The 61,781-nt window shown below is 43.4% G+C and overlaps 1 protein-coding gene across 1 annotated transcript; it reads right to left on the bottom strand.

Moving 5' to 3' along the window:
* Positions 1–30,169: 30,169 nt before the first annotated feature.
* ZBTB44 (zinc finger and BTB domain containing 44) lies at positions 30,170–44,311 on the bottom strand. The gene is made up of 5 exons (XM_010084170.1): positions 43,294–44,311; positions 39,998–40,082; positions 35,528–35,691; positions 33,005–33,305; positions 30,170–30,928 (listed from the first exon to the last, which is right to left on the bottom strand). Exons 1-5 carry the CDS (start codon positions 44,309–44,311, stop codon positions 30,646–30,648), a joined length of 1,851 nt encoding a protein of 616 aa, XP_010082472.1. The 3' UTR covers positions 30,170–30,645.
* Positions 44,312–61,781: the final 17,470 nt, after the last annotated feature.

The raw sequence follows: 61,781 nt of genomic DNA, 5'->3' as shown, positions 1-61,781 counted from the left end.
GCACTACACCCCGACAGCGCTGCTCCTTAGAGCACCAGCATCCCGGTCCCGAGTTCATTGGCACAGGTAAAATCTTTCACATCTGCTGCACTTACAGTAAGGAGGATGACAGCTTCTTGACGAACACGCAGAGCTTCCAGAGAAGAACAGCAGCATGGAGGGTTGTCCTGGAGACCGCAGTAAGCAACGTGCTGCCAGATGACTGGGTCTCGTACCACGGCGGGCGCTTGCCAGAAGGGTGATCTCAACGCTGCGTTACCAAACATTCCTGGAGGAAAGACTGAATCTGCGCGAGGACCGGGTGAATCAGGCTGCGCGGAAGGTGGCTCTTGGTCACCATTAGTCATGTTCCCCCCAGCACGGCCGGAGGAACCTCTCTTCCCCACGAAAGCAGCTGTTCCTCCCTTTGCACCCACTCACCACTCTATGTCCCTGGCAGAGGTGTGAATACAGCATCCCTTCCTACTCCTGCTCAAACCACGGTCGAAAATGAGGCTTGACGACCCCACTGCTCATTTCAGATAAACCATTGAAGAGCTTCCCAACTAACCAGGAATTCTTACAGTACCACTGGCCTCTCAACCACTACTAACTTTCCACCCTGCCCTAAGTATTTCTGGAATTATCCTACTGGTGGACCATAGGACTGGCTTTAGTTCTGTCCCTTGCACAGCCCCGTTTTACACGTTTATTTCCCCCTTCTTGTGCGGGCTCCCATTTGACAGTGTATCCAGGGTCTGATCCCACTCATCTTTCATGGAAAAATGGCTTTATCCCATCACGGCCGATCCATTTAGCAGACAATATTTTAAGAATTATTCAGCATTACAGTCAAGCTACTGGTTACACGGCATTGGCAGCACAGACAGGAGAGGCAAAGAAAGCCACCCATGGGAAAATCCTCAGCTTGTTAAGAAAAAAAAAAAAACCAAAACAGACTTCTTGACTAAATGCTAGGCACAAGCAGAGCCTAAAATAAAAACCAGAAGTTGCCATTACAGAATAAAACCTTCCACAAACCTGTAACTCCTACACAGGAACACAGCTCTTGGTACTCATGCTACCTACACGTCAGTATTCAAGATAAGCAGTTCCACAACATCCTCCTTTCAAAAACCTTTTTTATTCAGGACATGCATCAAAGTGTTAAGAGTTAACCAGTACCCAAGTAATTTGACGAGCACTAACCCACTGTAGCTTTGTGCTGTCCACTCTTGCAGTTGGAGGCTGGAATCAAGGAGGGGAACAGATCAGGTGGAGGATTAGGAAAACATCTCTCATGGTGAGAAATCTGCCAGGCTCCCCAGGGAAATGATGAAAACCCTGCTGCTTGAGTCACTTAACACTGGACCCGGTACAGGAAAATCTAGTGGAGGGAACAAGCCTTCCCCCATAGGGGGAAAAATGGAGAAGTTGGCTGACCTCAGATCTTTCCCATCTCCAGTTTTTGTGGTTCCAGAGGCTTGCAGAGGTGATGGCTTACCCAGCACAGAACAGGTAAGCCAGATGATTAACCCTTGCTACCAAACCTGCCAGAGTGAGTCAACCTGATCAACACAGCTCGTACCAGAGCATTTCGACTGCTAAGACCACACTCAGCTTGAGGCAAGGAGCTGCTGGTAACAAGAGAAGAGACATCAGCATCCACAGGAAAACCTACAAATCTATCCACCAGCCAGGACAACACGGGACCACGAGTCTACAACAGCCACCTCGGTCAAAGCTCCAAGCTCAAACATTCGAAATGGAAGTTATCTGGCAAAGAATTTACACGCTGCATAGTGGAGGCGTGATGTTTGCGTTTTCAGACAAATTCCTACACAATTCAAGGCCTCAGAAAAATTAACGGTCAAGGAAACAACCCCAGCAACACTCAGCAGGACACTGCTGGCCTTGGTGTTGTTGAAGAGCCAGAGACTTACCTACTATGAGCCAGGGTAAAGGAAGAGAGGCTTGGAAAAGCTCATTCCTTGATGAATATCAGCCTCTCATGCTTTCTTTTGGAGAAAACTGCTGCTAACGCCTGGAGGATACTGGACTAGACAGATCATTAGTTTCATAGCAAATCCCAGCCAGCAGAAGATAACTCGCACACACGGATCATCCATCAGAGACCTGCACTGGCTGCTGCGTTCCCCAGCACACCAGCAGATAAACCCCCAAAGAGAAACCAACCCTCTGAGCCTGCCTGGGTCTCAGGAAGGCAGCAGTTGCCCACGCAAGGACACTTGCCCTTGACAGAGACTTGGCAGAGCAGCTAGGAGGTCTGTCACCGCTGTCATGCCAGCAGAGAGCCAGCTGCCTGTAAAAACAAGGTATTTGCAGGGTGATGAATTCTGATTTCAAGATAATTTATAGTCTTGATAAATAAACAGGCTTACGGCTGTTTAAACACTGTGTAAACAGTCATATACAAAGCCCTGGGCAAGCACACAGGAGAACAGAGGAGTTGTCTGGGGTGGGAACAGGCAGCAGAGGAAAGCAAGTGAAACGCCAAACACTTCATAGGGCTGGAAAGCCTGCAGACGGGTTTAGACGCCAACACCAAATGAAGATACCTCTGAAATCAGGGTCACGAGGATCCACTGCATTTTTGTTCTGTTACCACAGGTGTTTCAGAGGGGCTGCATGCTCCACACCGTAACTACAGCTGTGGTCACTGGGGCTGAGGGATGTCCTGGGCTCCACTTCAGATGTATTCCTGCAGACAAGCTGCAATAACCTGCTATTCAAAGAACCAGATAAATTATTAAAAGCCAGAGGCACCACCTTAGGAGAAAGCAGCTAAAGAGTGCAAGAAAGGAAAGAGCCAGCCTACAGATGCTGAAACACACTCATCCTCTGGCCAGTGGAATTATTCTGGACAATACAAGGGACTGGATATTCCCAAGCAGTCATGGGATGAGAGGAAAAGGAAAACTCCAGCTGCCTACCAAGGGCTGCTCCCAGGAGAGGGTTCAGATGAGTCCCTTCTTCCAGGGAAGGGACAGAGCGTTCTCCTCACACCCAGCTTATCACCCCACCGTGGCACGCAGGGGAATATAGGAACAGCCCTGCCGCGGCCAAGAGCGCGGAGCAGATGAACTCATTCCCTCCTCCATGCACTTGTTCCTATAGATCAAGCCTCTCGGAATATTTATCCCACGTTTTGATCGTGCCTATGGGCCTGCTTGGCTTGTCACCCTGAAGAGATGACAGGCAGGGAAAGGTAAATCCCTAGCCAAGAGCGGCAAGGCCCCTGGCCCCACAGAGTGGCTAGGATGTGGTCAACAAAATCCCCACCCCGATTACAGCTGCTGGAGCTCAGCAGGCTGGAAAGCTGTTTCGATCATAGCTTACACCAGGATGGAAGCAGAACATGAGTTAGAGACAACAGGAGCCACCAGAGCCAGAGGGGAGGGAGAAGTCGTGTCCATACAGGATCTGAAAAGCCTCTTGGACAACAGACAGCTTCTACACCAGCCTGCTGCTGCCTTGTGGAGTAGCTGCCGGCAAGCCTTCAGCCCCTCTGTTTCCTTCTCCAAAACAGGACAATGCTTCAGCAGCACCTTTATAATGAGGAAAGACACAAGACGTTACTATTAGAGCAGCTGACCTCATACAGACACGCAGAAGGCTTCACCTCAGCAGGCGTGTTTCTGAGATGATGTTTCCTCACCTGAGGAAGTGGCACAGAGCTGGGAATGGCTCCCAGGAGCCTCCAGCGTTGGTGCCTCTCTAATTACTGCATTTTACCCAAAATGAACACAGCTCCCGCTGTGGAGGCTGCCAGGGCTCCCCAGCCCTCCCTCACCCAGCAGGAAGGGTTCACGGATAGGCAGAAGGAAAGCTGAGCCCACGTCCTGGCCCAAAAGGTTGACATCAGAGTTTGGATTTGGAGCCAAACTGACACAAGACTCAGGGAAGCTCAGGATACAGCCCGTGTCACGTCTATACGTGTGCTATGCCTGTGTCTGTGCCAACTGGAAGTCCTCTGGCTGCGTTAACTCAGCGTGAAGTTAGTACTAAAGAATCCCACCTCTTGCCTGAGTTCACCACTGCTACACCGTACCAGTTCAGAGCTGGTTCACGTCCAAGTGTCTCTGAACACAGGCAAAACGAACACGCATCTTACCTGCAGTATACCAGAGAGAGGCACCCCGAAAGAGACGTGAAGCCAGGCTCTCCAGGGGCACCATCGCAGTCTCCTGAAGGTTAGTTCCCCAATATCCTCGGGTGTCCTCTCCAGAGCACAACCAACCACAGCAGCCAGTGACCTGAAGACATGGGACACACAAGAAAGATCAGCCTGGGTTTAGGATATTTCCCAAACTTTTCCACCAGATCTCAGTTCTGCTCACAGGCGTAGGTGTGACTGAAAATCGCTGCTGCTGGGGAGAATTGTTCAGCAAACACACTTTGAACAGGATCCATAGAGAAGAGGTTTGTATTTCCTGAATGGAAATGAAACCCCTTTATATAGGCTGGATCGGAGATTCAATGGCCAAACTGTTCCCTTCAGACCTTATTTTCTTTGGACCTCCAGTATACCCCACATGAGACATCTGGCACAGAGCTTACAGGATACAGTTTGCTTTGGCACTGGCTGGGGTTTGGAACTCAGTGTTTAAATAGGATTTTATGAATTGAACAGTCTCTCTCTCTCTTCTGTAATGCTTCAAATTAAGGTTTCCGCGTATGCTTTTAACAGAGATTCACTAAGACACTTATTGCATGTTAAATAAACATCACTCAGTGAAACAGAACACCCTCGCTGAGGATTAACAAACACACAATTCACTCAGGCTGCCGCAGCTGTTAAACCTCAAATACAACTTCAGTGTCATAATCAGTCATTTTATTAAGATAATAATTGCCCTATTAATGCTGATTAAATGACTGATGCCTTTACACTCCCGCGACACCACTCACCAGTAACTCCAAGGCAGAGGCAGCAGTCCGTCCCACCTCGAGGGGCCCAGGTTAGTTAGAGGAGAACCAGGAGTTGCTCACTGTCCACTACTCCAAATGAGCTTCCAGACAGAAGTTAGAGAAGCGAGATCTGTTTTTTTGGAGAATAAAGGGTGTGCAAAAAACCAACCATCTTCCTGAAAAATTATGGGCAGGTTAGTTAATCCCAAGGGCGAGAGACCCAAGCTTGTTTTTAACCAGCTAAGCAGGGCAGAGCAGCAGCTACTAGCCAACATCATCAGCTATAGAGCCACCGAAGCAGACAGGGATTGCTGCCCTAACCACGAGGCCTCCTTACGCAAGCAGATCATGCCAACAAACACCCTCACCAGACCCTGTTCGAGGGCTGGGGAAGCCCAGACAACCTCCAAGTCCAGCACTCAGCTCCCAGCAGCTCCAGCCATGCAGGAGGTAGAAGGGGAATGCAGGATTTGCAGCCTGTACCTCCCAGCGCGACCTCGCCAGCCAAGCCCTTTCCCCAGGAGCATCCTGAGCCGTGCTGACTCCCAGCTCTGTGCTGGGAACACCAGACACAGCTGTTCAGCCCCCACAGTCTAGGCAGCGTGCAGGAGCTGAGACCAGAGCCCGCTGCCCGGCTGTTCGGGCTGACCTGCCACCAGGAGATGCACCAGATGCTCCGGTTTGGGCAGCAGCCTCGGCACCCAAAGCCAAAGCGATGTTGTAACACTTGGCTGCCTACGCAGAGAGATTCCCTGCCCCACATTCCCAGGTTTTTGGTAATGATTATTACTTTAAAAGGTTAAAATAAAGAAAGCAAAAGTAGATTAGTTACCGCCTTGTCATTTTAATTGGAAGAATAACTTCTATAAGTGGTAAATGTAATTGACCTCTTCTCAGAGGAGGCAGGAAGGAACAAGTTATCACTCGCCACGTGATAGCGACCTTTACTGTAGCTCAGGGATTCAACCTATTAGCACGAGCACGCTCCCATTTGTTAGCCTATAAAATAACACATTGCCAAGCCCCATAATGGACCGCAGATTTAGATATTGATTAATTGTTAAAGTATCTCTGAAATGTACTATGTTAAAAGGGAAATGACCTCATGTCTCCTTTGAGACTCTTCATCTTCCTCTTGCTCCAAGAATTCCTACAGCATGGCTTGCTGTTATCCCCGCCATCCCCGGGCTGCAGGGGACTCCAGCACAATTGCATGAGCCCTTTCTCAGAGCTCGGTTCACCCTCTAAAGCAACGCCAACCCAACTCATCTGAAAAACAAAAAAAAACCCCAACCCAAACAGACTCCTTGTTTACCTGTTCACCTCTCAGGCTTCTTCTACAGGCACTGAAAGAAAAAAAGGAAAAAAAAAAAAGTTCAAATTCAAGCCAAAAGGTTTGCTAAGGCTGACCTCTGTGGTTCACACACGGCTGCATCCATGAGTATACCTACCCATAGGTCATCTTTATTTCATTTGCTTCTTTCATGGTCTTAAGAAAAAGTATCAGTAAGAAAACAGAAGCACCAAAGGCTCCGGAGCTACACCAGCACGAATAAATGTCACACCAGCATGCCAAAGCAGGCACGTTTGCAATTTAATGTGCTTGGATCAGAGCATTAGCTCAACAAGAGAGAAACACCTAATCCTGCTCCAAGCCCGAGGCTCCAGAGAAGACATTTGGCAAGACCAGGACAGGGAGGCCAGTAACCATGACAACCGCTCATTTCTCAGTATCAGAGAACAAAAATGACTCCTGAAGACACAAGCCCCATAACCTCTGCCCCCATCTCCCCTGTCCCAGGAGGGCTCTCACCTACTCATGCCATGCACAGAACTACACCCAGGAAGGTAACACAGGCTCCCCCTCAATTCAGAGACCCCCCCAATAACCATACCTCCTCTCAGCACACTCCTAAGGAAGCTGCTGAATTTCATACCTCTGGGTCAGTCTTCCCAGTCTCACAATTAATGTGGACAGATGCTGGGCAGTCACCTCTGAGCATCTGGCTTCCAAAAGCTGAAAAAAACAAATAGGAAAGTCTTAGGAAAACCTAACAACATGGGTGCTAAGAAACAGACACAGCTTAAGGACACCCACCATTTCGTGGCAGAGCTCCATCCATCCAGAAGAGCAGAAACCATTCCAAAAGGTGCAGCGTGGTTCTCGTTGTTATTCACCGTACACATCAGGTAAGCAGCTTTCATCTCCACTGGGCAATCCCATCACTGATTTTTATGATCTGTGCACAGCGCGTCAAATTGGGAATAAAATTAAAACTATTCAGATCTCAGCACTAACATGAATAAAGCAACAGCAGCCTCACCCACCCCAGCCCACCTCCCAGGCACCTTAAACAGCTCCGACAAGTAAATTTTCCTCCTTACCTTTCACTGCCTTCACCTTTTAATCATGCTGTCCTCTCAGCATGTTCATCCAGATACAGAACAGAGAGCTGCTCCAGTAAATCCTTAAATTCTTCAAGACATCCATTCATTGGTGTTATCTGTCCCCTGTTTCAGAGAGAGGAAAGAGCTTCTGCATCCCTGGCCACCTGAGGAAGGGCTCTTAGAGCTGGTCAAGCTGGAAATGGAAACCAAGGAGCAGGGGGAAACCCTGCATTACTTCTGCGAGTTTTTAAAATCCTGACCTCAATACAGGCTTTTTCTAGACAACCTTTGCTTTCCCAAAGTGAGGGTTTTTCTCAAAAGCTAAAACACATCCACCCTTGTCTCCTCTCCCAGCACCATTCTCTAGCTCTCCACTCCCCAGAATGTGATTAAAGAGAAATACAGTCATTACGTGGCTTTACATAAAAACACAGTCATTACACAGCTTTATCCCCCCCACCCCAATCCAAACAGCATTTGTACTCCAGCATTATGCTGTACTACTTACCTTTCACCTTGGTTTTCCTGCATGTTGCCAACCACAGGATCCTGAAAGCAGCACAGCTTGGTCTGCTGGATCTGACAGAGAAAAATTCCAGCCTGGGGCTCCAGCATTCCTCTCCTGCAAAACAATATTCCCAGTTAGAGCTCCTCTCCTTTTTCTTCAAACTCCCAGTTCTCCAGGAAGGGCTGCAGAACGTCAGCAAGCCAAAGCCAAGGCCAGCTAGCCGCCCTCCTCCTCCGAGCAGCATTTAAGCCCAGCCAGCTGCTCATATTTAGCCTAACTGCAGATTTGGGACAAGCTACACCTGGCCCCAAACCAATCCTGGCCTAAAAGGAACCCACCTTGTCCCCACCGCAGACACACACAGACCAGTGTCCACTCCATTTAACGACCTTCCTCCCTGCCCAATAAAACTGCCCCTTGGGGTCACTCCCAGGGGACCAGTTTGCCAGCCAAACTGGGAGTCACGCTTCTCATGTTTGGCTCCTGGCTCTGTGCAAGTCACACCATTTTTTTGTGCTAAACCTTCAATGGCAGGGTTAGATGTCTGCTCCGTGGGGACCTTTGGGTGGCCCTGGACCAGGACACGCTCCCAGGATGATGCAGGGCAGCTCCTTGGCTGCTGGCGAGCTCCTGCTTTCCCACGCAGCTCTGTCTCAGAGGACAGCGGTCATCTAATTCAGATGGGAAGGCTGGCCAACAAGAAAACAGCCCGAGAGCCTATATTTTACTAGCTTCATCATCTCTGAGCACCTGCTTTTCTGGCGTGTGTTCCTTGCACAGCACTGCGTGCAATCCCCATAGCCCCGAGAGAAACTCCGTGCCATAAAGAGCGCCAGGACTGTTTCAGATGTCAGCGTCTGCAGCTGCTGTGTTGATTTTGAGGGAACAAATGTGCCTAGTGAAGCAGAGAGGTTAACATAACCCTGTCACTGCTCAGCGCTACAAAAAGCATTAAGGTTCAAGGAGTGAGTACAGGGATCTGCTGTGAGCACACAAAAACCTTATTTGGCAATGTGCTGATTTAAACGCACAAAAGAATACGAATGGAAACAAAATGCACAGAATTTCAAAACTGACATCAAATGAGCTCTGCAGAATGAGCTTTTAATTAAACCATCTTAAAGGCCCTCTTTCTCAGAAAAAAAAAGGATATGGGCTCAAAGCTGTCCTCTTCTTCCACTCCAACAACAGCCATCAGGGCAGCATTTTGGAAAAAAAGAGGCAAAAGCAGTCAGCTTGGTCTGCTTTAACCCTGGCACGGGGGTCCTGTAGGGACTTTCTATCTGGACAGCAGATGTGCACGTGGAGGTTGCGAAATGAGGAGGGAGAGGGAGAAGATATGGCTGGGACAGGAAAGGGGTCCCAGGCAATTAGGCAATTATGGTCTGCCACTCAGTGTTGTATTTTGAGATCATGGCTGCAAATTTCTCTTTCTTTACTTCTGACCCAGCTTTGCCAGGTGATTTGCAACAGGGAAGAAGGTGTTATGTGAACACAGGGTCTTAATATTGCCCTAGAGCCCTTTAGTTGTTGGGGGGGAAAAAAATGCAGAAAATAAATTTTTAAAGGATCCCCCAAACAAACAAACAAAAGAAACGATCAGGAAAAGACTCAGCTGGACTAAATAAGGAAATGAATTCCCCTAATTACCACAAGATGCTCCCCAAGTCTGACAGTATCTCTCGGAGCAGATGTGTTCAAATAATATTTCCTCAGCCTCCAGCCTGCGTGGGCAGATTCCAGCACCAGCCACTAATGTTAAAAAGTACCTAATGAGCATCAACATTGAGAAATTGGCTTTTGGTGTCGGCATTTTCCCCATCCTCCAGGCCAAGCTGCAAACACTTTGTTGGTATTATTCACATCAGAAAGTGCTTCATTTTAAAAAAAACAAACCACTACAATCTGGATCCATGAAAGCAATTGCTAGAAAGGAAGGACTGGAGTCCTTTAAGTTCTTCTTTAGACTGAGTTAAGTGCAAAGGGGCAGGTCTGAGGTTTTTCTATCAGTGACAGCAAACCCTGCCTGCCTCGCTCAGAAGCCCCTGCAGATGTTATGTAGGGATGAAGAATTACACACACTCACACAGACATCCCAAGCAGGTTTCCGTCGCTAATTTCCCATGTGATTAGCTGTACTGGAAATGCTGCACAGCCATGGAGGTTCTTGGAGTGATGTCTTTGCCGATCATCAGGCCAGTTTGCAGCTGCAGAAATGCAGCAGATAAAATGACGCCAAGTTTTTTCTCCGCGGTGCTTCCCTTGCTGCCTGCGAAGGGACTGTCCAAAGGTCTCAGAGATTTTGCAGCAGACCCAGGAAGAAATGATCTGAATTCAGCCGTCCGTTGCCTCCCCTCTGCCACTGGTGTTCTGTAGCTGCTCTACAAGTGTTTAAGTGGAGATCATTAGAACAACTTGCAAAGAACAGCTTCCCAAGAGTCTTTTTTACAGTCCCCCTTCCCCTCTCCCCGTTCCCGTGTTCAGAGCAAGTAATCCACATGTACGCTCAGAAAGCAACTGCTTTAATTAGACAATGGTTGCTTTAAACTGAAAAAAATGCACTGAAACGAGGGGAAAATTCTGCTTTCGCCTGCGGTAGCCACCTGACCTCTTATCAGAGCAATGCTGCGCGTGGCCCTCCGTGATGGGATAGCTTCTTGGAAGAGCTGGAAATGAAGAAATGCTCCTTGAAACCTTGCCAGTTAACCCTTCAAAGGGTGAAGGACGGGTCCCTACAGCACCACACTGACGGCAGGTATCTTCCCTGCTTGTTTTGAGCTCAGTTTCAGAACCCGAGATCTTGTCCTCCTCAGGGCCCCCCTCTCTCCCCCCACTCTCCATCCTCGTTTCTGAACGAGCTCCAAGGTTGATTTCCTGCGTGTTTGAATAGGACCAGCTTGACACAGCCTGCCTTGGGATGAAATCACCAACTTGGCTTGCCTTCTGTCTGAAAAACAAATCCTTCTGCAGGGCTTTCATCTAGAAAAAGGACAAGGATTCTGAAACACAGGCAGCCCTCTGCCAAGTTCCTGTGAACTGCTGCCTGAGTAAAGCTTGTGTTTGCTGTGTATTTAGCTCAGCTTTAATAAAGGTTACCTAGCTGAGATTTTACGCTAAAAATAATCAATGAACCTCCTCCTGATTGCTCCCCTAGTAGCTCAAGATAAGGACAGTGAGATATCCAGTGCCTACAGGGACGAGCTGTTTTCAAGGAGGAGCAGGAAACCGTGCACGGGGAAATCTCGCACACCGTGTGAGCAAAGGCCAGCGAAAGCTTGCAGAAACGAAAACTAAGGCACCAGCCTTCTTCCAGGACCCAATTTTCCAAGGTATTTAGGTCACGATGCGAGTAACATCTTCTGGGGTATCTGGGCTTCGGTTTTCCTATTACTCTGCAGAAAATGGTGATGATGATGCTAACTTAGGGGGGGCTGAGAGCTCTGCACGCAGGGTAAGCAGGGCTTAGTGGTATGACACGCTCTGGGGGCGTGCTGCGTGCGGTGGCTCCTGCACGGGTTTTGGGACAGGGTTGCTTCTATGACAGTCCTCAAATTTGCCAAGCAATTGATGAGCTGTTCCAGCGAGGGAAGTGCAATCGGAGCTGTGGGTTCAGGGATGAGAGTTTGTTACACGAGGGTTCCTGTACTCCAGGAGTTTTGCAGTGAAGCTCATTAGCCCAACCGCCCTCAGCTTCAGCTGAATCACAAAACAAGGCGCTACAACCGTACTGTGAAGGGGTTTGCTGGGCACGTGCAAGCAGCTACAGGCAAGGCTAGGTTATGTATCTACTTTGCAGGAGCTTGCACTGATTCTTGCTAACACTCCTCCTTGTTGGAGAGCTGGGGTCTGAAAGCCACCATATGGTTATCATTGGTACCGGAGAAGCGTGTGGCCAGGACATGTGTAACTCACATTTTCCTCTGGACCACACTCAGACTGCACTTGTTTATTGTGGGGGAGGGACTGGAAAAATCATTGACTCACCGTCAGGAACAAAACATTTAAAATCTTGAATTGAAAACTACTCTTTTTTTTTTTTTTTTTTTTTTAACAAAGCTTTTCTGCTGGTGCAGAGGAAAAGGAACAAGTATTGAGCGGGAAAGTCTGGGGGCTGCACAGTGGTTTCCCTCCGTGGATAGAAGTGGGAGGGATAAAGTGAAGGGGCAGCTCTGTCTGGCACTGCTGTAGCTGATGTCAGGTTTCTACTCCAGCCTTGCTCTAGTCTGTACCTGGTTGAAGCCATACAGAAAAATAAAGAGCAACACTACATCTGTTCACCCAGTCATGTCAGTTTCAGGTATTATTGCACTTGGAAATGTCTCCATCAGAAATTAAATTTAGATGGGAACGTATCTCAAACTACTCACTCGTCAGCTAGGATATAACGGTGCGGACAGACCAAACCGGCACTCTGCAAATGGCCCGTACTACGTTAAAATGCCATGTGCTGGGAGAGGACGGCATTAATGTGGAACTCAGTGCATTTCAGGTACATTACACAGACCTGCCAAACATTTACTGGCAGCTTTGTGCATGTCCTTTTGCAGCACATTGCTGCGAATGCAGTGATATGCATTTTGCATATTAACAGATCAAAGTTTGCAATGCATGTGTAGTTCTAACAGTGCTGTATTATAAGTAAGTTTGTAGAAAAATCAAAGACATAAATCGGATGTGGACAAAAAGGCCTCAAATTTGGGCAACGCTACCCTCTGCCCTGTTCCACCGCTGAACTCAACAGCTGCACTTGTGTCTGGCTCAGCGAGGCTGGCTGAAATGCATCCATCTACTCACAAAGCTCCTGCGCATCGAAGGAGGCTCTGCTGGGTCTCAGATCTGAGCCAAGCTTAAGCCTGGATTCTGTTGCATCCAGCTCCATTTGCCACGACGGATTCTGCCAAGCTCGCCTGAGCACGGGAAAGGCTTCCAGTTCGAATTCTCAGCTCTCCTCTCTTGCCTCTTTCCATTCTTCTTCTCTCGTTCTGCTGCCGGAAAGCACACGAACAATGGAGATCAGCCAGAGCTCAAAGGCCTTTCAAGTGTTTTCTAAAAAAGCACGAAACCTCTGCCTCTATTCCTTGCTGGCATCACACGAAGCCAATTCTCCCCCCCAGCCCCACACACTCTCCCGGACATCTAAGAACAGTGAGTGCCTCACATAACTGACGGGGGTTCCTGTCCTCAAATCTAACAAACAATAAGATGACTGAACATCTGGAAGGAACAGATGCTTCTCATATCCCCAAATGGCGCGTCTCAGTGTGTACTTTATGCCACCCAGGGCTGTCTACCCACGAAGAAAGGGAAGATGGGCTCCTGGGCAGAGCGGTGCCCATCAGCCCGGTTTTGGTTCACCGATATGTTGATGTGCAAAGAACAGATTGAACAGCACCGTTCACCTGATGAGCCCAAAAAACACCGCCAGGATACGGAGGCATTCGCAGCACATGTGGGTGGGATAGATCCAGGAATAACCGGGTGTAAGCTGTTGGCTGAAGATTGTGCAGAGAGGCATGTGCCAAACCAGCCAGCCTAGGACCTGCTCTTCAGAAAAATCTCATTTCTCAGCTCACAGAAGGGTGCACAGAAGTGACTTGCTGGTTCTGCCTGTGGAGTCTCCAAGCAGAAAGACACATTTGTAGGTAAATAACAGGGACTAAACCCACCACCAGCAACAACAGAGATGGCAACAAAAGTTGCAGCTGAAACCACTACCGGAGCAGGAACGTCTCATCTCCTGCTGCAGACCAAGAGCAGACAAGACCAAAATACACTTGTCCTTTATTCACAACATCTGAGCACCTTGTCAGGTATCACATTTTCTCTGCCTCGCACCCAAGGAAGCAAGAGCCACACGCTCCATTTTCCAGAGAGTGAGGGGCAGCACAGACCTGCTGAGGCTGCCAAGCCAAGGTTTCATTCAAAGGACACTTTGAAGATTGATCCTGTGCTATTTTCACAGCCCAGCCCTTTGTGGTCTCACCTTTGGAGATGGATCTACCTGCCAGGTAAGAAAGGGGAAAACTGCGTTGAGAAATCCCACCTCCCGGCAACAGGAAAGGGAGATGAGAACATTGCAAGTGCTGCAGCTCTAGTCTGTGCTCAGCTAAGCCCAGCCCCAGAACTCCAAACCCGTGCAAGTTTATAGTTTGAATCCACAAGGTATTAATCTAGTTCAATTGCTTCCAACACAGCCACTAAGCTGGCAAGCAGCAGTGCTGGGAGTTACAGAGGAATAATCCCAGCCTGAGCTTCTTGTGGCATCTTAAATTGCCTGTGTCGTCAGTCACCAGAAACCTGAGATGAAATTCTTTCCTTTGCAGTTAATTATTTCCAAGCCTTTGCAGCCTGAGCGCTACCGGTGAAAGGTGCTGAACCGACAGCCCCAGAGAAATAGGCTTTGCATTTGTCCAGAGGCGGGCAGAAGTGAGCCAGGAGCGAGGACTTCAACCTGCTCCGCCAACAAAGCTTGTGCTTGAGCTGGACTACGCATCTTTCCTACCAGTCCAGGCTAAGCAGCTCTGCTTGCGTGCCCGTGGAAAGCCACAGCCTCAGACTTACGTGGACTATTTGCATGGCCAAACCCACCGGGAATTTTCGCCTGTACATCTGCAAGCCCTCTAAGGGTGAAGCAGCCTCCTCCAGACCCACTGCTGACGTTTATCGTGGCCAGGTGCAAATCTTTTTGCACTGGCCTAGCGCCACGAGACCAGCATGTTTTTAAGAATTTCACCCTCCTACCAGACAGTGTTTTTCAATATTTTGCATTAAATCTTCTGCTGTATTTGATTAGCCCGCAGCAGCTGTTTTCCACTCTCACAACAAATCATAAATCTATAAGCTTATGTGTGAGAGACTGTCTGTGCCTAAGAATGCGTGTGTCTGAGAAATCGCGTGGCTGCGCAGCCACGTATGAGCCGATACCTCAGTACAGGCTGGAGTGAGACAGAGCAAACCAATAAACCTTCCTCTATAATAAAGCTTGAATCTATGTTGGAGGCCATACGCTTACCCAGGGTGGTTTATATACATTTGTGTATGCGTGCGTGTAAGGATTCCCACTTGGATATGCACCCAAATTTGTGTAATTCCCTAAATGAGTGTTTTACACTGAGAACATGAGAATCATCGTTAATAAACGCTTGATCGCACCAGCGTGAACTCATGTGGCTGCACCTGCTTCTGCGAAGGAAGGAAAGTTTTAGCACAAGCATGTCCGACACACAAGCATGGGAATATCAGAGCACAGGTAAGGAAGCGTTACGAAGCCCTGATGCGCCCACCCCCGTGCACTAAAGCCCGAGTCCGTGTGCAGTCAGGTTTGTGATTGTGTGTACTCACTCAAGAACTGCTTGTTGTGAAGCCAAGATCTCCTGTCCCACGGCCAATTCAGATAAGGAGAGCAAACGGCTGAAAGAGAAGGGAGGGGAAACTGCTACATACATTAAAAAAAAAAAAAAAAAAAAAGAAAAAGGCGTTATTCAAAGACTATAAAAGGCAAAAGTTTGGATGAAGGAGAAAAGAGAGGGTTGCCAAGTCGTTACAACAAAAAAAAAGTGGGAGCAAGCTGCTGCCAGGTCTTGGCACGTGTGGTTTTACTTGTATAAATCAGTCACTCTAGACCTATGGTAGTTCTTGCTGACAAGCTGTCAAGCTCCTTGGCTGGGGGAATAGGGCATGTGCTTTACATGCACTTACAGAATAGTAAACTGTTATTAAAAGTGGGAAAAATCCCCAGTCTGATTTACTTGCGGTTTTGCCTTCTCGGCTGTATTATCACAGAACAAATTCACTCGTGTGCAGAGCAGTCTGGATGCACGGAAAACTACCGGCTAACCTCCCTGTGGGAGCTCTTGACCTCTTAAGGGGGATAGGCAGAAAGAAAACATCTCCAAGAAAAGAGAACATTAAATGAAGAGAGGCTAAAGCCACAGAAACACTGTGCAGATTTCCAACGGCCCTAAGCACCGAGGGATGTCGTTCATCTGTGCAACAGACACCTGCAAATGTCTCAGCCTGGCTCAGGAGATGAGGAAAGTACCTGGAGGCAGGCTTAGATCAGCTCAGTCCTGAGCTGCCCGGGGGTGCGGCGGAGGGAGGAGGAAGGCTGCTGTTTTCGATGACGAGGGGAGCGGGGAGATGTGCGCTGTGTCTGATGGCTGCTGGGACCACTGGCAAGAAGGGGCCTTAGACGGCAAAAGATAGGAAGGATGGATGTGCAGCTTAGGAGAGGAAAGAAAAATTAAAGCAGAAAAGCCAAAAAAGGATTTAGAGATGTTATATGAAGAGAATAAATAGATAATTGTCTGAGGAAAACCTGGCCAGACTAGTTTTCTCTGCATTGACTTTGCAGTTAAGCACAGCCTGATCGCTGCCTTCCCACGTTACAGGGCATTCATCCTGGTTTATCACTCGGCGAGCTGCACAAGTGCACGCACGGATATCCATACCGGCACGCAGCAGTCTGGATGATCTGCCCGTGCTGCCCCACCAGTGCATCCCATCCGCACTCATCCCAACTCCCAGCCTATTCAAACTCACAGGAATAAAAAGTGAAACCCTACCAAGATACCAAATTTTACAGTGCCGTTTGTAGCAACACTTCCAAAACCAGGCTTGGCCAGAACACAGAGTTGGATCATGCCGATCCAAGACCCACAAAATGCATGGAGCATCCTAACTGGAAGATACTGAGTTTTTCTGGATGTTTTCTGCTGTATTCCTCAGTTTATGGGGTGTAACGCCATGCCTCTGCTGTAACCTGTTCTGATCAGTCCCCAGGGCTCGCTTGTCCTCAACAGCACACTTACGCCACTCTCTCGATGAGTTTAACTGTTTATTTCTTGTAGTCACGTTCAGAGGAAAATGCTTGTAGAACAAAAACAGAACTATTTTAAAAAAATAACTGTCTGCTAACAACACAAAAACTAACAACTGCTGTAGCCTAAATCTCAGCCCAGATTGAGAGCTTATTTAGGCACACAAGCAGACAAAATTCCAATAATAATCCTACCCCTAACTCACAGGGCGTGCAAGATCTTCAAGACACGGACTGTGGATACAATGGAAAAAAAAAAAAAAAAAGAAAGAAAATGAGATGTTTGTGTGGATTTGCAAAGCAAGGCTGTAGCCAAATCAAGCCCTCGGGGTTTCCAAATGACAGCTCCTGGCCCCAGCTGATGGACTCGCTGCCTTGCTAGGAAGACTTCAACACATGACAGCGCAGAGGATGCTTGGACACGGCCTGTGCTGCCGAGATCTCAGGGTGGATCGTGTGGAGAAGGTCAGACTTGTGCAAGACTTGCATGTTAAAGTAGGTCGCTGATCCAACCCATCCATTTAGGGTTATATGCCTTCCTGATGACTTCAGCATCTAACTGTCTTGACAACACCAGCAAGGAAGCGCTGCTGCCAAAACATTAATGGATCTAGGGCAAAACTCAGCCCCGAGCAGGAAGCCGGTGTAACACCTTAACTACCTTCAAAACAACGCTTAACCAGGATCTGAAGTTCATATAAGCAAACCGAATCGTCAGCAAGCATGTTCGCAACAACAGTTACGTCCCTGGGTGGTCCCTGCAGTTACACAGAGGTCCGCATCCAATGCTTTCAACATTTCTACACGTTACTGAGGGTGATCACGCCCGTCTTTCACAGATGGAGACAGTGAGGCACGGAAAGTGCCCATATGGCAAACGCTGGGACAGACCCTTGCCCAAACAGAAGACTCTCACTGGACACCAGCTCTTATTTTTTGCACAATAATAGCATACACCCAAGCCCAACAGAATCAAAAAATCAAGTACAAACACCTCTAGTTGTTAAGTACGTGGTTATCTCAGGTAGTTTACTTTGGTCTTCTTTAAAAGGTGTGGCTGTGAACAAGCCATGGGGCATGGGGGATTAAAGGAAGGGGGAGTAAGAGGTTAATTGGATTCCAGTTGGAGAGGGATTTAGGTTGGCTGAGTTTGTTCAGTCAGCAGCGCATAGTGGAACATGTCACTTGTAATTGAGCTAATGAAACACCTCTGGAGATAAAAAAACACCAGCTAAATTCAGACCTGGCTTAGAGACTTGACGTTCATCCACTACAAGGTTATGCAGAGATGTCACGGCTTTGTTTAAGGACAATGTGCAGGAAAGGCAACAGCAGAACTGGTTTTACTTTGCAAAATCTGTTTTTTCTCATTCAAGGCTGCTGGACCTAGGAGTAATTAAGCAGATTGTTTTGTTACGGACAATCTTCCAGGAGAGGAACCTAAACTCTACCAATATGCTAACGCAATTGACTAAGTCCAGCCTCTCTGCTGCTCTAATGATATTATCTTTGTTTTCTATAAATAGAATAGGGGGGGCAAGCATTTTGCTCCATGCTTACGGCAATGGAACTACACACAGTTGAAAGCGGGCTGCAAATACCTGCCCTTCTCAATGCACTTTTACAGTGGGCTGCCATCTTCTAGCACAGTTCCTTCAGGTTTTCACACGGGGAATTAAGGGTTTGTTTTCTAGCCTTCAAAGCCATGACAAAACCCCCTCTGCCCCAAAGCCAAACTACCAAACATGACGTGAATAAGGGAGTGCTGGCTTCCCGAGCCTGCCAAAAGGCTAAGCCAGAGTCCTGCAGGGAACTGCATCCTCTTTGTGAAAAATGTTAATGATCTGAAATTACCTCATCTTCCAAGTCAGGAAGAAAACCTTAAATAGCAAGGTATGTCATGGAAAAAAAAATCGGAGACATTTTCAGGAGGAAACTTAAAAATCACAGAGGCATTTTGTGGAAAAAAAAAAAAAAAAGAAGTCTGTCTTTTCAAAATGAACCACCAACTCAGAACGAAAGTTACTTTCTAAATTAAACAGTTGCAGTGAAAATTAGTTTCCAGTTTTGCGGGTTTTATATTCCTGCTTTGGGAATAATTACAATACTCCAGTAATTTTCTTTCCAAGGCACTTTTAGAAAAGCAAAACTACATTTCTTCATCCCCCCTGTCTCTCTTCAGGAGTTTAAGAATAAAGTTAGCTTTAATGAGAAAAGAGGATGTACTTGATCGCCCTGATAAAAAAACACAGTAATGAATTTTATGCACTTATATGAGGAGATGGAGTGTAGACTTACGCCTATAGCCCCCGCGTACATTGAGGTGGCAAGGAGATCCAGGAGGCTGGTTTTTATCTCTGGGTAAGAGTGACGTTCAGCAGCAATTACCTCTTTCTCTTTCATTCCTCGTGCTGTGGTTTGATTCCTGCTTTTCTGGTTTTAGGAAAGAAGACACATAAGTAGCTGCCTGGTCTACTAGCAGATACCTAGAAAATGGAATGTCTCAGGTTAATTAAGGGATCAAAATAGACAAGGTGCTGAAGGAGAGGAAAATGTGCCTTGGTATGTCAAGCAAGATGCATTCTGTGCTGTTAGGTTCTTTGTCTCTCCCGACACCCAGCTCAGAGCCTCTGTGTTGGACAGCAAACAAAAGAAAGGCTTTTTCAGAGCACAGGTCCTGCAAACCCACTCTGGGCTGGGAATTCAAGCTGCAGGCTTTCTGGCATCATCACTAGCAATAAAGAGAAAAACAGATCGTGCCCAGTTACAGCTCTGCAGCTGATTCAGTGAATTTGCACAAATGGCAACTGCTGGGGAAAAGGCACCGTTGCCACCAGAGTTCAGCGAACAGTCCAGCTGCCAGTTCTGGAAAGAAAGGAAGCCAGTTCCCTCCCCCAAAGCTGCACTGCTCCCACAGCACTGAGACAAAGAGGGGCAAAACCAGTAGCAAAAAAACTACTTAGGGCATCACAGACAGCGAAAAGGATCATCTCCATGGAACAGCTTTATTCTACCGAGGGCTCTGCAGCCACTCTTTTGATGAGAGCCATACTTCCAAGGCAATCTGTCCTGGATTATAAACCATATAATCCTGGAGGAGCCAAGAGCTTGCTATTTCACATCAAGTGCTATTAATTGTTCTGGTTATCACGTTGTGCAGTTTGACCTAACCTACTGATTTCTCCCCACTCCTGCTGCAAAACATCCATCACTTTTTAAAGGGTGACATAAAGCTCCAGGGAAAGGTTCTGGTTTGTGTTAGCTTGATTGCTATGGACTTTAATAAAGCACCCATCACAGCTGCCTAGCCACGCTATAGATCAAGCTCCTGTAATTCTTTTCATGTCTCCAGAGGTGAAGGCTAAGCAAAACATAAAATTTAACCTCGCAGTGCTTTATTTCTAGCTTGGAGAGATGTCAGAGGCCATGCGAGCTTTCACTTTTCCCTTGCTCCCTTAGAATCCACAGCAACAGACGGAAGGAAGGAAGGAAGCAGGAAAGGCAAGCAAGGACAACGAGATGATTGCACAGACCAACGTCTAGTTGTGGCAGACCTGGCAGGGAATCCAGCAAAAGGCTCATCACAGCTGAGCAGGCGTGTACGGATGTGCTGTATTCTGCAGGTTTGCTTGACTCCTCTCTCACTGAACCTGTTGCAGTAGGACTCAACAGGAGAAATCGTGGAGAAACAGAAAAGGAACAGGATTTCTTTGATAAGAGATCCACCCTAGCATTGTTTTATACACCTACCTCACAACGGCAAATTAATTCCAGGAGGTTGGCTCATGTCTGCCCAAAACCATTAAGGGTACTGAACAGTAATTGCATCCTGCCTCGATCAGACAGATCACAGAAAATGAGCTCTGCACCGCTCCTGTGCAACACAGGCAGGACTCAGGCTTTGCCAGTACAGCCAGCTAGACCAAGAATTGCCCAGAGTTTTCTTTACATGAATTCAAACAGTATTCACTGTAAGGAAGCATTGCTCTCTGAGACACCAGACGCTGCCCGCGCAATGCGCAGCAGCCAGGTTGCCTCCAGTTCCGCTCAAAAACATCTGAACGCCTGCCAGATGGCGAGCGGAGGAAATAATGTGTAGGCACACGTGTTTGTGGGCCTTCTCCTCGGATGGCGTGAATCAGTGACTCTGGAAGCACAACACCCAATGACACAACGTGTTAAAAAGTTGTTTTTTTTAAAAAGAGTTTTAAAGTAGAAGGAACTCGAGCAAAATTAAAATATTGAATTACCTCACTGACAGATTAAAAAAACCCAAGGAGCTGTAAGCCTTAGAAGATAAACAAAATTCTGCCTCTAACACAAATAGAACCTGAAAGAGCAATTCACTTTGTCTGTTCATCAAGATTTTTCACCCTGGGCTTGCACTCACTTCTGAAAAAGAGGATGACCGGAGCACTTTTTTATTTATTTAAAACATAACCAGTCAACCCAAAGCCATTTCTTTTTGTTTGGCTCTTTCTTCCTCTGTATTAATTTCAATTCAATCAACGAGGCAGTTGCATAACTGTTGTTTATAATTGCTGTCACGTCAACCCTGAAACCGATCACTGCAACACTGAAGTTATATAAAAGGTTTTGTTAGGATTTTTGTTATTTTTCTTGTTTAAATTGTGGGAAGATGAAGTCCTGCCCTGGAGAGATGTTTTGGTTTTCTGAGCTCTGTTGCCTATTAGTCCTGGGCTTTGGTGTCTTTTCTCTCCAGTTTTGTTTTACACAGTGCGAGGGTCTGTTTATGCACATAAACTCCAAAACCAGCCCTGTGCACCCCATTAATACACAGGCTATAAAATACACTCTGCTGAGTCAGGGAAGCAATTGGCAAAAAAAAAGAGTAAGCTCTTAAGGAGCGATTTAAACACATTTTTGGAAAGGCAGACTATGTAAATGCTTAAGTGGACTGAGATTGTCATTTACCTCGCTCTTCTGAAGCCAGTGGACTGTTACCCTCCAGTGATGAAGCATCAAACCCTGAGGGAACGTTTCTTCTTGTGTGTGTGTCAAAACATCTTCTTCACTTACAGACACAAAAATGATCCTGGAATCGAGAGTCACCTCCTCCGCCGGCCCCCAAACACCTCGTGGTTTCCCTGCTCCTCTCCCAACACTTCTGGCCATTCCCCTTTGACTCAGAGCTGTACTCACCCGGGAGACTTCTCCCCTGCCTCCAGAGAATTCAGATGATCCATTTTACCATTAGTTTTCTGTCCTTCTAGAGGCACGAATGCCAGGGGCGTTCTCACAGCTATATTGGGCCCAAGGTAGCTTGAAAGCTATACTGCACTGCAGACGTAAATGCTTTAAGCCAACAAATAATTACAGACTGTGCTTTGTTTTGGTGTAAATAAATACTGCCCATACTTATTCAATGTCCCTTCATACCTAAACAAGGAGAAAAAACTAGAGGGAAAAATATACTGAAGTACCATCAACACTCCTCCTGTCTAAAAAAACCCCTCTCAAGACCACAAAATATCTGGTTCCTTACAATTAATATCTTAAGTCCTGCCTCACCGTGGAGAAGTTTTTTTTAGAGATGAGCACAGATTGCAGGAAACCGTGCCTCTCCTTTTCCCTCCGAACTCACGGTAAGTTTGTAAGGGCTAACAGAAGAGCAAAGCAAGGTTCCTGCTGGAGGCTTAAGCGAGTAACCTGTTTCATCCGATGAGAATTAACAGAGAAAAAGACAGCGATACCAGCTGTTTCTGTAGGGAAGCAGCAAGGAAAGAGTTGGTCAATCGATGTTTTTGTACGGTCGTTGTTCAAAATTCCTTCTGAATGAGCACATACAGATTCTGAGTGTGCGCGCGCCTGTGTGCGCAGGGGACAAGCAGTACTTTGCGAAAAAAAAAAATTGTTATCTTCTAAATTATGAGAGTGTTACAAAACAGGGCCTGAGCATCTATGGAAGACCGGGAATGCAGCTTAGCCAGATGCAGCGGATGTATTCTCCAGGACACTCCCACTTCCAATCAGCTGTATTTGAAATGGGGGGTGCCTAAGAGTCACCGATGGTGGCACAGCCAAGCAAAAAATTAACAAACAGTTGAGCAAAGCACTGCTCTTATGTTGAGGTCATTAACTTCAAAATTTAGATAGAAGAGTTCAAATCTCAACAATCAAAGGTTCAAGTGAGATACACAAATAGATGCCCCATGAGTTGCTCTCTAATCTTCACCAGGAGACCTTGTGACTGAGACAAAGGCAACTCATGATCAAGGGCAATTAACTCGAGCCTTCAAGGCTGCTTGCAAAGACAGTTTTAGTTTTCACTCCGGGTGTCTGTGCCCTATTTCTAAAAGGATTCGTGAAAGCTGACTAAGAAAATCCGGGCTACTATCAGTAAGTGCCAATCTGCTATTCCAGAGTGTATGTCTGAAAAAAGTGTTAGGAGTTCCCAAAAAATCAGAATGACTGAAAACCACTGTCTCTGAGCTGTAACTGAGGCTCTAACACGTACACACTTACCCTCACTGCTTGCTCACGGTCTCACCGCAATCTCTGCTCTAAGAACGGTGATGACAGTTACGCTCAGGACTCTGGAGATGCAGCATGCACAAGCAGCTTGTGAAAAGCACTTCAGACATAATCCAAGCCAGGTTTCTCTTAGCAGCTTCATTTTCACCAGGATATCACATACGGAGGAATGGTGCAGTAAGCCCTGGGAGAACTCAGTTCCCTGCTCTACTACATTCTCGGTAGCTATGAGTGCAATCCCATCTCAGCCGCTCTCCTCTGGGCAAAAGAAACAGTACTTCATTACCGTCAGAAATAAAATGCTTAAACACTATAAGGAAGCCACAAAATAACTTAAACAGTGTACATTTGCCTTGTTAAGGACGTCTAAAAAATTCTTGTTTCAAACTGAACTTAAACATATGGTTGTGCTTTGGAAAAATCCGCTCGAGTCCCAAGTCTGAACCTCGATATCCATCAAAGGTACGCATTTTAGCAGTCTTGCCTTAGCTTTAGGATACTGTATGTTCATACACAGTCATACAGGCTGTAGATCTGCAATGGTCTGCTAAGCATCACTGCATACTTCTAACTGGGTCTGTCTGTCTTCAAAGAAGAAAAATTCTTGCTTTTACAGGAGACCGACAGAGTCAAAGCCTTTACATCTCAAACTTTCATTCTCTCCAAAGCCTTCACCAGATACGTTCCCTCTTCCAATTACGCTTTTGATAAAATACTTCTCTCCCTACGCAAGGTCCTCTGGAAAATGAGAACTCGGAATTTAAAACCTCTCAAACCCCTCCATCCAGGGTTCATTGTGGCTGCTTACTCTGCACCATGGAATGCTTTTCCATTTTCATTTTCACTCCCGTGTCAGCTGCTGAACACAATTTGACCGCTAGTGTATTAATCACAGCAGCCTGCTTGTTACTCACATAGGCTACCGGGCAGAGTCATAATCATTTCAGCCAAGCAGTTACAAAACTTCCATTTTCCTACCTGTGCCCTAGCTACGTGTTGATCCAGCCAGCACTCCAGCTCGGTCAGACAGGTGGGTCTGTAGGAGGCAAATTAATTTAATTGCAAGGGTTGCCAGAAACGGCAGAGCTGTATTTTAAGTCCCATAACTCTAGGCTGTTTCATGACTATTCTGATGCTCACAGCTGCGATCGCAATGACTCTGTCTACTGTCCTTTTTAAACATCTTCTCCTTTGACTAATTTGATTAGGCTCATTTCTTGGCTGGCTTTCCATCAATAAAACCCTGTTCAAAAGATGGCCCCACCGCTTCTGCAGAATACAGCCTAAAAGAGAACATTAACAAAAGGCATTGTAATATACAATGGAAAATTAAACAGAAATGTGTACTTTATTCTTAATACTCTTTACTCATGTAACGTCTCCAATCATTTATTAAACTTATTTTGTTTTAAACTACCTTCCTCCCAATGACAGCTTCAGCAACAGTGAGGACTCCTCATACTCAACTACTTTGAGAGTAATTATAAGCAAAAGTTGTAAGAGAATGTAGCACTAGCAACAGAGTTGCACCTTCTTACACAAGGTCAAAGCCAGTCTTTTGTACTGTAAGACAAACTCTGGTATAGTTAAATAACGACACAAAGCAAAGATATACTCCATAAAACATTAATATTTTAATGAAAAATCTTAGCTTCATGTTTCTATCCAAAGACACTCAAAACTAGTTTTTCTCCCCCCCTTAATTTTGACCTATAATGGGACCAGTTTGGAGATTTTTTTTTGTATTTTAGAACATTTTTTTTTAAAGATTAAACAACCAGGCTAGCAAAAAGGTACCCAATACATACTTCTCTTATATCAAACAAGCTAGTATTTCAATACAATGTAACTATACAGAATATATACATTACACATATGATCACAAAGCAAACACTACAGGCTCAGAACAGATTTGAAAAAACATGATATTCACATTGATTACAATAACTCTAAAAATGATTGTAACGTTGAAACGGCACTTAGTTTACAAAAAAAGTCACAAAAATATATATAGCCACCAAGAACTATGGTTCCTGAAAAATACTAATAGCCAGATAGTATTATATAAAATGTGAAGTGTATTTAAACATCGTATACATTAAAAAACAAAACCAAAAACCAAAAAACAATTCTGTTAAGTCAATAAACATGCCAAGTAATCTAGCTGTGGCCAGCATCAACAAGAGAAGCTGTACTGTGGATGAGATGACGACTGGATATACGGCTGGTGACCGGAGACTGGCACAGTTAAGGGGGTTTCACTGTTACTAAAATGTACAAAGAAGCCCAACAATAATTTAATTCACATTTTTTTTTTTTCCTCCAGCTTACTCTTTTCCCTCTTCGGGGTTTCACCATAGGGCAGCACCTAGAGTGAAGGCACTGCAGGAGTAGGGCAAAGAAGCTGTCCAAGAACTTTGTGTAGCCAGGGCTATAAGTCAGAATATCAAAAGCATGCATCAGCTAAACGAATGGTTAAACAAAATCACTCCTCTGGGGACTTCAGCAACCCTCAGGAAGACTGTAGGTACAGTTGCCACACAGGCTGGCAGCACCAGAAACTCATTCAGCTTTTTGTTTTAGTGCAACCAGATTTCTAGGTGAGACCTGTGGGACACTGAATTACTGTGATAGCACACATCGAGTTAACAAAAACCCAGAGCAGTTAAGTACTGTTGCATTAAAAGAATTCACATTTGGTTTTTTATGGTACATTTCCTCAAAACACTTTGAACCGACTCTGTTTAGTAGGGACCTCTGACGTGGCCGAGGCACCGTCTGGCCTTGAACCCTCTTATCTGTCATCGAGATGCTATGGAATTTATTATGTCCATAACTGGAGATGAGAACCCTCCAAAACCGGGTTTCACCTTGTAAGCAAAACTCAAACATAATCGATCTGAATGAAAATTAGCTTTTTTCCATATTCTGATGGTGTGGAAGTTGCAATGGATGTAGGAGCAACGGGGGCTCCTACATCTGTGTTTTCTCCATCCCTGCAGGGTGCACAAAGCTCCCGTTCTATTTGCATACAAAATGCTTCATGGTTTGTCTCAGAGAGAGACCGGCAATAGTCTCAAGTGCTCCTACATCCTGGGGCTGGAGGGGAAAGCCAGCAACCAAGAAGCGACTGAAGCCCTCATATAAAAACTTTAAACCATAGCTTAAAAACAATAAAATTCCATCCCGTAAGGGACATATAGGGATCATAGTCTTATAAAATATATTTTACTGCATTGGCAGCTATTACTTTTTAAAAAAAGCTTAAATTCACACCTTTTAGACTCAAGATACATGTGAACCCAGAACCATTTTCAATAACCTACTCATCTCTCAGTATGAGAGACTTGACCATAGTATCTGCGAGCCTGACAACTGATCTCAAACTGTAGTAAGACAGACAAATCATCAGGAACACACATCTTTTCTAATGTGGTGTAAGAACAGTGACAAGCAGTTCTGACGGGGAGCTTAATTTGCCGAATGTGTAGGCATCCCCATGGATTTCCAGGGCAGTTGTGCTACGTGTCTGCGTCGAAAAACAAAACAAACCCTTAACAACTTGTCCAAATCTCCCGCACAGCTAAAACATCCCTTCTTTTTATCTTCCATTTGTGGGGAAACAGAAAACTTCTGAATTTTTTCCCCTCTCCCAAAACACCACATTAAATCGGGAGCAAAGCTATCCTTTCCTTTCCCATTGCTCCCATCAGACGTACTGCTCTACACAATATGCAAGGAGTAAAGACCCTGCACAGACTCCGAGAATCCGGGTCCCTGGCATACGGCAGAACCTTGCTGGTTCTGCAGTAGTGAAGGCACTCTGCTTGCAAAATAAATGGGTGAGGAAAGGATTTTCCACTCAGTGCAAAGATCGGTGCCACACAGGAAAAGGATATGCAAAAGCGAGACATAAATCAGTTTGTGAATGAATCTGGAGATGACTCGTTGACAAAGAAACTGCTGCAACGGGTCATACCTCTAGCTATTTGGAAGAAATTCTGAACAACTTGTAAGAGCCACGAAGATGACGAAAGGACCAGAGCATCTGCCATACAGGCTGAGAGCTCGGACTGTTTTGCCTGGAGAAAAGAATGCTATGGGGGGATCTTATCAATGTGTGAAACTACCAGATAGAAGGGGCTAAAGAAGATGGAGACAGACTTTTGTCAGGGGCACGAACTGAAATACAAGAAATTCCATCTAAACATACCAATCTTTGTCTCCATCTTTGCAGATATTCAAAACCTGCCTGGACTGAGCAACCTGTTCTCGCTGACTCCACTTGGAGCATGGGAGTTGGACTAGATCATCTCTGGAGGTCCTTTCCAATCTCAACTATTCTGTGATCCTTGCCAAGCAGAAATAAAAATGCATACCAAATAATGAGGGGGGTTTTGGAGGAAAAAAATATTTTAAAGGAAAAAAAAATTACAGAAAAAAGAAAATGCAGGCCAGAGCTCAAAACCCTCGGATAATATATTGAAATAAATCTATGCTTTAGGTTTAATCCCAGGTGTAGTCTAAGGTGAGTTTCTTCTAGCTTAGTTACATATCTATCTCGCTCAATTTGGAATTTAAGTATACTAGCAACAGAGACAGTTTTAAAATGTCCTATGTTTTTACATCTCTCCTGTGAAGAACACCAGTATGTCAAAGAACTGAACACTTCCAACAAGTTAGGGAGAAGAAATAAAATGATATTGGTACATAATCTGTGCTCACTTCTATGGAGAAAAGAGATATTAACAAGAAACAATTACAAACAGGAAAATGTTAACAAGTAAACCCAACCCTAAACCAACCAAACAAATAAAAATCCTCTAGGAACTCTATTGTTCCTGCAGTCGAATCAGATTGAAAAGTGAGAACTAAATTAAGATGTTACAGAGAGATTACAGGGTTGGAAAGATAATGTGTAACACAGTGCAATAAGCAATGAAACCCGTGACTTGCCTTGTACCAAGGTGTTAACAGTTAATGATACTCATTTCTTTTCAAGGAAGAACAGATTCGTGCTACAAAGTATTTTTAACTTTTTTTCCCTGTTTCTCTTTGGTTTGCCTTCTGACATAAAATTTTAAGTATTAAAAATCCAATATCCAGATAAATCTATTCTGTATTTGCATATCTCCTCACCAATAAACTGTTTGGCAAAGTATCTAATGGGTGAAAATTATCAGATTCTAACATAAGATTATGTTCATCTGTATCTGACCACCTTTAATTGTTACATCTGTACCGTCTGGGAAAGTGTTTCTGTGTAAGTACTTTATACTACATGAATCACAAAGGATTCTCATATACCTGGAAAGACTTATTACAAAAAAAGAAAATAATGTATTTGAGTTCAGCGTCACAGCCCTATAATTCAGGATAAAACTCAGCAAAAGGCATTTTCTTGTCTCACTGGCTTCTCAGTTATAGAAATCAGCAGTGGAAGAGAACTGGTCTTTAAATTCAGCCCATCAACAGACACTGGACTAATTCACAGTACAGCAAGCCAAAAAAAGAATTTCTCCTTCAAGCCCTTTTAAGAAGACTTACAAAGGTAGACACACAAGACTGAATTGTAGCAGAGAACTTCTTTGCAGCATGTTTCTCAAACACCCTTTGGATCTGGTAGAGAAACTTCATTCCAGTAACTTGGAAAGGACTTAAATTCCAACTGTTTTCACCCTATTTAACTAAAATGTGTGTTTTTTACCTAAACACAGTGGAGAAAAATGGTTAAAGTCACTGAAACCCTTTAAGCTCTTTCCAAAGGGCAATAATCTTTTTTCCTTACAAAAGCTGGCTATTAGTAGAAACAACTCAGACCTGCAGAGTATCAGAGCTGCCTAAATTAACTGAATACAAATTGATCTTGCAGTATAATTTGACTTTTGTGTCTTCTGTTTCTTCAGGAGCAACCTTTCCTATTGGTTTCATTTGCTCCTCATGTTTGCATAAACCAAATCCGGACAGAAAACAACAAATTAAAAACACAAGATTCAAAACTAAGGGAGTATATCATGCCTTTGGAATACTAAGATCAAGTAATACCTACTCGCTCAGCATGTCATCTGTAGGCGATAGGCATTTGGCATTAAACACTGAGTTAACTTCAGAAGAAGAAAAATCACAAACCTCCTAACGTATTTCCTAATTTAGGTTTCAAAGCAGTACTATAGCCCAAACAGCCTCGACAAAACACTGCTCTGAAAATCCCACACCCTAAATTTGCAGCTTTGTCTAAATATGGAAAAATGAAATTGCAGATCTTTCAATTTATTGCTTACTTGAGCCGTGTATGTAGCTGGAGTAATGGCCTTTAATAAACCGAGCTGGCAAGGATTTAAAATGTTTTGAAACAGGAACAATTCATCATTGCTATATAGGCTTTTTGTAAACAACCCCCTGTTGGGTTAGAAAGTTGGCCTCTAAAGAGAATAAATTGCTTGTTTTGTCCAAAACAGACTAATAAAAATCTCAGAAACTATACATGCATATGTCTAAACAAAAAAAGAAGGTGCAATAACACACAAAAGAGCTCATTTTTTCCCATCTGTAAACTCCTTCTAGCTAGCTGTTGGAGATTAGTAAAAATACTGTATATATAACAGGGGGAAGTGACGAGAACTGCCAACAATCTGGCCACGATTTTAAGAATTCCAGCTTGGGAAAACCTTCATTTTCAGACGTGGTTCCCCTTCTACAGAAAGATTCAGTCATGAGATATTTGTCAGGCTTGCACGGATATATACTTTTCTATCATCCTCAATTCATCATGCATTGTTAGACTTTTCCTGACCGCGGTATTTCCACGCCAAACCTTGGAGATGGGCAAATCTGGACAGGCTATTTGACCAAGCAGTTTCTAAAAGGAGTGGAATATAAGAAGTAGGAATACCTGGCATGACATCACTTGGTTTGTCAAAACTGATTCATCTGAGATGAAAAAGGGACGAAGTGTTTTTAAAAAGTGTACGACTGCTCATTTCAAAAATGCTTACCATTTCCAAGAAAAGGGTTACAGTAAGCGCTTTGAAAACAGCAGGCACAGAGATAGGAAGTGTCATTTTTTTATGCAGAAGATTAAAGCATCCACTCATAACTAGACAAAACTGTTCAATAATGATTCCCAATGCATCCTTTTGTTTGTCATTTTAAAAAGGTTTCCTCTGATTTCCTTCCCTTAACCAGAGGGTCTGCAGAAGCAAGAGAAACTTAATGAGCTGCTCTAACTGTGGAAGAAGAAATAGTTAAAGTGATCTGAATCAGTTGTTCTTCTTTAGAAGTGTATCACAGCTTCCATGATGTTCTGACAAGATCTTTTTGTGCATTCAGTCTTAAATATTTTCACAGAAGTGATCATTCAGTCATGAAAAATAATGTAACATCTGTCGCAGTTTTCTGTTTAAAGCGTAGCTTACAAAGTAAAAAGGGAAAATCTCCCCACTTTTGTTTAAAAAAAATTAAATTAAAATGTACAGGACCAAACACAGGCACTTTCCAAAGAACAAAAATGAAACCAAACCATGAATTATTCAATAGTAATAGATGACAGCTCCGGTTTCGGAGGGTCACCTGTGGCTGCCTCAGCAGTGGCATTAGTCTTTGGCTGCTCTGGCACATCTTCTTCCTTCTCTGCCAACCCACCCAGAGACCCCAAAGGGAAAGTGCTTTCACAATTCTGAGTTGACGAGACCTGTGAAATGACAGGCATTTGGACAGAAGAGTTGCTCTCAAAGCCATGCTCCCCTAGCTCATACTGCCCGAGGGTCTCTTCTTGTTCCTGGTTTAAGTAGTCCGGTACTAGGAAGTCACTAAAAGAGGGGCAAAGGACAGAAGAGAAATGTCATTTCGCAGACAAACATCAGCGATATCACTCTATCAGTTACATCACACAGGCTACACACTGCATTGCACAGAGAACAAAGATATGCATTTCACATTGCTCTAAGATCATCACAGAGACATACTTCACTAAGCACTAGAACCTGGTTCTCATTCAAACACACTAAGAACGTATTCAAAGGCATCTCTTTGGCATTCTTGTGCATCCATATTGCCTACACAGCAACCTTTTATTGTTTAGATTGTATCACCTTGATGAGAAGGAAAGTTAATGCCTGGAACATCTTAGGGCACTGAAAACCTCATTGAAAAAAGGGAGCACTCAGCCTTTAAAAACAGAAACAAGAAGGAGTTCAGCACCAGCAAAGATGCGGGACTTTTCCTCCACTGAGATAAGATCCACCCACGAACCAGCAGCAGCACTCCTCTCAGAGTGGACAGGCTGTAAACAGAAGCATGAGGAGGGGAAGCAAGGGTTCTGCTGAAAGCACAGGGAGGCTGCCAGCTGCAGCGGTGTTTCGTGATGTTGACACGTATCACTGTGGAAAGAAGAGAATTGCACTTCCTTCCCATTTCAGTCCTTTCTGGACAACCGTTCCGTTGCTCTTACCAACTGACGGCTGAGTGTATCCACAGAAAATCTACCAAACTCTCCAGTAGTATTTTCAGAGCATGAGCACATAACAAAGATAAAATGTCTTTGCAAATTTTCAGCACCAGACGTGTAGGTTTGTACTTGAGGCAAGTCATTATCTATTACATATATGCAAGTTTATATGCTTTGGTTCCAAAGCAGTCCTTTTCAACAACAGCAGCATTCACTGCTTCAAATCCAAATCCACAATCAACGATGCTAAACCTAGTGTTTGTAAATTCAGACTAAAGGAAGGCTTATAGATAATTAAAATCATATACTTTAATTTGATGACAACAATGAAGTGCTTACGACAATCATGGCATCACCCCTTAGAACTTTCACTCTAGTGTTGGCACAAGTGCTAAGAACAAGAACTGTGTAAACCCAGAGACACGAAACTTCTGTACTTTTAAACAATATTCTGTTGGAAATACAGTGACTGGCTTTCCTGGTCTGCTTTGCAATTTTTTTATCCTACATCACTTCTGAGATAACGAAATAGAACAAAATGCTGAAATGATTCGTAGGGGAAAAAGCGTAATGTCTAGAAATCAAAGGGATGGTACTGTAGCTGCTGTAACATTTACAAAACATTTCTTTTGTGCTTCTGAAGACAGATGACTTACACACACCAAGCTGCGTCCTCTGTATAGATTTAAGAGCTGTGAGATCTATCTTCCTCCAGCTTCCCTCATCTACTTTCATGTTTTTCTATCTCAAATTGCAACGGTTACAAACATTTATTCCAAAATGAGACTACAGGGCTAGTCTCATGCCTCAGAACACTTTAAATAGTCTTTAGCAAAGTGCATTTGTGTGATATGCCAAGTCATTTGTGCCCTGATAAACAAGGAATGTCCAACTAGCCCCTACTATTTCAAACCCTATTAGTCTGATCATTTAGTAATATGTAACCTAGAAAATTAAAAAAAAAAAAAGAAGGTATGGAGTCGTGCAATCTTTCCACAACACCCACCATCAAGCAAATACTTAAAATGAAGCCACATGTCTATTCCCTATGTAAGTGAACTGGATATGTAGGAGATTTTGAATAGCAAATCATTTCTAGAATTCCACAGATACTACAGCATAGAATGCTATGGCTTAACACCATTAGGCTGCCCACGGATACTACTGAAAAGAGAAATGAGGTAGCCCAAAAGCAGCTTCTGCACATCGCTCGGTTCGTCAGTGCCCTCCTATATACCTTAGACACCGTAAGACAGACCAGATATAACAGATAATGGCGCAAGAATGAATTTGACTGAAATTAGCTGGCAACCTGTTGAGAAGCACAGCAGGCTGCCCTGAAAGCAGGAAGATGATTTAAGAGGAAAAAAAAGACAAAAAAAAAAGGCAAAAAAAAAAAAAGCAAGTTTCCCTGTTAGGTTTTTGCTGTGCACCTCACCTGCTCTGGAAGTAGTTTGCTAGCTCTGACGCTTCATGGTTCAAGCTCCTCAGGTGAACGATTAAATTTCCAGAGTTGGTGAACATGGCGCCACATGTTTTGCACTCGTAAATCCGAGGCTTGCGGATAATATGCCGGGAAACCCGCATGTGGTGTTTATATTCCCCGAAGGAAGTGAAAGTGGCACTACATATCTGGCACCGGAAACAGCGTTTACCTTCGTGCTTCAGGCGATGCATCTTTAGCGAGTAAGCTCGGGTGAACTTTTTCCCACAGCGGTCACACTGAAATGGTTTAATGCCTGCAGAAGAGAGAGTAAAAAAAAAACATTCACCTTTTGTAATGAGAGGTCACTGGCAAAATCCTTCCAGATTTCTAGCAGCAAAAAGAGAGCAGCTGTGGCCAGTCACAGCAAGGTGCTGCTTTAGGAAAAAATTCTCTGGTTAACTTTAGAATGGCAGAAACAATTAGAACAGAGCTACACTCCCTCAGAACTAGCTGCCAATAAATTTCATAACAATGTGACCTGTCCATAATTCTTACATGTCTTCTTCCCCTCTGTTTAAAATGAACATAAACCTCCACGGATTATACTCCAGTTAAGATGCTGAGCCACAGCCAAAAAGTATCCGATGCAGCAGTCATTTCAAACCATCTTTGAATCCCTTTGATCTTGGGAGATTCTTGTGCCAGACTGGTTCCCAACAATTCAATTATCAGACTACCCTTAATTGCAACGCCTTTTCCTGGCTGCCTTTGGCCTCAGAGAAGTGTTCTGGCAGGGGGACCGTGCGCACAAGGATGCCCCTGTAATGCAGCAGGAACGGTGATAAAAGGGTGAAGTAGCAGCCTTTATACTGCGTGGGAACCTTTCTATACAAGAACTTTCAGCAATTTTGCATGACAGGCAGCTCTCTAAGACAGTTTAGGTTCATGCCTCTCGGTTTTTTCTTGTATTAATTTAGAAATTCTCTTACTAGTTCATTTTTCATTTGATATACTAATAAAACCCTAAAACATACAAGCTCTGCAACATGTTGCCACGGCGGAGAGTAGGTAATCACATCCAAACAGAACTACTACAATACAAAAGACTGAATCACCAAAAAGTTAAGATTTAGTAAAAAGTCTGAACTCCAGAAAGTCTGGAAATCCAAACACGAGGCCAACAATCTGGAATATGGAGCTTTATTCATAATAGGGCTGTCAAGGAATTAAAAAGGGTTTTTCAAAAGGCTGAATGTGCATCAGTCCAGGCTGTTAATTCCACCAGCCTTTCACTCTACTCTCCTTACGTTCAAAAGCGGGAGCTGAACTTTTAATTGGGGCTTTTATATAGAGAAAGCTGTAGTTAAGGTTACACTGAAACTCCTTGTTAAGCATGTGAAAACAAGTTAATATACTAGAATATTGTCCTGTGGAGCTAAAACTTTTCAGGCTTTCCTACTGTCCAAGGGCATCTATTTCCTCTGAGAGTTTGAGGAAAATCTCTTCAGCCATTTTGCTTATGTGAAAACACTTTCAACATTTACAAGTTTGGAGAGTTTCTTTTGCATGCTAATTACTCTAAACCAGCTATTCAATTCTCTCCCAACTTTGCCCAGGGGTTGCCAGTCGACAGATCAGTCAGAGATGCTTTGCTGAAGCCTGTCTGCTGTCAGTTAAGACTTTAGCAACCGGCTTGGGATAATCTCACACCCAACGTGCCCACAATGCTTGCTTTTTTAAGTATTAAACACACATTATTATATCATGTGGTCATCTGTCCACAGGTAAAAGTCAAGCTCAAACCAGAAGATGCTAAACCATGAGGCTTAGGGCTCAACTGCAAGAGCCCCTCAATATTCCCTTCATGTCCCAGATAATGCCGACAAGTCTTGGAAAACACTGACAGCAAAGACATTAGGAGTTTGTACTTAAGTTAGAAATCAAAATTAATGCAACAGTTTGGGGATCAGGACTCAGAGAAAGCATTCAAGAAACCTTTTGCTACCTGTACCATCTGTAGTAGCTAAATTGATTATCAAACCAATTCAGTTGTCCTGCAATCCATCCCCAAATTCTGAGATCCAAAGGCATACAACATTCTTCAATGCAAGGACATAAGAGATAATATTTTCTTATGGCTGCAAGTCTCCTCTAAAACAACAGCAGACAATTATAACATGTAAGAGGAAAAATTTCCATCTAAATCGCTTCTTTTTTATAATAAAATAAGGCAAGTATACTTTATTTCATCTCAAATCTTTACCGTGAAAATGACTTATTCAGATGAGTTTCAGGCAATCAGCTTTTTTTCAGTCCACATAAACGCTAATCATCCATGAGCAGAGCTATCAGTCAGGTTTGATGTATCAAAACAAGCATTCAATGAGACATATCTCTACCCAATCTTTCCGAAATCAATTCTCAAGCACTTGGCAGGTGATTAAAAAAGAATTGCATTATTATATTTGCCGCACAGTGAGCAAACCTCTGCCAGTCTATAAATTGGTAATTTTTGGAAACGGTTCAGTTTCTTACCTGAGTGGATAAGCATGTGTTGTTTTAAGTTCTGAATGCGAGTGAACCGGACCCCGCAGGTTGGACACTGAAAAGGTCTGTCTGGACCGTTTGGGCTGGGTCTCTCTGTGCTGCTGGTAGAAGGAGCAATGTAGAGTTGGTAGGGATACTGAACGTTCTCCAAACTACAAAGAAAAAATTCACTCATTTACAAGCAAGCTAGAGAGAACAAAATCAGAAGCCTCGTCTGTGGAAATCTGAACCTTGAGGACATTTGTATGAGAAGAAGAAAAAGACGGGTCTTTCGCATTTCTGTTGAGATCTTTATTTATGCCGGAAATCTCTGCCTCTACAGCAATGACTGACCTGAAGCCTTATAGTCACTGACTTTGCACACCAGAACAAAAACAAAGAATAACCTCTGACTTCTGTTTCTTTGGGCAACACGTCTGAGCACCAGCCGCAAACTGAACTTTATTTTCCAGGCATGGGCATTTGCTCAAGCATAGTGATGATTTACAACCAGCAAACAGTCCCTGAGGAAGAATTTAAAGAACTGAGCAAACTGGAAAGCAAAGGAGTATTTTGCAGCTTCTGTGATATTTACAAATGAAATTAAAGCCGATTCATTTTCATTTCAGTCCAAGTTCAACAAACAAACATTAGTTTCTACAATTACATATTTCAAAGTTTAAATTATTAATCTAATTAATCAACATTTGCTCCATGATTCCATCGGCTCTATAAGAATATCTCAAGCGCTCTGCTTAAAAAACAGCACACAGACTATAATAAAGGAACAACTTAACTTTCAAAGTAATTTATTTAAAACTGACTAATTGCTCCTACATAGCCTCTAGCTGCAAACTGTTTAAGGGAACTGCAGTGTTATAATCCAAGTCCTCTGGCAAGGAGCTTGCTTTGCTAAAGGGCACAGTGAAACAAAAACAAATCTGCTGGTACAAACATAATAGCAATAAGAGTTTGTACTTACCTGGGGTTTCCCTTTCCTGAGCATTAAGGTCTATATTTTTTGTTGAAATAGACATTTCAGCTTGCTCACAGCCTGACGGCAGATCAGATGTCACTGGCAGCAGGGAACTGCTCTGCAATTTTAGTTTTACTAAACTGTAATGTCTGAAATGTACTGAGAAAAAAAGTATAATGATACCTTAACTGTCTCTACCTGCTCTGCAAATGGATGTCAATACAGCTGTGAGAACTGGGTATCTGAATTCTGAGTACAATTATGGGTCTTAGTGGCAAAAGTTCCAGCGGTAAGATTTATCTGGAAAGAGAGAGCACCAGGTATCTCTCAGTGCACACAAGATAAAAGAGTTTCCTGCAGGAGTTCAGTACGAATCAGTCTGTAAAACCAGTAATGGTTTCTGGTCTCACACGGAACTGGAATAATATTTGCTCTAAAGAAGAAATTTTATTGCCCTTCACTTCTTTTTATACACAGTAGGGTCCCAGAGAGCTGTGGAAAAGACAGATGCTGGCAGACCTGTTAATCTTTGCTACAGGGAATGTTTGCAAGAGGGAAGTTACCAGCTGATATCCTGGACCCAGCAGAATGTACTTCACTGCCACTTACGGGTCTAAAAGAGCCAACCGATGGCTCCCCAAATGCTCTTGGAATAAATGAGGGTGTTTTTAAACATTGGTTCTGATTTGCCTAACCGAATTTCCAACAAACTCTGGCACTTCTGTTTCTCTTTGTGAGCAGATCGCTAGATAAAGAACAGATTTTACTCTATTCAGATGTGGAAACACCAGTTTTGTCTCCGGAGTTGGTATGCGTCAGGGGATTGTGAAGAGGCAAAAGCGTGTTGTGCTCCTACAGCTTTCTAGGGAGACACTCAAGCTAGGGCAGAAATCAGGAGCCACAGCTCTCCTTTTGTTTCCAGCTTTCCTGTGCTAGCTCATCCTCAAAGCCTGCACTGCGGCCAGCTTCTCTGCAATTGAAACAGAAAGGAGAAGTGCTCTGGGGACAGTGTTCCCAGAAGAAATTCAAAATAAAGTTTGGGTTTTTTTCCTACATAAAAACTTCACTATGAGAAAGGCTGGTGAAAGCAGATAAAATGGGTTAAAGCTACCAGTGACTGGCACGTCTTTTTCCATCCTTACACTGCAAGCAGGCTGAAATACCTATTGGTGACATAACTGATGACCTTAGCACAATGAAGAAATTACGTCTGAAGCACAATCATATTTTTTCTCTCCTGCTTCTTTCTCCCCATATATACTCAGACTTCATGACTTGAGATTTGTGATAAATGTGGTACTTAACAGCTGAGATTTGTCTAACATCTCAGAGAGTTTCTGTAACCGCTAAATCAAGAGATGGGTTTAAAATGTTTTCACTATAACACTAAAATATTCTACTTGCAATTTTCTCTTCTTTTCACCAAGAGATTATATACATATTGAACTACATAGAACTAAACTCTGATAAATGCAAATGCCAGAATGCTCAGTGAGCCTAGAAATGTTCTCAGTTTGTAAATAACAATTATTTCAGAAAAGTGGAGGTTCTCATTATGTCGGATCACAGAGATCTTTTATAATTGAACCTTTGCAACTCCTTTTTAAACGCAGCCAGGAACTGATACAGACACTAACTGCTAAACCAGCCACGGCTGAATTACAAATCTATGTTACAAAATGTATTACAATCCAAATGCAAAATATCAGAGAAAGAATATATCAGACCTCACTGTGAAACAGGAGTTTTAATACTGACATGCTGACAACAATTACATGTGACCCCCTGTTTATGAAATGTCGATTACGGAGGAGGATCAATTAATTATGTTAATTATTTAACACAGGAGCTCAAGAGATATTCTAAATTTTGAAATGTTTATGATTCCTTCCGCAGTGATAAGGATGCCATATTGAAAGACCTTTAGATGGAACAGTCTTTTTCTCTGTTTTACGAATAGAAATATAACAAAGACATACTCAAACGCACATTTTTCAATAGAAATTTGCATTGTCCACTCACAACTGAATTTGACATTTTGAGAATCTCTGCTAATAAAGCAATGTACAATCAATTCTCATAAATCCCCACAGCCATTAGTTCCCTTATTGTTTATATAAACAATGTGCAAATTCTAGTTTGTTTTGCTGATGCTTCTGTTACTCTGAGATTGTTTTCAAATTTGGGCATAAACTGAGGCAAATATTCTTTCCTTCTCTGCATGGAAGAGATCTTTTAGTGGGAATTTTCAGTGGGTTAAGAGGATTGTATATATTTTGAGTTTTCTACATAGTTTGTGCTGAAGCTCTGCAATTTTATAGGAAATTTGTGAAATAATCCACTGCTGAAAACAAATAAGCCACTTGACTTTAGAATTACAGCTTTAAAAACCTCGATTAGTTCGAATGCAACATGTGCTCCTACTACTAATTCAAACCCTAAGTGCTGGGTATTATTTTTTCACTGAGGTTTGTTAGCAGATAGATAAAATCTTCTGTGTCATACAGAAAATCTTATCTAGGCAGTTATTTTCCCTTCAGATTTAATCCTACAATAGTTTTAGACAGAAAGGCAGGAAAGATTTTACACGCTATGAAAATGCAGCTCTTGATAGTTATCTCTACAGGGAGTTTCACTTAACACATTTTCTGGAACAGCTCCCAAAGGTTCACGCTTCTTTCTCAGACCCACTTGTCTACCAAAACACTGTGCAAAAGCGAGCTTGTCACTACTTTAAAATTATTTTGCTTAGAAAGGGAATAGCTAGCTATGCGCCATCCTTGACACATACCACAAAAGCAAAGAAATAAAAGTCAAACCAGCTGTGTGTACCCTTGTATGCCACTCGCAGGTACATCGCTTTTCTCTGGCAGAACCACGATACATCTTTGACCAAACAGACCCATTTTAGTTCAGCTTTCTCTGCCAGCCTTCCCTTATAAGGGACGACCTTAATAAATCACTCATTCCAGCACAGCAGAAGACCGCTAAATATTTACAGTAAATGACACACAGCATCTTGGTAGGAAGCTACGTGTAGAAAGTTTGGGAGAAAAGATTTAAGGCTGTTCTGGCTGCTCTGTGGTTTATGGCAATAGCAAAACTCTGGTGAAGCCAAGATGAGGTACCTGTTCTCTTTCTGTTGCTTTTGTAGCTTTACACCAGCTTTAGCATGCATACAACCACACCTGTTTCACAGTCAAGATTTTTTAATCTATTTATTAATAAAGAGCAGTGATGAAGAAACAGCAAAAACATTAGTATCTTTCTTCACCAGTGTTGCCTGGAAATAGCCAGGAAATGAAAAGCAACAAGTAAGCACATTCTGACTTTCATCACCTACATTCTTCTAAAGCATCTGATCCTTCAGGCACTGATTGTACTTTGATCAACACAGAGAAGTATATGTACAAACAACGAAACATCCTGGGATTAAGGCTGGGTAGGTTAATTACAGCACAGCAGTTGCTGCAGAACAGTTTGCACACTACGTTGGTACATACCGATCATCATCATCTGCATGAGCGTTAGTGCCGGAGGTACTTTGGAGTGTGGGCAATCCCTCCGTAACCCCCTCATCTATTGAGCCTAGGCAAAGAAAAAAGGGCAACTTAATGCAAATAAGTGTTCAATAAGGGTTGGGGGGGCAGGTAAATACACATAAAGCTTGCTTTCCGAAACCTCTGGGAGACAGACACTGCTGCCTGGGTGATAAGATACTAGGATTGTCTTGGGAAAATCATGTAGAAAACCCAGAAGCAACGTGTTCCAGCTCTTCCTCTGTACACATTACCTAGAAAATGGACAACTCCATAAAGGGCTAGTATTTGGCACACCTATAAAATGGAAAGAATCTATGTTAAATGCAGACAGAATTTTCAAAACACATCCAGTACTAACACTGCAAAGCAGAAATGTTACCTTTCCCTCAAGCGACTATTTCATCAGTTTTCAAGGCTCTTTGAGCAATAAAGAGTTCAATCCCGCTACTCTACATTGCTTTTGTGTTCCAAATCTTCCAGATACATACATTTGTTGAAAACACCTTAATTTATTGATAGGATGCTGAGACAGCAAGAGCCCTCTGAGAAATCAGAAACACAAAAGAGACCAAACACCTGTTTGCAAGGGAAATACATACACAAAACCATCCCAGAGCTTTGTTCAGTGCACCAACGTTCAAACAAATGCAGTTAGATAAACCATGAATTTGGGAACCCTTCTCTAAAAGCACGCTAGGAAAATCCAGTATCATTAGGTATACAACGACAAGTGTCAGACAAAATGGAAAACTAAAGAGAAGGAAACCTGGAAAGAGAAGCGGAAAATGTGCTTATTTTGACAAAAAGAATGAGAGTACTGTCTCCAAAAAAGGCTGTCCCTATAAAGGACAGTGTGTTCTATGAAACCCTACCGAAGTGAAAGATTATTGTCTTAACATGACCCCATGCTGTGGGGCCAGTGATGGGACAAAGCTCGCATCTCTATCGGTTTCAAAATAACATTAGGAGAATCAAAATTTACAGTTTTGTTATGAGCTGACAAACTATGTTTGGGAAATTCAGCAACTATCAATCTATTAAAGTCACAAAAGTTAATCCCATTTTGATTTATTCTTTTCTCATGAAATCCTTAACTGAAGTCTACCGAAAAATAAGCCCAACTGCTCTTTGTTTTAATTTTACGCCCTCACCTCTCAAATGGAAACAGTGTTAATGAGTTATGAAAACATCTTCTCAGACATAGCTATTGTTGTAACCACAATGACTTATTTATCAAGGCCCTGCTTCACGTCTCCTTCTGTATTATCAAGTGCTTCCAAATATAATAAATTGCAAATGAACTATACTTGAAATTGCCCAAAGAGTGAATAAGAGCTTTTTGCTATATCAGAAAGAATGCTTTTATAAATGCACTATAAGACACTGAGATAAATATATGCAATTATAGGAGGAAAATGTGTTCAGGGAAGAGAAAGCTGTACTTTAACATATCTCACTGCCTCCATTTACTGTTCTTGTATTAGTGCATAAGGAAATACATCTTTGGGAGGTAAAAAGTGCTTTCTAGGTACAAAGCGTGCCTTATCATATATTAAGTACATGTGAACTGGGCTGAAAAGCAAGAGCACTGTTTCTCCTTATAGCAAAAGGTGAAGACAAACGATTGTGAGGACAGTTAATAATGTTATGCCAAGACCACTGAATATTAATTCAAACACACGCGAGGACGAAGAGCAGATTTGTACTTTGAAGGTTTGGGGCGAGCGTTTTTTCTCTCTGTAGCCATTTAAAGGAAGAACATGCTATACTAACATCCTCAACAAAAGACATTAAAGTTTAAACATTATAATCACTAAAGCCTTAAGATCCTTCGCCCCATGCTGGGGCAAGTCCCTTCCGAAGTTCCTACTACAATGAGTTAAAAACTGAGTCAAACTAAACCTGTTCTTGAACAACGACCACTTTTCCTGGAGACTACCCAGCAAACAAATTGTTTCTTCTAGTTTTTAATCTGTTCATTATTTTGGCAAACTACATTTAGGGATTTATATTTAATCTGATATTAAGTCTGCTTCTCAGAAAAGGTAAACAGCCTTGCCTCCAGTAAATAAAATATTTTTGTTTGGAAAAAGCATCACCAATCTATAATATCAACACAAGGTATACAAACTGACGGGCAAAAACAACAACATAAAATCTTGAAGGATGGGATAAATTGAAAATATTTTCATTTCTTTTTTGGGCGTATTACCTGAATAGTTAACACCACTGATTAGACCTTACGCTGACCAAACAAAACAACAATGCAGGCTACTAGACTACCTCTATTTGCTGTGTTGTAGTTTATTTATTTAATTAGCTGAAGCAGCCTTTCATGTATACATTACTTGAATGAAGCAGACTAGTACATTTGCCATTCTTACCCTCTTCAAACAAAACAGGCTTTATTAAAAATCCTTCAGTAAACAAACTCTACTGAGCCCAGGTCAAGTCACTTAACTGAAAGCAAAATAGCTGACTGAGGCAAAAATTTGGTAATTAAACTAGAAGTATTGCAAAACCTCTATCTTCTGACTTACTAAAAGCATTCTGCACAAAGAGGGGGAAAAAAAGATTGTTACAGTAACCTTTAAGTATTAGTTATTAATAAACAACAGCCTGCCAGAAGAACCCAAAACTGGCTTCAAATTGTCTTTCATGGAAAAAAGGTTTCTCTCAGCAATTGGCAGTATTTGAAGAAGCAACTTGAGAACCAAATCCCACAGAAATGGAAAGATTCTCAATATTATGACTGTGTGGTTTTGTTTTCGTCTGAGGCATTAAGATGACAGGGTTTCACCACTTATTTTGCAAATCTACTTACAAAGGCTCTCTGTCATGATTATACAAGATTTTATGTCTGATGCAAAGTACCATTCTATCCCTCTGTGGCTACAGCCACAAGTCTCTCAGATTTGGTGTGGCAGCTCAGCTGAGATCATGCCTTTTGACACTAATGAAAACAGAATTATTTTCCCCAGTCCAGGAACTAGAGGTAAAAAGGGGTTATCGAACCCTTCTGAATAAGGACGTCTACCAAGAGGCTTACCTTTCTTAGCTGCCTTCTATAAAATTATTTAAAGAGCTCCAAGTCCCATCCCCCCACCAGGGTTTATATGTACCATTTCATAAAAAAAGGAAACAAAATGCAGTTTCACAGAAGCAAAGCATGAAAAAAACACAGAGCAGATTCCCTCCAACAAAATCACAAGGGCACACATATTTGTACATATATCCAACCCCAGAAATGGTCATACCTATAGAGGAAGACTGTGGGCTGATCAGGAGATCTTCCTGCACTTGCTCGCTTCCCGGGACTGTCTGTTGATCGCTCAGAGAGCTCTGGGATGCGCTAACAGGCTGCGACACTTCCTCGTGAACCTCCTCGTCGCTTAACCTTTCCACTTTGACACGCACGTCTTCTTCAATCACAAGGGGAGAATTGGCTTTTGTGCTCTCACAAGTCACGTAATCTGCAATTCTTCTGTTGGACTCGGAGGGCCCAGGCATTTCCATAGTCCTAGAGTTCTCTGCCTGCTTCACCTTCTCAGACTGAAGTCTTCGATCAATTCCAAAAGGAAAAGTCCAGGGAAAAGCTAAGGATGAGTCCACGGGTTGGTTTCTGGACTCTGGGTAAGAAGTTGAAGGATTCAGCACTTGGGGGGAACTTGTTTGTGTGTTACACTTAAGGGGGCTCTCGGGAGACATCACGATGTAGCTTTTGCGCTTTCGTCGTGACTCTCGGCAAACAGGAATGGTTCTTTCCACTACGCTGCACTCAGAAGAAACTGGAGAAAGGCTGCCGTCTCGAGAAGTAAAATTGCAGTTTGCGCTGTTCTCCTGTCCTGCATCCAGCACCTTCTCTTGCTGGCTGTTGGGCGTATTCCACAAAATGCTGGACTTCATGAACTCTGAGCACGTGCTGGCAACGCTGAACATCTGCATGTAGCTGGCTGCAGCCAACACATCGATAATGTTTTCTGTGTTAATAGAGAGCGTTGCTGTGTAAGCATATTCCAGAAGAGGTATAAAACCAGTCACTGTCACGTGGTGCAGGTCTAACACGCTCTTGCTCTCGTCTTCTGCTTGGCCGACGAGTTTGGAACGGAAGAAGTCGCTGCAGGCGGCCAAAACCACTTTGTGCGCCCTGAAGATTTTGTCCTGGACGCGGATGGTGATATCACAAAAATGTCCATCGTTGCGGAGCATGTTCAGCTTTCCCAGCATCTCCTGACTGTGAGCAGGGGAATTATGAGTGAATGTTTTAACACCCATTTTTTCACCTTTCTGCTAGCGTTCCTTCCACATACGAGAGATCACAGGTATCCTAAAACAAAGAGGAAAACTGTCATTTTCATCTGTGAGAGCAAAAGGGAGGTGGCTTCATGATTATAAGACTCTGTATGAACAGCAGGATTCTCTAGGGTCAGGTTTTTCTAGAATCCAGAAGGTGCAAGAGACAAACTCTACAGAAATGCAATTACCTGCTTATAATTTTCAAAAAAAAGATCAAATTATCTGCAATCTATCACGAATATGATCTTCCACATTTCTGCTACTGCCCACTCAAAACAAATTCCTAACACAGTTTAGATATAAACGAATGTCTGTAATACTAAAAAGAAAGCATTTTTGAAACGATCATTTGTATAAGAAACCTGTATTTTTATTTTCTGGGCTCAGGAAACTATTGCTCACAGTTCTTAAACCTGACAGACTTTGTCAAATGTTTCTTTTAAGTGGAAAAGACTTGGGTCCACTTACAAGTGTGCAGGAGCAAGCTAATCTCCCAGAGAAGGTATTTAACACCAGAAAAGCTTTACAGAAACTACAGCATGAATTTTCAGAGGATGGAGTTCAAGCTAGGAAACATAAAATAACAGTTGCCAATAGCTCTGCTTTCCTGCTGTAGTGCAGGTACCGATTGTCTAAAGCTGCTTTAAATAAATAGTGTCGGATAAGGATGAGAAGTTATCGAAAATTCCTTCAAAAACACAATGGTTATAAACCTCAAAGGAAAGTTTAGGTTTAAATCAAATACACGCAAATTGATTTTATATATGTGATAAATAATACAAGGAGGGCAACTTCTTTCTTCTGGGTGTTAAACATCAACAACATAATTGGATCTGCTGGAGTCAGCCAGCTTCTTCACATCGTCCTTCTCCTTTCTCTTACACGTATGCAAAAACACACCACACTTGCAATTTGCTCACGTGGAGCTTCGCAGGTAGGAAGAGCGCTGCAATTTTGGAGCACCTTACCACAATCTCACAACGGCAGCTGTCAGAGCCTTCCTCGATCTACAGACATTTACACTTGGCTGCTTCTTGTTCCTACAATTTCATGTTCGACACTGCAAACCCTTGCAGACAGAGGAAAAATACCTATTTGAGAGAATCAGATTAACTAACACTTAACAATATAAATGAAGTCTGAAACTGTAAGGGCCATTTGGATTTAGAATGAAATTTCACACTACTGCAGAGGAAAAAGTTAAGCACAAGCAAAACACTCCCTTCAGCGAAAGAAAACATATCGACCTCAAGAGGCATCTGAAGATCCCAGACTGTTTGTTCTCCAGCACAAATCAAATGAAAAGCATATTTAATTGATCTCAGACCAACACACGACAGTAAAATCTTGTAGCAGCACATTCTAGAACAGCCTTGGGATACCCTTCCTTCTGAATTCCCAGTCGCTGCAGCAATTCTTTGGCATATCAGAAGTCCAGAAGTACTTCTGTTCAGCTACTGGCTACAAAAAGAATAATACATTTGCAAGGACTATCACCAGCATATCTGGTATTTAGAAATAGTACCAATACATAATTACAAACAAGGAGAAAAATCTAAGCAAGCAATACTCCCAATTCTGATACTCCCAGAAGACTAACCCATTTTCCTTCTCTGTTCATCTGCATGAGTAACGCTCATCCCTCCAGTCTCTAAGTGTGAGAGCTCTAATCTGCTACCCTGCTCTGAACCATTCCTTGTCTTGCTCCCCCCTTCCTGCCCGCCTCTCCCCTCTTCTGGCTTCCTTTCCCCTTCTCCTTTCATCTTTTGCTTCCTTGACCTTGATCTGGTTACAGAATTTAAAATAAAATAGCGGAAGCCAGTGATGGGCAATAAACTGATTTAAATTTATTACAGGAGCAGCGTGCCTGCCATGAATGTGGGATATTGCTCCATTAAGTCACTTCTGTAAAACGACATTCCCCTCCTTGTGCTGACACCACCATTCAAACAAGTGGCTCCTACACAGGCTTCAGCGTGGACAAAGGATGCCTGCACACGCGTGCTGTTTGCAGAAAAATCAAAAGGGGTGGGGGCTCAGGAGGGGGAACAATATCAGTTCTTTACAGATAATGAGGTAGTAAAAACATTGAATATTTTTGGGAGGTAATTTAAACAACATGAAAATATTTCCTGCATTAAAAGATGGGCAGGCTAAAGCTCAGCCGGGTTATAAAACGGTTCAATTATCTTTTTTGATCTTTTACTGGCATAGGGCACTTTTATAGCTGCACTGAGTCACGGTGACGAAAGAGAGTACAGGGCTGCAACGTTACAATTTCACCTCAAGTCTAGCATTTCTGGACCGTCATCACTTCAAAATGACATTTTGTGACGTCTTATTACTGATTATTAGACAGTCCACGACAGCAGTCGCTAAACCACAAGGTACGGGGTGCTACTGTCAGGAGCAATTAAGGAACCACAAACTAGAGCTAAATATACACGGTACCTTGGGAGTGCTCAGGCTGGGGACATCAAGGTGCACATGCACATGAACTGAGTGATATGTGGGTCAGAGCTGGAAAAGTTCTTCTTCATCTTCAAGCCACAGTCAGTAATTCTCTAAGCAGGGACTGGGCTTGGTATTGAAGAAATGGTGGTTTGCTTTTCCTTCCCAGTTGCTGTCAGCATGGCTCCTCCTCCCCACAATCCCCACGCACATGCTTATACCCTGGCCCACAATACCTCAGACTATTTCAAAGTTCAAGAGAAACAGGGTAAAATTCAAAGATGCTTTTGAAAGTTTTAAAAATATTCTCCGTGGGACACTTCAGCCCACAGCAGAGCTGTGTTTCACTTTGCTGCAGACACTTACAGTTTGAGAGAATGGTTTTTCCAGTGTGTGTTCCCATGCTGGAAACATTCAGCACCTTGCCAAAGGTGAGAATTCAAAAGCGAGCACTTCAGCACTTCCAGGGCAAGGAGAATTTTCTTCACTATTAGCCGAAAGCAGTCTGAAGGTAAGTGCTACCCTAGCAAAGACTTGGTACAATTCATTTGAAAATTAGTTTGGTTTTTTTTCCTAGTCCTACAACCACTAATGTAGACCTGACCTTTAAGCACTTCAGAGTAACTCAGCTCATCCCTACTGCTTCAAGGCTACTGAAAAACAAGTTTTAGCAACAGTTACCAACTCACATACACTGTTTTGGGACAAGATTAAACACATGTCAAGTTTCTCTGCTTAGAATCAATAAACATGTGAAAGTGTACACAATGTTGTGTAAACAGAAAGGAAAGTGTAGCAGAATTGAAAAATATTGCTGAAGTGACCTGCCTACTCCCATGTAGCCAAAACTCAGCTTCTTACTCACCCTCCTGCCTAACCCTATGGCTCAAATAATTGTTTTTGAAGCATGGGACCTATAATAATCTTGGTTTTTCCTTTGGAAGAGTCAGTGAAGTAAACTCATAGAGCTGTTCATATTCAGTTTCTCACTTAGCTTTTTTAAAAACTTTCATTTTACAACAGAAATGAATAACTCTTAGCGCGACAAAACCACCACCCCACATTTAACCTGACCCATGGCAACTTAACAAAATTATCACGAAAACACAAATATTTCTGAATACTAAATCCAACAGGCTTCAGATAGATAAATGCCACATGGGCTTTAGCACCAAAAAAGCTTCGTAAATTCCCACCCTCGTGCTCACCAATCCCTCAGGTACACTCATTCAACTGAGAGGCCATGCTGTAAATCAGATCGCTAGTTATCTTTTTTTTGAAATTTATTTTTAACCCAGACTACTTCTTGGGTACTGGTTACAGCACCATCCCATAAATAGCAGCAGCAGCCCAGGCAGAGAAAAATCTTTTGTGGGGATAAATGTGTGACCTGGAAAGTCCTCAAACGGCTCAACTAGGAACGATGTGCAGCTACACCCTTAGGAGAAAAATGAGTCTGATAACGTAACTTTGACAACACACCTCATCTCTAACTATTCGTTCAACAGATAATAACTGGTTGCTCTGAGAGAAGAAAAAAAATCACCTTATGCGTGTCAAAATCTCACTGTGCTACGTCAGTACCAGCACCCCCTGCTCCCTCAAACTCACTGCTCAGTATAATTAAGATTATAATTGAATTAGAACAACTGCTCGTTGTGTGTACTTCACTTCAAGTTCGCTATTTCTATTTTAGACTCGAAACACTTGTGTATCTAAACACGCATCTGTTTCCCCCAACACCAGCTGGCCCAGTAAAAGCTACTATCTCCCTCAGCAAATCTTCCCTTCCTTCCCTTGACAGAACTGCTGGCTGGAGCTGCCACGCTGCTCTCATCTCAAACCGATCAACAGCACTTTCTAAACTTTGTTTAAAACCCTATTTTAAGTCAGGTCAGTAAACGCAGTTTGAACTGAGCTCACCACTGCCAAGCCTGACGGTACTGATGAAAAGGAGAAGGTAAGAACAAGGTTTCTCTGCTCTAATGACGTCAATGTGCAGTATTCGCTTTGGTGTCCTGGAATGTGTGGAATGCAAACCTGTAACCTTTAGCAGCAGTGGGTGACTGGACCAGGGAAATGAACCATCCAGATAAGCATGCAGTGTTTCAGAACTCCCATTTCCTCTAGGACAGCCTACTTCCAACTGTAAGTGCACAAAGGAGCCAGTGTTCAGTTCGCTACTTCATAAACACCGTTATGTTCAAACCTGAAATAGATGCTGAGGGGCAGTCTACAAACAGAGGCTGAGGTGATGCTACACCCTGCAAAAAACAGGAGAGCTTTCAGCACTGGGGCTGACACAGTCCTTGGTCTCCCGAGTCAGGAACAAGACTTTTATTCTCCAAACCACTCCCACGGCACTACCCCCAGATGTGGAAATCAGAGCTGTGCCCCTTTTCTCTCAGTTTCACAAAACAGGACAATTTTCAGGCATTTGCTGTTTTAAGGAGTTTATGGGGGGCTTTTGCTCTTGGACAGGGCTCCGGAGCTGCATGTTGGAGAGTCCTCCGGCAAAGCCTTTGTCTGCCCAGGAAAGAATCCCTGACTGGGAGATAAGGAACTCTGGAGACTCCCCTCAAGAGCTTTAATGGTAGAAAATTTCACCTAGGAAGCTGAAGACTTCACATACTACAATCTGTCTACTTATTGTGAGCAGTAATATTCCCTTTCACAGCAGAAGGCATATAAAAGAGTGTGTTGTGCTTTTCCTACATACTCCAGAGGTACTGCATTTGATAAGATAAGGCCATTTACTTTGTAAAAATTGGGGTTTTGGCACACCACTTTTGCCAAGTTCACATGACAGAGCTTTTTCAGGCCACTGACTCCATCTGCCCTTAGTGTCACTCACAAAAAGCATTCGTGAGCTTCTCTGTACTCACGCACGAGCTTGTGCCTGTGTTCACCACCTTTTTTTTCTTTTTTAGATACCAGAGCACTTTTCAAGGATGCTACAGTGGCAAATTGCTTCTGATGCAGCCACCTCTTCATCTGACAAAGTCCTGGCCAAGAGACTTTGCAAAAGCAGATCTTTGTGATTTTAGCTAGAGAGCAGCAGAAAGGCAGCAGGCAGTATTTCAGAATGAGAGTTAAGCCTCACAGAGGCAGACTAACACACGATCAAGAAGCAGCTATGGTCCAAATGCGTAAGTGCACACAAATAACGCTAACTGATCCAGGTCTGTGTAAATAGCCCACACCCTGTCCAGGTGACAGATGAACTCTATGCACCCAGGACTCTAACTATTTAACATCTGTGGAAATTGCACTGGGGCAATAAGCTCCCCTCCAATCTTAAATGGTTTCATAAGGATCTAGCCAAGCTCCTTGCGAGTGCTCTAAGAGTTGAGGTCCGTATTGCTAACACATCTCTTTAAGTTTCCTCAAAATTAAACCCTGTAACAATAGAAAGGAAAAGCTTTAACTGTAACATGCCATGAGAAGATGTGTGAAGGCATGGCAAAGTTCTAGATCGCAGTTACAGCACTGACTCACATCACTGCTAGTGAAAACATTCATCTTTAACGTGGATAGGAAAAGAACGACTCAGATGATGGAAAAGTGGATTTGCATGACGCAAATCTGGTAGGTGCATTTTAATTCTCAGAGCTGGTGAAAGCATTGAGACAAGTAGTGGGGTGCCAAAAACAGCAATTTATTCTACAAAACGGTTTTATTGTAAACTGAGATGGTAGGTCAGCTGCAACGGAATACTTCTGAAAGGATAAAATCAGAAAATATTTACATATACATTTTAAGGGAAAGTTCAGGGTGCAATTTTTGCAGTAACAACAGCCTTCTTTCCCCTCACAGAAGAGTACAGACTATTTCAGACCGGTTTGCATGGCTGGAACTTCAACTGAGCGTTGAATACAGAGGGAGCCGACACCGCTCCTGTTCGAGATGCTGCAGCTCCTAGCCACTCATGCAATTTATCATTCAAAACCCAGGGACTGTTTTTGGCAACTGTCCCTTAATCACTGTTTTTTTTAAACAGAAGTTAATCTGATTAACTTCTTGAGTATACTCCCATACAAGAGATAGCAAAAAATTCACCTATTCTGGCTTTCAGTTTTAACTGCTGAAACCAATCCTTCTGCTGAACGCACCGAACTCAAACTCTTCACATGCTGGAACATGTGGTTTACTCAGTGCTGAGGAAACTGATAATGCACCAGTTATGAGGCTAATGAAAGAGCTCCCATTTCAGTGCAAATTCCTAAAGATAGTTACAAAAATTCTCAGCTCTCTCCTCAGCTTTTGCTGTGATGAGCCCAGGGCCTGCTCACCAAAATCGTTTTGTCATCCTCATTCATCACCTTGAGGTGGGCTCCAGAGCTTTGACTGAACGGAGCGCGCTCCTGGCCAGCACTCTTTCAAAGCTCCAGTAGCCTGTCCCTCAACCGCCAGTGCCCTCCTGGCACACAGAGCAAGAGACTCCCTCAGCATACAAAAGCAGGATGTTTACTGGACACCTGGAAAAAGCAGCATCTACCGTAATGAAAAAGAGTGAAACATGTCTACTACTTTTATTTTATAATATTAAAACCAACATAAAACATATCAGAGCTGTTGTTCTTGTACCATGAGGTCAGAACAAAGAAAAAGCTGTAAACCATTAGCTAAACCATCAGTATTTTTCAGTTGCTGTTTCTACACATGATGTGAAGCGCAACGTCTCTTCGGGATTTCTGTTTTGTTTTCCTGATTAGTCATTTGCATGGAAATGAAGAGGTCGGATGTAAAAATCCAGCAGTCATGTTCTGACAGCGTGGCAGGAGATACTAGATAAAGAGAGCCTGGGTGTGGGCTGATTGGAAGAAGTATTACAGCCTAAAGAGGAGCCTACGTTAGAGCCCAGCAGAGAGAACAGAAGCGCGTGCACCCAAACCAAGCTCCATCTGTCGGTAACAGTGCCCCTGCAGACCTTCAAAAACTTCCCAGTGATGGAACAGAACAAGACACGCAACTTACCAATTTGGGCTGACATCTTCCAGCGTGTCCTTTGCAGACTGTATTTGTTTGAAAGCCCCAAGCGTGTTCTGGAACCCAGAAAGGAGCTCTTCCAACCCCTGCATCTGGCAGAATCAAGGAGTCATCTGCCTGACCATAAGAGATTACAGATGGCAAGGCCATTAACGTCACCCGCAGCCACATACTTGCAGCAGGCTCTCGTGCAGCTCTGGCTTGTCATTACCTCGTGAAAGGGACACTTCCAGATTTATTCTTGTCCCTTTATCATCCCGCATTTATGGCCTACAGGAAGCAGCCTGCAAGGGTTTCTTCTGACCGATCTCAAATTGGCAAGAGAATTTAATCCTCCTGTAAACCGTTCTTTTTAATTTTGGTTGCAGGAACTGTCTCGTGCAAATGAGAGTTCTGGTCTCTGCAGCTGACAAACTCACAGCTGGCATGAGGCAGCTCTCTAGCAGATAACCAATACACAGATAAATTGGGAAATTACTAACTGTGGAAGTGTCACAGAGTTGGGATTCAAGTCACACGTAGCAAAATTTAACGTGCTAAATGGTCCCAACTGGCTTCTGGGCAATGAAAACTAGTCTGCACAGTGTTGTAAAGGGCCACTGCCGACAGCAGACCCTTCTGACTGATGGGAGAAGCTGAGAGCTGACAACAGCTTGTAACCAAAAATGCTTGGGAACCAGTGACAGACAATCGAGAGCTCTGTATGTAGGCACTGAGTGTGCTGGATTAATACAGCCAGAAGATTAAAGCATAGCTACAACTCCTAGTCCAGATAAAACTTGAAGATTAAAGATCGCGTTGTAGGTGTGTAGAACACGTTACCACTCCTTTCATTAAAAGTCAACCTAGAAATGTTTCCATCAGACACTGCTGTGATTACAAACACGCAAACCGGTATTTTAATTCCCAAGGAAAAGGTCCTGGTGTACCAGGAGAAGAGGCAGGACTGTTCAAAGATTCTCTCATTTTCTGGTACACACCCACCAGAAAGCCTGGCAACATTAACACTCTGTTAATTTCATCTCTCAAATATTTGGTGCAGAAGCTCTGATTATTTAAAAATATAGAGATGTTTTCATCTCTCAAAGTTAAGCAGTGATCCACGATTATAGGTGTTTGTATACAACTGCAGAAATCTGGCTAAAGGAACACCATCTGAAGAAAAGAAAAACGAAGAATAAGAAAACAAACAGAAAATGGGACACCACCTGTGCTTACTGAAGCTAAAGTACGTCAAACCGCCTTGATAATGTATTTTTTAGAAAAAAAAGGAAATGCCACATATGATGAGAACTTCATTAAAATGTTTGAATAACATGACATATAGAGTCATTAGTGAAAACAAGGGGATGAATAGACAAACTGCAACAAGGAGCCAGCTGAAAAGAAGTAACTCATGTACCTGAAATAACAGGCCAAATAATTCACCTGTGATGTGCCATAAGGACTTGTTTTAGAAACGATCTCAGAGTGTTTCCGTAGAGACACTGGCTCAAAAAATGCTGATGAAAAGGTTAAGATGTATCGTCAGCACAACGCGTAAAAACAAACGACTGAGAACTGGAGTCCTGGGAATAGAAAGAAATTCATGGGAAATCCAACAGTATGAAATTAAAACCTCAACATTATATACTAGGGAGCTAGTAATGGACACAAGCTATAATCTGGAAGCTAATTAGTTAAAAGTGACTTTTAGAGAAAGATCTCCATACTATCAAATTAAACTGAACAGCTAACTGAAAGGCCCACAGAACAACCAGACTGTTTGAATACCTCATTTTTCATCAGATGGTTGTCTATTCTAACCTCCTGAAAGGTTCTCAAGAGGGTTTTTGGTGTTTTTCTTCTCTGTGCACCTCCTCCTTAACGTGTCCTTAAAGTAAACTATGCTTAGATCTTCTCAGAGCATCTGACTCAACCAGACGACGTCTCAGCTAGAAACATGTGCTAGCTGGAACTGATAGGGCACACATTAAGTGCACTGATCAGCGAGACAGCTCTTAATCTCAGGATCTAATTAAAATAAGAGATTACAATAACCAGGGCAGTAGAATAGTGCGTGCCGTATGTAAACTGCTGATCTGACGCCACTGACTGTTTTTATGCAACAACTAGAAGATGTTTCCTGAAACCATTTATAGATACATAAAGAAGATAAACATCATTTTCTTAAAAGACTCTGTACCTTTCTACATAACTGAGGTTCACTGGCTCCAACAAATCCCATGTTTCATGCAACAGCTGAACTCTTAAGATTTATCTGGGGAGAATTTCAAACAGTAACTTTGCACCATTGTGGTGCAGGACGTGCAAAGAGCTTCAGGAACGCCATCAGGTACAATATTCTGGCGACTCTATTCCTAACGACATGCAAGAAACTCCACACACTTTCATAGCCTTTCCTTCCCGCCCCAAGTCTTGTTTTCTCTAGCCATGGCAGAGTTTTTCAAGTTTTGGTGCGACCATTTGAAGTCAGCTCTTTCAGAGAACAGAATGTTACCACTCATGACTTCAAAGGACCCAGATTTAACTTGTTGCCTTTTTGAAGCTGCAGCGCAAAGTATAAACTTTATGTGCCTAATATAGCTTTCACATGGTTGAATAAGCAAACTAGATAAATGCCACTTTCCCCAGCCTCCAGCACTTTGAACTTTTCATTGTAGGAATCTCACATTAGCGTTCCACATAGCACATAAAAGCAAATTTTCTGATAGTACTTAAAACGGAGGCTCCTTTAACAATACAAGCAGTGACTGCTAAAAGATCTTGTGTACTGAATGGCATTTATTCTCATAAGGAAAATCAACGTACGAACTTCACTAGATAAAGCGTACCGAGATATTTCACAACAGATTCACAGCCCTGCAATTTCTGGTTTTCACCAGTTCTCTGAAAAAGCACACGACCAAACTATTAGATCCCTAGTTTAACAGCGGTTTGCCCTGAAAGCGCACGCTAGAGATGCTTCTGCTATCAACATAGGAGCAAATCTCCGTTTGTGTTTTTTTCACCAGAACAAAAGCAACAAGTGAACTCACAGCACCTTTCATATCCTCACCCAGGCAAGCCTCACAGAACGCAGATTATACTGGACGGACGGATGTGTTGCATCCCTGAGGCACACATTCAAATTTAATTTCCATGACAGTGTTCATGCATAATTTTTACATGATCTAAATGCCTGCTTTACACTTTTGCTCTGCGCAAATTCAGGTTAAATTTTTCCTAAATGTCTCCGCATAGACAAGCCATTACATGATCATTTCCCACTCTGCATAATAAAAAGCGAGGCTTCGGTTTTATACTCTTTGGTCTTCAACAAAGGAACAACACAAAAGAAAAAAAAAATACAAGTTGAACATTCAATTAGAACTTCTGAGTATTGCAAATTGCCAAAAAATACCTGTAAAAGTGCTTTAATAGGCTTCGGTTTTATACTCTTTGGTCTTCAACAAAGGAACAACACAAAAGAAAAAAAAAATACAAGTTGAACATTCAATTCTTCTAAGTATTGCGAATTGCCAAAAAATACCTGTAAAAGTGCTTTAATTTGTCACATGGCAGCAACCTAGATGAAACTCATTCCAGAAAGCTACTTTTTCTAGTTTTACCATGGCTACCCATAACATTTTAGTCCTCACTTCCAGAAGCTCTGCAAGCATAACAACATAAACTTATAAAAAAATATACATTGAAATGATTACTCGAGCCAACCTCCCAAATTAGTAACAAAAGCAGAAATCTCCAAGCTCTTTTTGGTGGCACCATGTGAAAGAAATATCATGGAAAATGGCATGGCTTTTTGTACCTGCGTGTCAAAATAATTCCAGTACAGTTCCACATTTTCTTGGCAGCACTACTGCATTAGATCAACTAAAGAGTCAAAAAAAAAAACCAAACCAACACACTAAAAAACCTATCTGTGCTTCCTCACACATGTGTAATAGTGCCAAGTCCTGCTACGTGTCTTTGAAGAGAGGAAAGGGCACCCGCCTCGTGTTTTCAGACAGAAGAGTGTCCATTTCAGAGATCATTTTAACTGATGCCACAGTGAAAACCGCGCTTGGAAAAGAAGTTATTTCTTCATTTCCTCCAAGGCAAAACCAGAGCCTAACTGGGTGCGTTACACGCCAGGAGCTGCCAACAGCAACCCAACTGAAGAACCCGTCCCCTCCGCTATCACCCCCAAGCTGTGCCTCCTACCTTATTGTGCGCAAGGCTTTAATTTTTGTCACTTGGAAATGACAAAGCTGTCTCCTCATTTTACAGAAACAAATGACGGTAACTGCGTATCACTATCATTAGGTTTGTGACAGTTAAATTTGGCTAAGTGCTAGTTTTTACTAGTTCAGCACAAAGCTTACCTGTCAACTGATTTGTTGTTTGAAGTGTTCAGGTTTATTACAGAAATGATAGCTTTCCTTCTCTCCCTTTTATTCCAGATTAGCAAGGAAGCGTTACACCTTAACGAAATCCACATTAACTACAACAAATGATTTTTTCTGAAGTCCAATGTGAATCTTAAATCTCCCTGCAGCACGCTAGCCCCATTAACACCCCAAGTACTGGAAAGCCTGCGCTGACAAGCAACACCACGGAAAAACCTGCGTAAAGAGCAAAGGGGAGAGATCAAGGCAAAGTCACACATCGCGCGTACAATGCGAAGAACCGACAAGGCATCGCTAATCCAGACAGCGTGGACCGCAGCCAGCCAGCCAAGGTGTCACAGACTATAAACAAGCAGCCACCTTTCCAACGGAAGCGGCTCTAAAGAATCCCGAACAAGTCTAAGCAAGGCAGGAATGTGGTTGTGTCATCACCCTTTTAGCACTATGTGTACCCTTTCTTTTCCTAATGACTCATTTATGCAGATAAATGCCTAAAAGGAGTTCTTCTCGGCTTCAAAAGCTAAAAATCCTTGTATTTAGCCACAAATCACGTTACCAGGTGAGCAGCAACTACACAGGCTTTTTAACCTTCTTCCCTCGTATGGCCAAACCTGGACAGGTAGAACCATTCCCATGGCTCAGGCTGGGGATAAGAAGAGTTTTGTGGGTTGTTGGTTTTTATTTTAAACCTCTAGCATCTTTACTCACATTTCACAGAAACTCCTCAGAGTAGGTCTTTCTTAACAGGGGTATTTATCCACGCAAAAAACAGCAAGACCCTGAAAGGAAACTGCAGAAACTGTCAGACCTGTGGAGCTGCAACACAACGTAGAAATCTGTCCCTAACATGGGGCCAACTTGTCCCTTAACCCACTAGTTATTTCCAAGCCCACTAGTGATTTCAAGCGCCCTTGGGTCTCCACAGGGCATGGCATCTTCATGCTTCCAAAACCTTCCGAAAGACCTAACCCTGGCAAGCACCCACTGTAATTCCAGCCTTTCCAGAAAGCACTCTTGATAAAATACAAATACAAAATGCCATATCGCCTACCATCTGTAGCTAGATTTAAGATCTTCTTGAGTATCTGTAACTGTATTTCCACTCAAATAGCTCGCACGACAATAACGATGTTCATTTGTGCTTCTGAATATAAAACATTACACAGAGTAAATGTTTGTAATGTTATCACAGATGAGCTACAAGTGTCCCTTTATTAGAAAGCATCTCTTAACGCTCTGGAAAACCTCTCTTTATTCAAGCCTTCAAGGATAAAGCAAGCAAGTACATGTTGTGGCCAAATCACCTCAAGACCATATAGCAGAGTTCAAAGGGACAAAGAAAAGTGACGTAGAACAGCCTCTGCAAACAGATGTACTAAACAGACTGGGACAATACAGCTTGGGAAAAAGAAAAAAAGAGAGAAAACTGAGAACACTGAGATCTATAAAACTGCAAATGAGGTGGTGACTAGAAAAAGACTCTTTATTCTTTCTCATACTAAAAAAACTAGGAGGCATTCACTGAAATTACCAGTCATCGAGTTTAAAACAAAAATAACCAAAAACCCAAGGCTTTATTTTTGCACGAATTGTAGAATTCATCTCAGGGTATAGTGTAGGAGCTACAGGTATAAACTGTCCAAATCCATAGCTGACGAGTCCAGGAGGCACTGATAGGCGTGACTGTCACATACCCTCTGGCTCAGGCCACCTCCGAACCCCTCACCGCTGGTAGACACGCCGAGGAACAATCGCTGTGCTGTCTATGTACGCTCTTCTGCTTTCCCCCTAATGATCTCCTTCTGGCCACTGCCACAGACCACACGCTGAGCTCAGCACACATTTTGCAGTCCTTATTATCCCATCATTCACGTGCTCTAATAAACCTGTTCATGTCAAATAATTATTTCCCCAGCGATAAATTGGAACACATTAAAAATACACTATCTACAAACAACGCGCTGTTTAAGTCACTTCCTTAACTTGATTAAATGGAACATAAGAATCAAACGAAACGCCGAGCCTTGACAATTCCTCTCTTCCCATCCGCAAGCGTGAATACCATTTTATCGGGTCTGCAGTTTGTTCCCTACCGCCACCATTTCATTTAGGCACCTTTTACACAGCGGAACTGGATACTTGTTTTCATCCAGTGAAACCATTAGAAGAATCAATTTGATCTCCAAGGCAAGTTAAGAGTAATGGACTCCTATGTTTACTTAGCAATAAGTACACAATTTAATTAGATCTGTATGTTATAAACTGCATCTTTCGAGGCAACAGGGGCAGCCACGAAGAGAGCGAGGCATTTCAACTTCTTACGTAAATCGATGTTTTCAGTATTTGTTTTCTGCTTATACCTGCCGAAACGAAAGAACCACCTACTTCCACACTGAAATGCTACTGCAGGTAGAGGCACATCTCTCACCCCGTTCTGTTCCCGCAATCTTACACAACACTTTTTCAAAGAAACAAGCAATTAAGTTGCTGTCCCTTTTCTGCCACATGCCAATTCCAAGTTTGACGTCATATTTCAAGCAACAGACTGTGAACGCGTCCTGCAACCGTAGCATTTAATTTAGAAGTTAGCACTTGACACGTTGAAGTGAATTCCTGAAGTCTGGCTGTCCGCACACCTGCATAATTTGAGCAGGGATAACCTACTTACAACCGGGTGAGAGAGAAGAATGCCAACAGACAATCCCTTCCACGTCAAGGGACATCTCCTTCCTTGTCACGTGCCAGCAAGAGCATCACTGCTTTGTCACAGTTTGATTTTCTTCTCCTTTAAGCTAGGGGTTTACAGTGCCTAAAAGGAGTGAAGTTACACTTTTCACCAGATCTGCTCATAGAAATATACTCAAACATTCTCAAAAGAAGTTTACCAGATGTAAGAGACAATGCCAGATGTAAAGCAACCAACACAAGCTCCAAGTACCCCAGATCTCCTCCTTATCAGCGAGAAGCCACACAAACACCAGTCACCTCACAGCACAGGCATCACACATCCATTCACAAGAAGGACGTAAAAATAAAAAGCCTCCTTCAAGCAAGTCACGGGATACAACCAAAATAACATTTGGACGCTTGTTCAACTTCACACAGAGGGGAAGCTGTATTTTTGGTTTTGATCCTCTTCGCAGACAGCTGACCAGACCCTCCTCACAGCGCACGTTAGCTACAGACACCACAGAACGAAACCACCCCTTTTAAAAGTTGCCAGGGTTTATGATTAACCTCCCGTTGCAACAAACATGGCAAGGATTCAGTTTCACTTGCTGACTACTTCTCTTACGTATTACAGAAGAAATACATAAGGACACTCCCCCCCCTCCAAACCTCACAGTCACAAGAGGAGGAATTCTCTCACCCTGTAAACAAAACCAGCGTGAAACCTTCTGTGTGGGAAAGCGAGCGCGATCCTCCCTCCTGACAAGTCAGCGTCCGTGCGACATCCACCTGGGGAAGTAGGGCTGGAAACTCCCTTCCCCTGGAAAGGGACTGCTCGGAGTGTTCACACCAATTAAAGTTTTGGATTAAAAACAGCTGTTTAAATAGAAGTAGTCCCTTGGGAGAGACACTTAGAGCATTGTAACTGGTTTCTGGTATAAACAGTTTTACATCAACGGAGGCATTTATACAGGCAGAGCTGTGTCTAAGCCAGCAGGTTAACACTTGTTCAGCTCTGTCTCCTTAAACAGATGCTCTTAAACCCAGGCAAGGTCTCCAGGTGCATCACACCTTGCATCTGCGTTACATGGAGACGTCAAGCTGTGGTAAGAGACCACGATGGCAGAAGAAAAGTACATCGCATTCCAAATAACCCTAAAAGACTCTGTGTCTCTGACCCGCTTGCACTAAAGCCATTCCCACCCAGTGTCTGTCACCTTGCAGGGTCCGCAGAGCAGTGCTGCAGATGTGCCCCACACATGACAAACAACATGTCACCTACTCTACGAGAACATGCAGCTAGAAGCCGGGGATCAACTCGGGGGGTGAGCTGGATGACCTCCACCTAAGCTAAGTGTACTCGACACCCCAAGGATAAATAAAATGTAAATTTAAAAAGGGGAAAAGGAAAAGCCTCATGTCAGGTAGAAGCAGAGAAAGAAAGCAGGGGCAAGCACACAACTGGGAAATTTGAGAGATCCGCCATGTGGGTATAGCAAAACCCCTTGGTTTTGGCAAACCTCCTCAGGTGAGGAATATTGTAAAAGCAGGAGACTCCTAGAAACATCAGGACAGAACCTGGGCTGGACAAATTACGTATATGGCCAGAAAAGAGAAATCAAATGTATTTTAGACCTGTGGTTTCCAGCTTGGGATCTGCAGACACCTAGGAAGTACGCAGACTACTTCTTTTTACTCTGGCAGACTGCTCAGAAAAGAAAAAATGATAGTCGAAGCAAAAAACAAGGTGGGTTTAACCTGACTGTATTGCACTGTAGTATCAACAGGGCACATGAAGAAAAGGTGTTGAAGGTCTCACTCATGAAAGATGTAACAGGCAGCCATGAAGCGCAGCCAAGAAGAGATAAGAAATGGGTAAGAACGGGTGACCTCTCTGGCACATGTAGCAAGGAAGTGCTACGGTCTGGGGGTAGGCATCGAAACAGCTGCCGCTGGGTGTCCGGGGGAACATGCAAGACATGAAAGGACAAACAGTGGAAACCTTCTCCCTGGAAGCGTGTAGGAGAAATGCCTGCCTGCCTCCCAAAGGCTCCCGGTGAAGCGCTGCCTGTGCCTTTCCCCATGTGTGCAAACAGGCACAACGTGGGATGCAGCAGCTTTCGGTGCGCAGTCAGTGGGATAACCCTGGTGTGCGTGTGGATATGTAGGAGGCGACAGACCCTCCCTCATCGTCGGGCAGAACAAGCACCACGGCAGGAACGGGAGATGGACTGGAGCAGTCATCCCTTAGGGTTTGATGGAAGATATCTGCATGTTTATTTGGGTGGAAAAAAAACTTTGCAGCTGGGGTGTATGTATTTATATGTGGTGGTCAAGCATGGAGGTATTCCCCAGCACACCTGTGTGGGGAAAGAAGCACAGCAGATTTTGGAAGGCAGCAGTACCCCAGCTCTGTGTGCGTGGATATATGAAAGGAGGCAATGGGCTCTTGGCAAGCAAGAAGCAGACTATATCCCACCCGAGCATCTGCCAATGTTTATGTCTGTATATAGGAAAATAACACTGAATACATGGAAGGAGAGCAGAGAATCATGCAACAGATCTTGACAGATGAGCACTACGATATCCTCTTGGTGCGTGAACCTGGGTGCAAGCAGAGGCAGCACACCAAACCCTGGCAGATGGGCAGCAAAGAATATGCAGAAAGGGTGTTGTAGCAAAAAAAAAAAAAAAAACCACAACACAAAACCATCCAAACTGCACAACAACAAAGGCACAGCAAGCTTTGCCTCCCAGCTAGTGGGAATCCCTCTCCTCCTCCCATCAGCCTGCGGTGCAAAAGGGAGGCAGCAGGTATCCCGCTGGGATGCGGGAGACAACACAACACCCCCTTCCCCCCGCAGAAACCACACGTTTGCGTGTGCCCACAGTGCACCCACGGGCCACGCAGCTCCCTCAACACCACCAACAACTGGGCAGCACCAAGACAA

Source organism: Pterocles gutturalis, unplaced genomic scaffold, assembly GCF_000699245.1.
Source record: "Pterocles gutturalis isolate BGI_N339 unplaced genomic scaffold, ASM69924v1 scaffold31660, whole genome shotgun sequence".
Lineage (NCBI taxonomy): Eukaryota > Metazoa > Chordata > Aves > Pterocliformes > Pteroclidae > Pterocles > Pterocles gutturalis.
Note: the sequence above shows the minus strand (reverse complement) of the source record. Positions and strands in the feature narration are given on the sequence as shown.

Excerpts from the sequence above, each read along its gene's own strand:
- ZBTB44 (XM_010084170.1), bottom strand. The coding sequence starts at position 44,311 with ATGGGTGTTAAAACATTCACTCATAATTCCCCTGCTCACAGTCAGGAG. Across the intron at positions 33,306-35,527 it reads ACACATGCTTATCCACTCAG|GCATTAAACCATTTCAGTGT; the intron begins GTAAGAAACTGA and ends TCTCTTCTGCAG. Across the intron at positions 30,929-33,004 it reads GCAAACTACTTCCAGAGCAG|TGACTTCCTAGTACCGGACT; the intron begins GTGAGGTGCACA and ends CCCCTCTTTTAG.